This window comes from Centroberyx gerrardi, chromosome 15 (assembly GCF_048128805.1).
Source record: "Centroberyx gerrardi isolate f3 chromosome 15, fCenGer3.hap1.cur.20231027, whole genome shotgun sequence".
Taxonomy (NCBI): Eukaryota; Metazoa; Chordata; class Actinopteri; order Beryciformes; family Berycidae; genus Centroberyx; species Centroberyx gerrardi.
In genome coordinates this window covers 5826859-5897217 of record NC_136011.1, presented here as the reverse complement: position 1 = coordinate 5897217, position 70359 = coordinate 5826859, and the positions used below count along the sequence as shown (strand labels likewise).

At 41.8% G+C, this 70359-nt stretch overlaps 7 protein-coding genes across 9 annotated transcripts in view; 6 read left to right on the top strand and 1 right to left on the bottom strand.

The window, feature by feature from the left end:
• Positions 1–1819: 1819 nt before the first annotated feature.
• Positions 1820–10411, top strand: haao (3-hydroxyanthranilate 3,4-dioxygenase). Its single transcript, XM_071924796.2, has 10 exons — positions 1820–1969; positions 3114–3192; positions 4571–4654; positions 4886–4992; positions 5859–5948; positions 6056–6099; positions 6224–6369; positions 9090–9158; positions 9449–9531; positions 9913–10411. The coding sequence occupies exons 1-10, from the start codon at positions 1881–1883 to the stop codon at positions 9983–9985; spliced, it is 864 nt and encodes a 287-aa protein (XP_071780897.1). The 5' UTR covers positions 1820–1880; the 3' UTR covers positions 9986–10411.
• A 352-nt stretch (positions 10412–10763) lies between these two features.
• LOC139931324 (transmembrane protein 229B-like) lies at positions 10764–11815 on the bottom strand. Its single transcript, XM_071924797.1, has one exon. The coding sequence runs from the start codon at positions 11806–11808 to the stop codon at positions 11275–11277; it is 534 nt and encodes a 177-aa protein (XP_071780898.1). The 5' UTR covers positions 11809–11815; the 3' UTR covers positions 10764–11274.
• A 5350-nt stretch (positions 11816–17165) lies between these two features.
• On the top strand, positions 17166–19520 carry hcar1-3 (hydroxycarboxylic acid receptor 1-3). 3 transcript variants are annotated; one of them, XM_071924793.2, is made up of 2 exons: positions 17166–17283; positions 17907–19520. In XM_071924793.2, the coding sequence occupies exon 2, from the start codon at positions 17990–17992 to the stop codon at positions 18995–18997; it is 1008 nt and encodes a 335-aa protein (XP_071780894.1). In that variant the 5' UTR covers positions 17166–17283; positions 17907–17989; the 3' UTR covers positions 18998–19520. The 3 variants fall into 3 exon arrangements, with proteins under 3 accessions (XP_071780894.1, XP_071780895.1, XP_071780893.1); XM_071924794.2 differs by having other exon boundaries at positions 17175–17279; positions 17914–19520; XM_071924792.2 differs by having other exon boundaries at positions 17175–17279.
• An 898-nt stretch (positions 19521–20418) lies between these two features.
• Positions 20419–33760, top strand: LOC139931320 (poly(A) polymerase gamma-like). Its single transcript, XM_071924790.2, has 24 exons — positions 20419–20699; positions 21501–21659; positions 21928–21994; positions 22186–22267; positions 22884–22993; positions 23304–23357; positions 23592–23703; positions 23946–24035; positions 24526–24664; positions 24809–24881; positions 25187–25307; positions 25687–25771; positions 26209–26262; positions 26559–26678; positions 27315–27424; positions 27854–27975; positions 28127–28290; positions 29194–29294; positions 29779–29987; positions 30165–30248; positions 30336–30395; positions 30617–30720; positions 30836–30936; positions 31245–33760. The coding sequence occupies exons 1-24, from the start codon at positions 20683–20685 to the stop codon at positions 31418–31420; spliced, it is 2514 nt and encodes an 837-aa protein (XP_071780891.1). The 5' UTR covers positions 20419–20682; the 3' UTR covers positions 31421–33760.
• A 1751-nt stretch (positions 33761–35511) lies between these two features.
• Positions 35512–50626, top strand: rel (v-rel avian reticuloendotheliosis viral oncogene homolog). Its single transcript, XM_071924789.2, has 11 exons — positions 35512–35647; positions 36152–36190; positions 37795–37934; positions 38433–38581; positions 39432–39523; positions 45220–45360; positions 46314–46418; positions 46628–46846; positions 47089–47154; positions 47290–47370; positions 47973–50626. Exons 1-11 carry the CDS (start codon positions 35641–35643, stop codon positions 48914–48916), a joined length of 1983 nt encoding a protein of 660 aa, XP_071780890.2. The 5' UTR covers positions 35512–35640; the 3' UTR covers positions 48917–50626.
• Positions 50627–61547: 10921 nt separating this feature from the next.
• On the top strand, positions 61548–67690 carry pex13 (peroxisomal biogenesis factor 13). The gene is made up of 4 exons (XM_071924810.2): positions 61548–61890; positions 63394–64112; positions 64275–64397; positions 66493–67690. The coding sequence occupies exons 1-4, from the start codon at positions 61817–61819 to the stop codon at positions 66858–66860; spliced, it is 1284 nt and encodes a 427-aa protein (XP_071780911.1). The 5' UTR covers positions 61548–61816; the 3' UTR covers positions 66861–67690.
• A 1028-nt stretch (positions 67691–68718) lies between these two features.
• The window catches only part of sanbr (SANT and BTB domain regulator of CSR), a 10992-nt gene continuing 9351 nt past the window's right edge, over positions 68719–70359 (top strand). The window contains exons 1-3 of the mRNA XM_071924811.2: positions 68719–68832; positions 69622–69773; positions 69920–70106. Of these exons, the coding sequence (XP_071780912.1) occupies positions 69624–69773; positions 69920–70106 (337 nt within the window). The 5' untranslated portion in view covers positions 68719–68832; positions 69622–69623. The remainder of the gene's footprint in view (positions 68833–69621; positions 69774–69919; positions 70107–70359) is intronic.

Here is a 70359-nt window from a genome sequence, read left to right as displayed (position 1 = left end):
GTTGTGATCTCCACCAATCACAAGTGACTATTTCACCCCACATGGGTGGGTGTTTTATTGTGTGGGCTGTGTAAACGCATAGCGCAAAGTTTTGAACAGGCTTTGGTATCATCTGACCTACATGATGGAGATTTTTTTTAAAAAGGGTAAAGAGAAGCAAGTCTCACTCTCTCACTCTCTCTCTCTCTCTCTCTCTCTCTCTCTCTCTCTCTCTCTCTCTCTCTCTCTCTCTCTCTCTCTACTGTCCTACTTGGGGCACATACACATCTAATAGTAACATCAGGGAGTACCTGACGTCATTTTGCATTTAGAAAAATGACGAATCACATATTTGATGACACTTTTTTGTGACTTTCTATTCTCACCAAATTTAGTTTGTGAAAAGTGGTGTGGGAGGGGGAGAAAAGACAACATCGGCAGAACCAAAAGGCATTCCTGTAAATGTTTGGCCAGACGTGTGTGCTGTGGTAACGATAAGGATGGTGATGAAGATGTAGAGGTTCCCTCCGCGCACCATGTTTTCTAGATCAGCCCTTTTCTTCAGCTTGTAACAGTCAATTATATGAATCTTAGTCATCCACTTTGGGGTTATGTTGCAACCTGTGTGTGTGTGTGTGTGTGTGTGTGTGTGTGTGTGTGTGTGTGTGGATTGGAGTCGGTGGGGACGTTTTCCTGGCCCTTCTCTTGATTTTCCCTTGTTTTTCAGTCGCTATCGCACATCTTTAGTAGGGATTCAGCACCCACACCCATTCTGCATGAAAATTCTCACCAAATGTAGCTTGTTCATCTTAGTGTATTGACAGTGCTTACTGTGCACAGCTGCATTCTATACATCATTAATATGACTGTAAGCCTTCCGCCTGAGGATGAGTACAGGCCGACTGTTTAAGAGGTTATCGATAAATTCAGTATCAAACGCAATAATGAACATGCATAGAAAGTATAATATTGTTGATGCATGTTACTGATAAAACTGAATTACATTTAAGTTGCCCAGGTTTGAGTTCTATAGCCTACAGGCACCAACGTGCACGCGCACATGTCTGGTTTTACCAATATGTAAATCTGGCAATCCTTTAGTGATGGAGGTCCAAAACAAGTCAGTCTGGTAAATCAACTGAGGATGCTGTCCAGTGACTTTAGAACGGATAAGAGGCTTGGTTAGGCACGACGTGATACTATAACAATTACAGAACAATAATAACTATTACAATCATACTTCCACCAAGCAAAAGTAGCCTAGTTTTTAATGTTTATCGTGTTTTACAACGGCTTCCAGCGTGACTCAGCCAGTCAGAACTATCACTTTTATACTTGTATAAAACTGCTAGCTCACAGTTTGCTTCCTAATAACAGGCCATTGCTAACGTTAGCTTAAGCTACATAATTCCTTCCTTCCTTATTTTATGGACACATAATAATGTGAATTTCATTACTTACTTTATTCAACACTTTTGATAACTTCCTGATAACTAGCATGGTGACGTGTTATTTGTGACTGTGCTATTTCTTGGGATACAATCAGATGAGTAGTGATGTCTGGTTAATGGCATGTTAAGGGCACCACAGAAACAGACCTAACCTGAGCTAGGCAGCATAAAAGCCACCACTTTATATAATCCAACACACACACACACACACACACACACACACACACACACACACATGCACACTGCAACCACCACTAGGTAACTTATTGTTAAAGTGCAAGCGACCTTTCACCTGCTCAGAAAACAGAACTCCTCCCCACTTATCCAACATCCACTTCTGCATTTTGGACTTTCAGTGTCCATGAGATTGTTAAAGCTGGTAGAACAGGACTGAGTGGCTTGATATAGCAGCGCAAATTTTGGTGACTTTATTGTTACAAGATTTTAATAATGAACAACGCTCCTCTCCTTGTGAATGTAAACAAGTGGATTGAAGAGAATGAGAATGCATTTCTGCCACCGGTATGCAACAAGCTTATGTGAGTAATGAGTTTAACTTTGATTCACTAGTCACATTGTTGCGTCCTAATGACAGTGTGTTTTCCTATAGGGATGTTAATGATTAATCGACAATCGATCGATATTAATCGATAATGTACGTTATGTGATTTTTCTCATTTTTTTCGGAAATGATTTACCGCCACAAGGGCGCAATTTAACTTTCACCGCCTATACAGAGGAAGAAGAAAGCCAAGCAAGCGGGTGGAAGCATTACACCCGAAAAGACAACAGTGTTCATTGTAAACATTGTAATCAGGGGTTAAAGTGGGCCGGAACGATCCGGAAAGGCATTCCGGCACCTTCGATTAATAAGTAAATAAATCTGATTGACAGTTTCATACATAATAATGTCAAGCGAGTTCACAGGGCTGCCAACTCTCACGCATTGACCGTGAGACTCACGCAATTGGCATTTTTCAAGTCCATTTTCTCACGCAGTGAAAAACAAATTCATAACTGATAAAGTCGCGGCGCGAAAAGAGACGCTGACAGCGCACGAGACGAGACAGAGCAGCACCGTGCAGCAGAGAGTTATTCAGACCATCTAAATAGCGAGAAATATACACAAATCTATTATATTGTAATTTATTCCCATGCATGGTGCTCAGAGTAATCTCAGTCAGCGGCTCTTCTGCGTCTCTCCCTCTCCTCTCGCGCCGTGCGCACGCAGGCAGGAGTGAGAGTGAGTTACTATGGTTACGGGGACGCTCTGTGTCTCTGTTGCTCTGAAACTTTCTCACGATTCCCAATAATAGGTTTTTAGGTTAGCATGCCTATGCAAAATCATGAATGTAAGTACCTCAATGCTGAAATCTAGTAATATAACATAATTTTACATTTTTGGTTAACATTATACAGGGTTGCTGTTTCTTGACTTAATCCAAGAGGTTAGGTGGTGTAGAAATGCAGGAAATTTGTTTTAAATTACTGTTTTTTTCTGACTACAATTAATCTTTATTTAGGTTCAATCCTGAGGTGATACAATTGTATAATGTGATGGGCAATGTGTAATTTAGTTCACAAGTCAGTAAAAATCACGTCAACTGCCAAGTACAATAACTTTAGGCTGCAGGTTTGAAAAAATGTGAGTAGCCTACATGCTTGTTTTTCATTCCCACTCAGGCACTTTTGCCAGTTGAACGTCATGTTCGTTGGAGGTCCTAACACCAGAAAGGACTACCATATAGAGGAAGGGGAGGAGGTGAGAGAGAACCCCACTCCATCCTCCCACCATGGACATGCACTCAACTCAGCAGGAGACGTTTCAATTAACTAATGCAAACTTGTCTGAGTTTAATTTACATTACAAAAGTAGGGCGTAGCTTCTTCGTAGACCCCATCGTCAAGGGGAGGAGAACCCCATGAAAGGCTGCAAGACGCTGAAATCCAGCAGTTGTATCAGCCTTATCCTGATCTTCATAGATATGTTCATAGAATAATGGAACTGGGGGGAAAGGCATGTGGGAGAAGGTAGTTGTCTCAGTAATTGAGCTTTTGCTATACTCCCACTTAATTACTTAAAAAGCATCATTCTTAACACCACTGTGTTAGCAGACTTTTTCTGTTTCTTTTCAACACAACAGATTAAAACCGGACTTTGCATCAATATGTGTTGTTAACAACATATGTTGTGCTGAAAAGTAAAAAATATGTGACTCCATGATCCACTTGCAGTTTTAGCTTTACACCAACCTTAAGTCATTCTACCAGAGGTCTATTTTGCTGTCTAATATACAGTGTAGGCGTAGTTTATTTCTTATCAAAGGTAAGATTTGGGAGTTAAAATGCATGGAAAGCTGTGCAGACAGGGCAAGAATACCTAATGTAACTCACTTTAAAACAGGCACAACCGAAGCAAATTAAAACTCCATACAGAGTAGCCCAAGCGAGGCAGCCTGTTCAGCTCATTCTGTGTTTACTGCTGGTAAAGTCTTTGTAACCCCCTCACACTCTCTTCACTCACCCATATGATGACCTCCTCTCAAGGATAGACTCTTCTCCCCACCAGCTAGGGCAAACTCCACCACAGTGTTGCAATGCTTGGTCAGCTCGTTTTTAGGCTGGCTTGTTTGCTTTGTCGGGGGCCTTTCGGTGGCATCCTTTGCTTTCAGGTTTTTTGAAGTTTACAGCGTCAAAGTATAGAGGGGAGGCTGGGTGAGAGCCACATCCAAGATGCAACGGGGTGTTATGCAGTGGTGGAAAATAAAGTTAGCATTTTTAGAGTAATAGTACTGTTCTGCACTTTTACCCCTACTACTAGAAATCTTTTAATCATTTACTCCTACTAATCCATTCAATTTGGCCTGAATGTGGATTTTGAAATGTGGATTTTACACAAAATCTTCCATGAGTTTTGCTTGGAAACAACAAGTACTCTTCTTTGTAGTAAAGTGGAGTAAAATGTACCTAAAGTAGCAGTACTTCTACATGTTCACTTGCATAAAGGGAGTGAAGGATGCCAGAAGCAGAAATGCGTGGTATTAAAAAGATGTGATATTATCTCATCAAGGTCACTCTCAGTATCTCAATCCATACTATTTTCTTTTCTCCTTTTGTCTTCCCCTGTTTGTTTTGAACAGCTGTTCTACCAGCTGAAAGGGGACATGTGTCTGAAGGTGGTTGAAAACGGCAAACACAAAGATGTGCACATCAAAGAGGGAGAGGTGAGCTATGATATACTTTTACATGCTCAAATAGGATTCTATGTGTGGACTTGAGCCTGTATCAAACAAAGCAGGACAACACATTTGAGTGCTGGAAAACGAGTTTGGAAAGCAAGAAATCTCGTTTCATATTTCTGCATTAAGTGCGTCGTCTTTTTTACGTTTACACAGTTTTTTTCCCATCAATCCACATTCCATTAATGCTGGTGTGTGTTCCTTCCCCATCTTCAGATGTTCCTGCTGCCAGCTCGGATCCCCCACTCCCCCCAGAGACAGGCCAACACCGTGGGACTGGTGGTGGAGAGGAGGAGGCTGCTGACTGAGACGGACTGCCTGAGGTTAGCTTCTCCTTTATTGTTCTCCTGTCGTCTCTTAATGATATATATATACCTCCCATTTCAGACTTCATCTAAATCGTGAGCTTGGAATTACAAGGTTCTATCTGATGTTTTGTTTTGGTTTTTTAATCAAAATTGAGTTATCCACAGGATCGTTGAGTGTTTTATGCTGGTGTGGTGTTTTTGTTTTGTTTTTTAACCCCAAAAGGTTCTATATTTAAAAGGATAGAATTAGTACGTAACAGTTTTGCCAGCTGGGATGTCAAATATTTGATGCTCAATATCTCACAAGCGCACAAAATGTTATCATATCCATCATGTCAACATGTCAAAATGAGTTGTTACGGAGTGAGTGGGTAAGATTTTAACTGACTGATTTTATTCACTCTTGATGCAAACGATGACACAATGACAGTGTGTGACAGCTAAACATGGGTTGGCCCAAACATACTGTAATAATAAAGACATTTAGTATTTATTATTACAACAGTTCGACCAAAAATAGATTTTCCCTTTACAGGTTGTTTCATTGTATTATCAGAGAAGGCCTAGAGGCTGAAAACTATTCAGTATTTCACAAGAAAAAAAAGCAGAAATGACAGAAAAATCAGAAAATCCTTACCCTAACCCTTTTTCCTATCCCACAAATCAGCTTGTGACCCCTCAATATTATCTCACAACCCCCTGGGGGATTTCGACCCCCAGTTTGAGAACCACTGCATTATTGTATGGCATCAATCACTATTGTAATCACAATCAGTGATAAAGAGTAGTAAAAGTGATCTTTATTTATATGAAACGTTGCAGATTATTACTTTAAATACTGGGTCAAAGCCAATAACATCCGAGTGTCTTTGTGCTTTCAGGTACTATATGGACAAGTCTACAGATATCCTATTTGAGAAATGGTTCTACTGTGAGAACCTAGGAACCCAACTGGTGCCAATAATCAAAGAGTAAGACAACCTTCCCTTTTGCCTGCAGCAGTGTCTACAAGTACATTACAGTCTCAGAGATTGCTTGTTTTGATACAGTGGTTGTTGGCTGACTTTGGCTCCCGCAGGTTCTTGGCATCAAAGCAGTACAAAACAGGAAAACCGGATCCAAGTGAGTTCTTATGAAACTGCTTGAAATACCTGTAACCTGTTCACTTGTAAGTCGTTCTGGATAAGACCATCAGCTAAATGTACATGTTGTCTCTTTCCGTCTGTGTTTATCTGTGGTTGAGTAGATGAAGTCTTCAGACAGCCTCCGTTCCAGATGAACACCATGAACGTGATGTCCCCCTTCTGCTTCAAAGACTGGCTGGACAAACAGAGGCCGGCCCTGGCCAGTGGCAGGCCCATCGACATGTTCGGAGCTCAGTTTGAGACGGAGGTAAGAGGGTTCATAATACAGAGTGTTTCAAATATAGGTATACAATTTTTTATGAGAATAATGATGAAAAACAAAGCTGTATAATTGTAACTTATTTAGTCAATCGTCAAATTTCCAGCCATGATCTAAAGTGTACCTAGAAACAGGAAAAATATTTAATAATACAGTGAGTATCACTATTGTATTGCATTCACTTCGAGGTATTTTCAGTTGTGTTAATTGTTTTTATTTTCTCAGATATTTTCTGACTGCAAAGAACTTTTGATTATGATTTTTATAAGTGGAAATGAAGGGAAATGAACCGAATAATTTCCAGGTCTTGCACAAAATGTCTGGAAAAGTATGCAAAATATTACATCCTGATATACATATAACCATACACTTTTAGACCTAACGTGATTTCACATAATTTTATATAAAGTGATATGGTATCATAGTCATCTTGCCCAAACACTGTCAGCAGACATCATATTGAAACTAACTAAAATCCTCAAATCTGGTTGAGAAATAAAGGCATGGTGAAATTGAAAATAAGAACCCAAAGGGAAGTTTGATATTTTTCAGTCTTGGGAAATTCCCCCCAACTCAGCTTGGATCTCCTGCATCCCATAGTAGAGAAAAATCAGTTACAATGGGTTTTATTGCAAATTTATAAGCCGAGGTCATGGAGTGTAAAGAGTCTGCAGGTTTTCATTCCAGCCAAAGTCTACACCAGGTGATTTCACCAATTAGTTCCTCCCCTCTGGTTGAAGGTGTGCTAGGCCCACTACCACTTCACCACAAAGTGTCACTCCACCTGGGCTGCATTCAGTTCCACATAAAATGCTTTCTTCTGGATGTTGTCTTCCCTCGATCGAGGGGGGAATCTCCAAAATGCATGGATAAAAAAATGTCTGACAAACAAAGTGGAATGTGGTTCCAACTTCTGTTAAACAACAACAACACAAATCATTTATTCTCCCTCAATCCCTCGTTTTTCCTCCCTTCCACAAAGGGTAGACAATGCAAGAAAGTGGGTGTGAAGAGCATTTTAGCCACTGGAGGGCGAACATAGCCAGGTGTAATGAGATAAATATGACACCAGCACATTTGTGCTCAAATGTTGACAATATGACTGACATTGTTGTATTTCATAACTAAATAGTACTAAATACTAGTTTACAACTCAAAAAAAGTGTTTAGTGTGGAGGTACTCTTAAGTATTTCAATATCCCAATATCTTCAATATCCCTTATTTGATTTATAGAGACTAAACAATTTTAGCTGCTAATTTATTTGTAGTAAAACTTTAAGCATTTTTTTTATTTTGTTATGTAGGACTTCTTTCCTATAAAGTTGCAAGGGCTATTCACTTTTGATTTGGGTTGATCTCTTGCTTCCCTTGCTGAGAACTTGTTGTAGGTCAGACATTTCGTCACTAGAGGGCCCATTGAAGGGAAGACAATGTGTTAATTTTGATCCCAGTGAAGCCCTGGTAACTGTGTGACACCCTCCACACCATCCACATGTAATATTTCAGTAAAGAGAAGAGCGATGTCTGGATGCAAATAAGTGGAGGGTTTATTGTCTGCAAACGCATGATCAGAGATGTCAGTAAGGTTGGGGGTCGTAAAACTACTGAGCCCATCATAATAACTAGTATTTTTTTAAATGTACTACACACCAGACGCAGGAAGCAGTCTTCACCATGGCTACCGATGGACGCCTTGATCGCACAGTTGTTGTTATCAATTGCTTAGTCTTGTTGACTGTCCCCCCAACAGATATCAATAAACTAACCAAAGGTTATAACATTAGATATGTGTTCTTTCACGTGATGCGTGCATAAGTTATTAACTGTATGGGCCAGAGTGACTGCGTCATTTTGACAGGATTTGTTTACATTCATTATTTCACTCGTACAGACATAGAGTATGTTGTTAGACCCCAGTGACAATGTTGAATAAATGTATTACCTTCAAAGGCGTTCAGAAAGTAATTTTTAGTGATTACAAGGCTACAGATTAATACGTCTTCTTTTACCCATGAGTTTTCACAAACTCAGCTGTGTCTCTTTCTTTTGCTGACATGGTTATTGAGTGAGCAGAGAGGAAAAACAACCTGGTACAGTGCGCGGGCCCTAACGTCCTCCCTCTCTACACTATATTGTGTACTATGTTACTTCTGTGCTCATGGCGTGTTCGTACGTTCTCGTGCGCGTGCTTGAAAACCACGTGGTAAGTGTTTTTGTTGTTGTGCAGGGACCCACTTTGCTCACTAGCGCAACTAGTGGCCGTAAACTCTGTTGGTCATCTTGTGTGTGAAGTGTGAAGAAAGGGCTACAAAGCCTGGTTATCTATGTACATGAAATACAAGAAAACAAATACATGAAAAAAAATCAGGGAAATTACATTTGTAAGATGTTTCCTCCATACTTTTTCACCTTTGGTCATTGTAGGAGTAGTGGTGTATTGCAAGTCATTATCGATGCACACTCCGTGGCCCATCCCCGCTAATTGGTTTGGGATGCACTTCAGTATGGCAAACGCTTGATGTGAACGTGCAAACGGAGGTGCAGTGGATAGGGTGAGGGTGTAATCTTTGGCTGGAATGAAAACCTGCATACTTTAGTTTCAACACCTGGTTGCCTGTCTCTTATCATTGTGAAAACATGTAGTAGTGCTGATAATGATGGTGATGAGGGTGAGATGTAAGAACTGTGCTTCTTATGGCCATTACAGACAATCCTGTATGGACCTGGGCTGACAGAGAAGTCCAAACGGCAAAGTGATGTGTGGATTTGGCAAATGGTATGTACTCTACATGTACCTTATGTAGCTTAATATGTCCTTAAAATCCCTCAATGCTACTTTGATGCCCCCATCCATAAGTATTATGCGTCCATGTCTGACCCTCTTTCACTTACTCTTGCAATGCCATAACTTTAAGTCTCGCAAGATGTTCTGGGGCATCCATATTCCTGACCATCATCTCTTTTTCTCTCCTCTCTCTCCCCCCCCCCTTCTCTCTCTTTCTTTCTCTCTCTCTCTATCTCTCTCTCTCCTCTCTCTCTCTTTCTCCCTCTCCCTCTCTCCCTCAGGAGGGGTCCTCTAGAGTAACTCTGGACGGACAGGAGTTCACCCTTTCTCCGGGAGACAGTTTACTCATTCCCGAACAGAGCCAGTGAGTGAATATAACTGAATCATCCACTAGGGCTGCACAATATTGGGAAATAATCAACTATTGCTGAAGATTCTACTACTGATATGAATACCATCTTGATACAGCTTTTGTTGTGTCATTTTAGCACCCCTGGAGGGTCTTTTTGGGAGGAGGAAATTTAGCAGGAATTCAGATAGGCAAATGTTTGGGATTTGTTTGGTCTCAACATGTCTTAAGACTTTTGCCAACATGGAAATTGATTTGTTGGCGAGGCCAGGGTTTCTGCTCAGCACCTGAATACCTTGTTTAGAATAAATTAATGAATTAATTTTGCAGGCTCGTGTGATTTGGAAATTGCGTTATGCTGTATATTTTTTCTTATATGGCTTTTTTCTGCTGTAGGTACCAGTGGCAGAGAGATGAGGGGACTGTCGCCCTGTTTGTGGTTCAAAACCCTGAGCGGAAGAGACCCTGATCGTGACCTTCGTCTTACCATGCACACACACACATACACAGACACACACACATTCACACACAATACACAGTAAACCCTATGCTGCACAGAGCGATAGTCCAAGTATACAACTCTAAACATGACCCTGACCGTCTGTAAACTTAGCTGTAGAGTTGAGAAGTAAATTGTGATATCCTGGAGTTGAAATGAAAAAAATATCAATTCTTGCTCCTTACACTTGTAAAATATCATCACATAGGTAGTTTAATCATGCACACAATGAAGTTACAAGATTCTGTTATATGTTAATGGAGGCGAACTTTGAACCTTTTCAGTATTGATGGACACCAGAAGCGATTGAAACTGAACTGTAAATTTGCACTTTGTAGTCGACGTCGAAGCTCATCTTGTGATTACCGATGTAATTTTATATTCATCTTTGCTGTTGAGAGAAATAAAATATATAAATGTCTTCAGAGATAACTTGTGGGAGGTGATCATTTATCTTAACACTTTTTGCTTCTTCTCCTGCACTATTACAGTTACTCTCCCCTGTATGACAATTATATTGGATGAAACTAGTGAACACAAGTGCCAACAAGTATTAGAAAGCACCCCCTTAAGCTCAAATTTCTTCTCTGGTTTACTGAAAACAAGTGTTCAACTGTGACACCCATTATGTTTCAGCTTGCCCCACATCAGATTAAACAGAACTGACTAGTCATGATTAGAGATTGTGGGTTAAATTTCCACTGAAATTCTGAGGCAGATTTTTCCAGAAATGGGTGTGGGTATTTGGGAGACATGGATCGAATAACTTATTTTTAACCCATGAAGGGAAGATCCACTGTAAAACACATGAATAATATATTCATGTGTGTTATTCCTATGATCATGGACAGTATGATCAATATTTGTGAATATGAACATATATTGTTTTGTTCCAGGTTTTGTTGCATTGTCCACAAAAAGTTCTCACCAACAAAGGATTCACAGATTTGCTTTTTGGATCCCTTACATTTATCATTCTGAAATACTTAAAAATGTGGGAATAATATGTCATTTGGTATTAGGGTAGATGTATGCTTTAAAAACACATAATTTTATCTTTATCTAGTGTTGATTTTTCATTGAAAAGTGTTGATCGCAGATTTAACGTAACACAGCTCAGGTAGATGTAGTGTGTTCACCAGCTTTTTAATAACAAAATGTAAAAAACTGTCAGTTACAATGAGGTGTGATGACACGTAAAATATCTTCATAAAAATATGACCATAAGATGCTGTCTGACTGGATGGACCGATTTCAGTTCAGTTCTCCAGTCTTATCCTCAGCGTGTTCCTGATCACGTGCTTCTCTGCGATGAGTGATGCCACCGCCCAGGGCAACGCGTACTCCAGAGTCACCAGTCCCGCCAGATTGTACCTATAACCCGAGTAGTCCCAGGGACAGGCCCCCAGCAGCCTCAGCCCCAGCCCCCAGCTCAGCTCCCACAGGTAGACGAACAGGATGTAGGCCAGCAGCCGCGCGACCAGCGGGCGGCGCCGGGCCAGCAGCCTGGCCCTCAGGCTCTCCATGAGGTAGATGGCGGTGGCGTACATAGGCAGCGCCCACAGGCTGCTGTGTCCCGCCAGCCTCCTGTCCCGGGTGTGGCACCAGTCCCACGCGGCGGTGAAGGCCACCTCACAGAGGCAGCCGTGCAGAGCGTAGACGTACAGGCGAGCCAGGGGGGGCAGAGGGCGGCCCGACCCGCTGCCGTGCGGCTCCGCTGGGGCTTCCTCATCCTCACCAGCCCCTGTCACAAGATGATGTAAAAACATACCTTCATCCCAGCTGTTTAACATTGTTTTGCCCAAATTGAGTTTTGTTACAAAGTAAGACATCCCAAATGAGAAAAATGTGACAAAATGAAAAACAAATGCTGCAGTAACTTGAGTCCTTCATTGACAAAATGACAACACTTTTACAGACTGAATTCTCTATATTTTAGAGATATTGAAATGAGGAACTTCTAACTATCTTCTTAGCTTCTTATTTTTTTGTTTTTTCAAAATGGTTATTTTTCAACATGGGTATACAGTGTTTTGAAATAGAACTCTTGAAACCGACTGAAACGACTGAAACAGATGTGGAATATATTCTGTGAAGATAATCTATTCTGCAGCTGAATATTAATATGAATTGCACATCATGACGGTGTTGCATTATTGCAAAATGTAAATGATACAGTTGACTTGACATATCAATACCACATTGATTATTTGCTTTCGCCAATATGGGTGACAGGCCTGTAAATTGTAGTTGTGGAAGAAATTAGCTGAACTGTGCACTACAATTCTCATATTCTTTCTTGATTATAGAGAACTGAAGAGAGAGACATGTCTTCCACCACAAGCAACAGCGTCAGCTTTGCTTCTTTCAACAATCACATTTATCTGCGCCCAAATCTATGTAACAAGCATCACACCCAGGGAAATTACCACAAGGCACTAATCAAGTGAGTCATTTTTCTTTTGTATAGAAGGACAACAGAAATGTGAAATGAAAAGAAATGAAACATGAAAAACAAATCTTTTCCTCGAATGAACTGTGACAAACGTGTCTTGGTGAACTAGAGGAAGGAAACAGCTACACCAGATACACTGATAATGATGAAAGCCACTACTATGTTTGTCTACCTCAGCAGAATCATCTGGTCATCATCATGATGTTTAGTTCAGTTTAGGCTGTGAGACTTTGAAAGTTAGAGCTCCTCGGTTTGAATACCTGGACTGGGATAGAAAATAAGGTTGAAGAAATGAATAACTAACCTCTCCCCTTGATGAGGTGCACTTAAGCAGGGATTTTTATTTTTTTATTTGTTTAATTCTGAGCCTTCTGGAGGTGTCATGGGTCTAATTCACTTGATAAACCCAATAACATGGCTGCTGTCATCCATCCCACCACACTTCATGGGTGGAAAGAGTGCCAAAATATCCGATATCATTTAAAAAGTAACCTACTCAGAGTAAAAGTTACTCAGTCAACAAAACATTCATTGTTGACAAGAGGACAGAGTTCAATATCTGATAGGCCTATTGCATGTTTTTCTATGTTGAGCGTTTTAAAAAGATTAGAAATTCATGTTATTATTTGATATGTGATGAAAACAAACTGAAAAATCCACATTATTCAATAACATTCCCACTGTATGAGTAAAAAATGTAGTAAAATCTGTTAATGTAATAAATTGCCAGATGACATATAATAACATCATATTATAAACTGGTGATTATTACTTCATATATTTAACATAGTTTTATCTGATGATGTAATAATCAGAATTCTAAATCATAAGATTTAGAAGATTGTAATAATTTGAGTTACTACATTATAATACTATTATAGCGCATCAGTTAAAATACACCCCTTATGAACTAATAATCCCCTTATGTACAAATAATCGTTGGTTAATGTAATAATGTGATGTTATTACATATTACATTGTCAGTTGCTACATGTCTCTCCAACCACTACACCACAATATTCCTTGGAAGTGCCCATGTTTTCCCCCACATAATAATACCTACAGTGTTTACAGTAATGTTCGTCCTTCCTTTCACAGTAAAGACAGCTACACGCTCTAATGTGGATTATCAGGCTAATAGCCCAGTTTAACAGATTAAAGGCTTGGAGAATCCTCAACAAGTTTTCACTCTGCATTGGAAAATGTACTGATGCAGGTTTGTGAATGACAGATCAACTCAGTGACTGTCACTGTCATTGCTTTGGTCATTTTTGAGTAATTCCTCAAAATGAAAATGTATTGGAATGGTCTCACAATAGTCTCACAATAACTTGATTTACTACAACTGAGATTAAGATGCAGTGACAGTAAATGTCACATTACGCCTCGCTGTGTGTCCTTCAACAGTGATTAAACATAATCTATTAGTGCCATTAACAGTCATAGTTCTCACCTTGGACATCGCTACCTGGAGTCCTCCTCACATGCAGTGCTCTCATCTCCATCCCTGGGCAGCATATGGATCTGTGTGGCTTTGGATTTAATCCTGCTGCTTACCTGTGTGTTTGTGTGTCTGTGTGTGTGTGTGTGTGTGTGTGGTGTGTGTGTGTGTGTGTGCGGATCCTGGGCTAAACATTAAACTGTTCCATGTTATCAGAGAGAGACAGCGATGTCTCTGTTACAGGCTGAGGTCATGAACCGAGCGGGAGACGCAGGAAGTAACCCTGGACCACCAGAGAAAAAATTATGTGTGTGTGTGTGTGTGTGTGTGTGTGTGTGTGTGTGTGTGTGTGTGTGTGTGTGTCAGAGAGTTAAACTTCACTGAGTCTGTATTACACAAAAGCTCCCTTTTCTGCTGTATTTGAGCCATGTGTTGGATCAGGCTGGGGTTTATCAGTAAAGAACAGTAGCTGGGTGTGTCAGTGAAGCTGCTCAACAATATAAGCATATTGATAGATGACACTCCTCTTTCAGTTATGTACAATTCACACTACAGTACATCCAGATCATTATTGATGTCTATAGCAGGGACATGATGTAACTGTAGCACTTTCTTAGTGAAGAAACACCTGGTTCAAAAGGTTATTAATGCACATACATGACACAAACATAATTGTGCGTATATATTCTACTGGCAAAGTTATTATGGGCTTCATGTTGAGATATGTGCCCTTATGCAGATGTAATTCAATATTTTTGCATGAGTTTGTATTTGTAGTATAGTATATTTAGGTTTTGCATTTTGATGTAATGTGCAAATTGAATTAAAGCCTCTTTTCAATATTCATTATTAGCCTTTCACTAATAAATGTCTGTCCATTTTGGTTGCTGAAGCATGAACGTCTCAGCTACAATTTAGAGATGCTCATTCTGGAATTGAAATAGTCTCAGGTACTGAAAAAGAACAAGTCATTCTAAGGCATCTAAAGCATAAAATTAGGATCTAGAGTTAAAAATGTCTCTATGATTGAAACCTCCCCAAGTATGTAAGAGATTAAGTAACTACAAAAAAGTTTTCGGCTATAAAGTATGCAATTTTGGAATACACTACGAAGATGACAGCAATGTGCATGAAACACAGCAGGGCTTAGAGAGAAATGCTGAGAAAGAAGCTGCTAACACTTGAAGATGGATGTCTAGCTCCACCCATACAGTTTCACACATACACAACATTCAGTGTCTCCATGTGTATAAAAATTGTCTATGCAATGTGCCATAAAGTCTCTCTGTGTAGATAAGCAGATGTCAGTCCTGACATGGTGCCACTATTAGGCCCAGTATGTTTGTTTAGTGTGTACGATAATAAAGTGGCGAGATGAATGACGGACCTCTAGATCAGAGTCCAGTGATTCTAGCAAACACACTGGGAGGGCTGGGGAGGGAGACTACACCGCTGTATGGGAGTCAAGGACCATGAAGTTACCGAGTCAACAAAGGTCTGATTGTACACACAGTGGTGAGTTGGATTGACTGTGTATGTGTGTGTGTATCTGTGTAGTGCTCAGAGTCATCATCAGAGAGATAATGTTTGGTTAGGGAAATCTGCATCCTTCCACAAAGAACACAGGGAGCTGAACTTTCACATTTGTGGCCAATTCACTGAGCAGTAGTGGTCAAATAGTTACTAACTCTTTGTAGAGTTGCTTTTCAGACATCACTCATCAATCACCAGGTTTAATTGGTACGGTACGCTGAATTAAATTGAATTGAACCAAATGAGATGAGATGAGATGAGATTATGTGAGGTGAGGTGAGGTGAGGTAAAATGGGGTGAGATGAGGTGAGATGAGGTGAGATGAGGTAAAATGAGGTGAGGTGAGATGAGATGAGATGAGGTAAAATGAGGAGAGGTGAGATTAGATGAGATGAGGTAAAAAATGAGGTGAGGTGAGATGAGGTAAAATGAGGTGAAGTGAGATTAGATTAGATGAGGTAAAATGAGGTAAGGTGAGATGAGATGAGGTAAAATGAGGTGAGATGAGGTCAAATGAGGTGACGTGAGATGAGATTAGATGAGATGAGGTAAAATGAGGTGAGATGAGGTAAAATGAGGTGAGGTGATATTAGATGAGATGAGGTAAAATGAGTTGAGGTGAGATTAGATGAGATGAGGTAAAATGAGGTGATGAGATGAGGTAAAATGAGGTGAGATGAGGTAAAATGAGGTGAGATGAGGTAAAATTAGGTGAGATGAGGTAAAATGCAGTGATGTCAGATGAGATGAGATGAGATGAGGTCAAATGAGGTGAGGTGAGATGAGATGAGTTGGGATGAGATAAGGTAAAGTGAGATGAGATGAAGTGAGGTGAGGAGCATAAGAAAAGATAGCCTTATCCACATTGTCAATGGATGATGATAATATGATGATAGTTATAATTAACTTTTTGCAAGGAAACATTGGTTGCAACAAAGCCTATTAGCGAATGTAAGCTAATTTTCAACACTGGAGCTTGGAGCAGGATGGCAAACATATACATGAGGCGTTAGGCGCCCTTGATCAGGGACACTTTGGCAGGATTAGGCACTGTTAGTACCAGTGATTCAACCAGAAACCTGTTGACTGACAAGAAGAAGAATCTGCAAGAAGAAAAAATGTTGAATTAAAGTTCTTTATGAAAACGATGAAGATGTCATGATTAACTATCTCTTGTTCACGGTGTCCTTGTAGACAAGTGATTTGTTTTGCTGATTCCTTGACAACCTCAAAAAGTGTTGCACTTGCATGCTCATCACAATAATCATTGTGCTGTTTAATGCTGTGTGAGAGTGCATGTGTACTTAAAATCACAGACGAAATCCATGGTGTGATTTTAGCACTTGTTCACTTCAGCAACCATTCTGCCTCAAAACCTGAGAATGGATTTGAAATTAATTGAATGCCTTCCTCCCACTAAGTCAAACTCGCTCAAAACTGTCACTCTCTCACTATCAACTCAATATTCCCTGATATACGTCACATATGGATACAGTTACATAAGGATCAGTTAGAGCAACAGAAAGATTGTTGATGCAACATGTTGAATGAAGGTGCTGTAAAGACTTGCTTTATGATCGTGGTCTCAAATTACCAGAATTGGCTCTGTCACAGCCTCTTACGTCTGACGTCATCATCATGATCATCATGTCACGACCAGCCCTCAGAGGAAGTCAGCTTTAATAAAGAGAGTATCTCAAGGATCTCGTGTCATAACTACTAGAGGCGCCTTAAAGCACGGAACACACTTAGAGTAGACAACAACATCAATTAAATACATTGATGGGACACTTTGCCCTCTGAAACTAGTCATTACTGACTATAGATGGCAACTGGTGAGTACTAATGATTTTTTTCCCCCAACATTTTCCATTAGTTCTAAAAACTAATGTTGTTATATGTATATGTTGTTGTATGTATATGCAGATACAGTGGATTGCATGACTCTGCTTATCATGGCGCAAAGTTGAAATTTTCCACATCCTGTATTGCACATCCATTGCACATCTTTTTCAAGTTTACACTACTAAAATACTTTTAGACTGCAGAATAACATTTCAAGTAGAACTCGCCTACATAGATTTCACTTCCATGTGTGTTACTTATCACTAGCATTGCAATATGAAAACTTTCAATAGAGAGAATGGGGTGTAAGGTGTGAATGAACACCGTGAGCACAGTTTTGGATGGAAAAGGGGATGTTTGATTCTGTTAGCAAACACAGTTCCTCATATTTGATCACATAATTTAACAGTTCTGAAAGGACCTTATGATGTGGCAGAAATGGGAAGTTCAGTTTATACGGAAGAGGCTTGGATAAAATCTTTTCACCAGACGAGTAGATAGCGTGTATGAGCAGGAAATCAATCAACAAACACACATCCTGCTTGTCCAAATTTTTTGATCCATGAAATAACTGAGCGCTAAAATGCTTTTCTCTCTCATTCTCTCCTCTTTGGGAGTTTCAAGAACATACCCTCTAAGATCTGGTGAACATAAGGAGTCGTGAAGAAACCTGCAAGAGATTGAACTGTATTCCAACAGTATGACAACAGCTGAAATGGCTTCAGGTGTCCCAGAGGTGATGAATCAGACAAACACCATGCACTGCCCAGCCACCCAAAACTTGGTGGCCTCGATCCTGCCTCCCATTCTCATCATTGAGATGATAGTGGGCTTGCCCATAAACATAGTGGCCTTGTGGATCTTCTGTTTCCACCTGAAGACCTGGAAGCCCCATACTCTATTCCTCTTTAACCTGGTTCTGGCGGACTTCCTGCTCCTCATCAGCGTGCCTTTCCGCATTGACAACCTCCTCCGCAGGGAGTACTGGGTGTTCGGAGAGGCCTGGTGCCGCATCAACCTCTTCATGCTGGCGGTCAACCGTTCGGGCAGTATCGCCTTCATGACCATTGTGGCAGTGGATCGCTACTTTAAGGTGGTCCACCCGTATCACCGCATCAACCAGTTGACCACGATGCAGGCGGGCTGGGTGGCCGGCCTGACCTGGATAGTCGTCATGGCTCTCCGGATGCCGCTGTTGGCCATCGACCTCCTCCACAAGAACAGCAACATCTCCCTGTGTCGGAGCTTCAATTCCTACGACGACCCTCCTCCGGTGATAAAGGTGCACTACGTGGTCTACATCGGAGAGTTCTTCCTGCCCTTGCTGTTGCTGCTGTTCTGCTCAGTCCGGATTTTCTGCGTCCTGCGCCAGAGGCAGATGGGCAAGCGGAAGATGGTGCGGAGGGCCATCCGAACGGTCGGGGTGATCGTCGCCGTGTTCAACATCTGTTTCCTGCCGGGTATCGTCACGGGGCTGGGCGGGATGTACGTCAAGAACTTCCGTCCCTCGGACTGCGACTCCTTCAGATTGATCACCCAGCTCTTCAGCCTGTCCATCGGGTTCACCTACCTGAACAGCGCCTTGGATCCCATCATCTACTGTTTCTCCAGTTCCATATTTCGCGACGCCCTCAAGAGCTCCATCAACCGCTTGGGGGTGACGAAGATGAAGGTGAGACGCCACAGCAGCACAGCCGACGAGGGCTGAAGAGCGTCGGAATGACAAAAAGCCAGCCCGTCTTTGCAGAGAAAAGTTTGTCAGTAGACATTTAAGAGGACAGTGTGTGAGAGTGGATGTCATATAGGAGGAATCTGTGGTTTCTTCACTCACAATGTGAGATTTCTGCTCCGTAACCACAAGGTCTTAGGTTTGACCCTTAGAGCAGGTCCTAGAGCAAGACACTCAACCCCCACCTGCTCACTCCATTGTAATGCTGTGGATAAGAATGTCAGCTAAAAGTAAATTGTGATTCAGTCTAAGAAAAACTAGTCTAGGAAATCACATTCAGGGTTGACAACAAATAATTCAATACAATTTCAATACAGACATTATTATTATATTATTATATTATATTATTGCATTTTATTTCTTAACCCACTGTGTGTGTGTGTGTGTGTGTGTGTGTGTGTGTGTGTGTGTTCTTGATATGAATGATATGTGTGTTTATGATAATGAAGGGATAAAGAAAGTCTTTGCCTTCATAAAAGCAAAATAAATAAATACATATCTCCTGGAAAATAATTTCAGCAGCAATTCTTTCCTTTGGTTTTGGGAGTGTGGAGATTTTGTGGTTGCTTGTCATGCTTTGCTTACCAAACAATTCCACTACATTCCAGCTCTTCAGACATGCCCTTTCTACATTATGGCTGATCTGGCAGGCGATGTGGGTTTTGAACAAGTCTTACTCTTTTGCTGTGCATATTTGGCATTCACCTACATATACACCATACCATTACGCCGCCATCGCTTGCCATGAAAAGTGAGAGAGTGAGAGTGAAATGAAAGTGAATTGACCTTATGAGGCAGACATTGTGTGATGACCCTAATTCTGGTCTAGTCTTACAGATTACCACAGGTCTGTGTATCACAATGGAATCTGATTCAGCTGATTTAAATTAATTTTAACTGTTCATTAGTCATTTATAGGCAATGTATAGTACTTAGAGAATAATATTGCCCTATACTTACATTTGAGTATGTGAAAATCTACAAATTAAGTTGACCAATGGTGATCAAACCATTGGTTTTATATACTTATAAAAATTGCACAAATAACTAGATAGATAGATAGATAGATAGATAGATAGATAGATAGATAGATAGATAGATAGATATTTTAAACAAGCAAACAAATAAATAAATGATCCAATTTAAGTTTTATCTTATTTTAATAAATAAACGGATAAAATTACAAAATGATGAGCAAACTCACAAATTAATAGTTAATGCATATATAAAAATTGGCCAGACTTTTGGGTGTTATTCAATGATCCAACCACTAGATGGCAGTGACAAAACACTACAATAGTTTCTCGCGAACAGCATCATGGGATACAGGAGGACCGTTCAACCGACTCTGACACCGTTCCTCGAATCACGACGTTAGATTTGTACTTTGGGGGAAAAAAGTCCTAACTGCAATTAAAGGTGTGTTTAGGTGTTTAAATATTTCATCGTGTGTCACTAAATAAATTTGATATGTATATTCTGCCAAGATTGCACATTTATATCTTATAAGAAGTGATTCCGGTTCAGTGGAAAGGTTTGAACTGCTTTCTGGAAAGTGACCATTGTTATAATCAGGTCGAGGCTGTTTTCATTTCCACTGGCTGACTTTACAAGTTTTATACGGGTTTACTGCAGGAAAAACAGTGCAAGCTCTGTAGAGTGTCATGAAAGAAATGTCAAGGTGAGTGATGCATGTGGCATATTCATCCACTTGTGAGCATTTTTGGTCGCATTGAAGGGGGTCCAAAAGAATAGGCTAAAAAGCTAACGTTAGCAAACTATCACAACAACCCAGCAAGGCCTGCTGTAGCAACCGTTGGTTAGCTAGTTGGCTTGTTGGTTGTGGGGTATCTATAATGTTGACCTAGCTAACAAAATATAAGAATGTCCGTTATTGTTTGCAAAAATGACAACCCATTTAAATCAGTCGGACCGGAAAGTGACTCGTTAGTTAAACCCATTCTTCCGTAGCAAACCAGCTAATGTCTGCTAGCTTGCTAAATTAGCCACCGTCCGTTAGCGCTTCCAACCTGTTTGTAGCCGTTCGCGGCTAAGATTCGCTAGCCGCTAGCCCGGGTTAACTACACAAACTCTTTTCAACGATGTTGTTTCCCACTGGCTAGCATTAGTGATGAACTGTCTTCACAGATTTGAAGTTGAACAGATCTTTAGTGCGCCTGGCTTTTAAATGAAGTAAGTTAAGCACCTTGCTGTCAGAACAAGTCAGTGTTTACATCTGGGTACTCGGCAATAGCAGGGATAGGAACATAACACTAGCAAACAGCAGAACCTGACGAATTTTGTCTGCGGCTGATAAGTTTCTTAGTTCTACCAGCCACTTTACCTGGTAACCAGTTTTTGTCCGCCAGTTTTGAGTCATTTTTATCATTGTGGCTGGTGAAACACTGAAACTGTCTGACGTGAAAATGAGTTTCCTGTTCTGGTAGCTTTCGTTTCATGTATTGATCCTTTTCCGTTACAGCACCATGCCTGGCGGGCAGCAGCCTCAGAAACACTATGGCATCACCTCTGCCATTAGCCATGCACCCCCACGAGAAATAGACCACCAATACACCAATAAGCTCAGTGATGCTATGAAACCATTTGGGGTGTTTGAAGATGAGGATGAACTGAACCATAGGTGAGGATCAACAGAGTATAATGTTACACTTACTTGTACACATCCATTGGGCATCTTGACTATATCCATTCTTGACTGCATACTTTCTACAGCTGCAATCATACATATGTTTGCATGCCTGCTGCAAATTAAATTGAGAACTGAAATTGATATGCATGTTATATGTATGTAGCATGATTTGTGCAGTCTCTGATTGTTCTAATTATATAATTGGTGAAGGCGCTGAGTTGTAAATGTAGCACCTGATGGAAGTTGTTTCTCCTTTCAGACTTGCAGTTCTTGGGAAGTTGAATAACTTTGTTAAAGAATGGATAGCAGAGATCAGTGAGTCAAAGGTAGGTGCTGTTGGAATGTTGGCTGCCTTGTTAGAAGAGTAAACGCAATATCATGTGATTCAGTATGGAGTCTTTAAAGATGACTGTCAAGTAAACAATACCAAAACAATTCAATGCAAGCTATGTATTGTATGCCGTTAAGTGGAAAAGAGTCATACTGGCATTTCTATATGTGCTTCTCTCTTCCTCAGAACCTTCCACCATCAGCAGTAAGTAATGTAGGGGGCAAGATATTTACATTTGGTTCGTACCGTCTTGGAGTGCACACAAAAGGTATTTCTAATCACATTTCTGATATGTTTATTTTTTCTTGCTTGGCAACCTATGAGGATGCAGCTAAAGCCTAGGTCAGCCTACACAATTTTGATGCCGATTTTTAGATGATCCTGTAGTGTGAACGGGCTGAAGACCGTTGACTCTCATTGGCCTGACACAATTTTTTCAAACATGTTTGATTTTGTTAGCCCAGTCGGGCTCCTGTAGTGTGAAGCGGTACAACGCGCCAAAACTGAAATCTGATAGTGATCCTGGGAACAGGATATGTAGGCTAAATGTAAACTGTAGCTTCTGTACCATGGAGCAAGAAATGATAGAATATCTATTTTGTAGTTATATTTACAGTGAACTGTTAGGTGAATGGATAAGCATTTTTGAATGACCGAATCGGGTAGATGTGATCCCTTGTCTCCAGTGTGATGACCATCTTTGTCCCGTTGCATAGTGTGAACAGCTTCCTGAGTTAAGCATTTAGTCTGAACCGCCCTAGATCGGCAAGACTTGAACAGTCTTGTAGGCTGACCTAGGCTTTACTGTGGCTATAACATGTTCCATAAATAGATTGGTAATTTGTTACATAGAAGTTACTAAAACATTGTTTAATTTGTTGCAGGAGCCGATATTGATGCCTTGTGTGTGGCTCCACGCCATGTAGAGAGAACTGACTTTTTCCAATCTTTCTTTGAGAAGTTAAAACAGCACGAAGAGATCAAAGACCTGAGGGTAAGTCTTCTCCAGACTCTACAGCACAGGGCAGGAAACTAAATTTTCTACAGGCCAAAGTGACCTAAATCCTAGAATTCACCAGCCACTTCACCAAGTTTACCAACCAACTAGATTTTTAGAATGGAACAGGATTTCCAGACAATGGTCAGTTAGTAGTAGCTAGTAGACAAAACGTCCCACCAAATCAAAAATTTACCAACATTTAGCTGGTGACTGGTGTTAAATTCCCACCATCATAGTGCCAGTGAACCATGTGGCTTGGCCTGGCCCCAGATTTGTTTATGTTGCCTCTGTTTGTGCTTTCCAGGCTGTGGAGGACGCTTTTGTACCGGTGATAAAATTCAAATTTGACGGAATAGAGGTAAGTTAGCTTGAGGTCCAAGTGATGTATATTGTTTACATATTTCCAACAAATTCGCTCAGTGATGTTGGTGTCTGCATATTGATAACCACTGCTTACAACATAATTTTATTGTACCCAGTGTTTTTCATGTCTAATCCCAGTGCTGATTGTGCTTCTGTGCCTTTGCCCTAAAGGAGCTGTGTGACTAATGTATATGCTTCTTGAATGCTGCTCTCTCTCTGTCTGGACCAGATTGACCTGCTGTTTGCCAGACTGGCCTTGCAGTCCATTCCAGACAACCTGGACCTGAGGGGAGACTCCATCCTGAGAAACTTGGACATCCGTTGTATCCGCAGCCTTAATGGTACTCTACATGGCTTCTGTTGGACAGCACATGTACAATAGAGAAGAGCTTTATATTTACTCTTAAGGCATTTTCCTGATGCTCTTATCCAGAGTGACGTACAATAAGTACAGCAGTAGTTGGCTTCCTCTGACTGAGCATTTGTGCAAGATGGGAACTGTTGGTGGGGGTGTAATATGTGATTCATAATTGGTATACAATTTTTTTTATTAAAGTTTGTGATATTTTTCCCCTCAAAACAGGCTGTCGAGTGACCGATGAAATTTTGTACCTGGTGCCAAACAAAGAAAATTTTAGGCTGACATTGAGAGCCATCAAACTCTGGGCAAAGCGTAAGTGGATGTTAGGCTCTCTTGGGATGTCAGAGATACTTTTGTAACTACTTTTTATATGTTCTTCTGTTGCACATTTTCAGTTTAAAATATGCAACAAAAGTCAATTCATTATTTGCGTACTTCCTAACCACTTGTTGACACCCATCATCTCTGGAGAAATGTGTGATATTCTTATGCAAACCATCAAATTGTTAAAATCTCATTTCCCACATTTCCTTATATGTAAAAGGCAGAAATAGCAGAGAAAAACAATTTCTGTTGTTATAATCGCATCAGAGAGCTAACAAAATATATACATTTTTCAACAAGTGGCAGTTACAAAGCTGTGTATAGAATTAAGGAAGTCTCCACCACTGACAAGTGTCTCACATTTTTGTTTACACATGACAAACTGGCACCATGCACTACTGTTTCATAAAACCATAAAAAAATGTTTTAAGAATATTAAGATGGCACCACCTTTTTGTAATGTGCCTTGTGCCTGCAGGTCGTGGGATCTACTCCAACATGCTGGGTTTTCTGGGTGGAGTGTCATGGGCCATGCTGGTGGCCAGGACCTGCCAGCTCTACCCCAACGCTGTGGCTGCCACACTGGTCCACAAGTTCTTCCTGGTGTTCTCCAAATGGTGAGGACCAAGCACCTGCAGTTATACCTATCTATCCGTTGAACAACTCCATCATCTATACATACATCTTTATGGACAAAATTGACAAATCTAAATCTAAGGGTTTATTTTCACTTTGCGACATTTGTTGTTTCCTTTCTGCAGGGAGTGGCCGAATCCTGTGCTGTTGAAACAGCCTGAAGACAGTAATCTGAATTTGCCAGTGTGGGATCCTAGAGTGAGTATCAAGTCTGGGGGTTCAGTGTGGGTCTTTGAATGTTATTCAGCTCCTCTTTTGTGTGTGCATGGCTATGCATGCACAGGGAACACTGTCTGGTCAGAGTTCATGTTGATTTGGGAGAGAAGGAGTTTGTTGGTCTTTTGGAGGTAGCTCAGAAGATGGTGTGTGTGTGGAATGTACACCATTGGCTTTGTGATGCCTATGAGTGTGTGGGTGTGAAATAGTCCTCCTCAGCCAGTAAGGTGGGTGAAAGCCGTCATTCCTGCTGTGTGACCAATCTCGTCCCTGTGCCCTGCTTTTAGGTGAACCCATCAGACAGATACCACCTGATGCCCATCATCACGCCTGCCTACCCCCAGCAGAACTCCACATACAATGTCTCCACATCAACACGTACCATCATGAGTGAGGAGTTCAAATATGGTATGTAAGACTGAGTGTGTGATAACGATAAACAAATTTAGGAATGTGCTGTGAAAATTAATATGTAACAAGCATGTTTCTGAACATGTTGTGAGATCATCAGTAGAGATATGCATGAAAGCTCTCTATTAGCCTGGCTGTCAAATTATTAATATTTCATCCTATGCCACCACCTCTGTGAAAGGCAGTGGTAACAGAACATAATTTCTGTGGTTTTGATCACATTAGAGTGTGGCAATTGGGTACTACAGAGTTGCTAATAGAGAGCTGAGCTGTCTCCAGCAGTGATGAGTCTCCAACTTTGGTTTACATTTTGCAAAGTGACACATGCTGTTTCATTGTTGATCCTAACACATCTTTCTCCCTCTGTGTCAAACAGGTCTCAGCGTCACAGATGAGATTCTTCAGGGGAAAGCGGAATGGTCCAAACTCTTCGAGCCACCCAACTTTTTTCAAAAGTACAAGTAGGTATTCATCTTGTCTGTTCCATTTTGTTAACCAAGGCGACATGAGTGGAAGATGTAGATACACATGGGCCATCAGGATACTTGCAGGGTATAGCATACTTACTGTGATGCTGCCAGTCTCTCTGTAAGCCCGGTAGCTTTACCAAGTTGTTTTTCTTAACATTTTGTCTGCAGAGACAGCCAGATATGTGAACGTCAGCATTGCCAAATATCATGACATGCTAACAAAAATACAAAATGGGTTCACCAATCTAAAAAGTCAAGTTTATTTGTAAAGCTGTTGATCACAATGGTTTGGATAAGAATCTATGTGGAGTGGACATGTGTGCCCCTCTAGCTTTGGTTCACCTACACCTCAGTGTGAATCTGTGACTTTTCTTTTGTAGATTTGTTGTATCTTTACTTAAGATTATTTTCTGTTCTGCTTGTTGCAGGCACTACATTGTTCTGACTGCCAGTGCATCCACAGAAGAAAACCATTTAGAATGGTGAGTGCCAGAGAATTTAAGGTCACATAGTCCTGTATGATTTGAATCATCGTTGAATCATCATTTCAAGTCATTTCAACTCAACCAGCAACTTTTAATTATTCTTCATTTTAGTGTGAAGAATTCCCATTAGTTGAAGCTATTGCTCTTAAATTAGTCTTAGGGTCCACATATAGCAGATATTGCATACAAACAATGGAATAAAGAAAGTATTTTTTATAATAACCAAGAAACAATACTGCAATACTAAGAAGAAAACTGGCAGCTCTGTGAATAAACCCTGATGTTTCCCTCAGGATTGGTCTAGTGGAGTCAAAGATCCGTGTCTTGGTGGGAAACTTGGAGAGGAATGAGTACATCACCCTGGCCCATGTGAACCCCCAGTCCTTTCCCGGGTCCAAGGAGAACCGCAACGAGTGAGTCCAAATTTATCCATGCATAGAACAGGCTTAATAGGAAGTTTCAGGATTGTAAAAGGGCTATTCTACCAATCCTTAATCAAAGCCCTTCTGAGGACATTCAAAAAGGTTTTCTTATGTTTTGTTCCTGAGAAATTGCCAATGCGGCACGATACCATTGTTCTCAGAAGTCCTTATTACTGCAGCTGTGGAGGTACATGGAATGGTTTGATTGCAGCTTTGAAAGTAAGGGTCTGCATTTATACGCTACTGACTTGCTCTAGCATCACTAACAGATGGTAACAGGAGGCTGTTGCCAATTTCCCAGGAACAAAACCTCAATTTTAGGCCTCTGGTCTGCAATTAGCACTTATAAACTAATCGGTCCAGGGGACTTAGAAAGTACAGAGGGTTTTGGAGAGCAGAGACCATATTTATATACGCATCCAGTCAGGTGCTGGTTCAAATGTGAATAGGTAGGAAATTGTTTAAACCCACACACCGCTAGCAGCCTTCAACTTTTTGTCACAATATAATAATGTTTAAAAGGCAGCTAATGGTCTTCAAGTTTTAGCACTTTTGACCAGTGAGGTAGAAACATTGAATTTTAGTTCAGATCATTTTTGCTGAGCTGCTTCTGTGTTGTCCCAACAGGAACGACTTTGTGTCCATGTGGTTCATCGGGATCATCTTCAAGAAAGTGGAGAATGCAGAGAGCGTGAACATTGACCTGACATATGACATCCAGTCCTTTACAGACACTGGTAGGTCCTGTCATTTATGTTATGAACAGCCCGGGGTCGAATGTAGTTGCAAACAGTCTTAAAGTGTTTTTTTTTAACCTGCATGGTGTCCCAAGTGGAAGTGGTTTGCTACCCAGAAAAATACAGTGACAGAAAGCTTAGACAATCGCATGAAAATATTTACAAGTCAGTTTATTATACTTTTCTGTGACTACGACTGCTTAAGTGACCATATATGAATTGTCCTGATGTGGTAAACCCCATCCATCTGGTACACAAAGTAGGTTAAAACACTAAGCATTATTTGGAAGTACTGTGCCAAAAGTGCCAAAAGAGTACAAATGGAAAAAATGGCCTACACTCAGAAGAAAGTCAAGGTCTAAAGCATGTCCATTCATGCCAGTAATCACTGAACCTCAAAATGGCATTATGTCCCATGGCTCCCTGCAGTGTACAGACAAGCCAACAACATCAACATGTTAAAGGACGGGATGAAGATCGAAGCGACACATGTGAAGAAGAAACAGCTCCACCAGTACCTTCCTCCCGAGCTGGTGCAGAAGAAGAAGAGGGTAAGCTATCTTCCTATGCATCTTACGCAGAAAATACCATTATCATTTGAATCACCTCTTAACTGTTGTCTCAGTGTTGCTCGCCCTTCTTCATCTCACTTTTCTCTGTCTCTCCTACCCCCTTTTCCTAAATCTCTCCTCCTTAATGCAGAGCATAGCGGAGTTGAACCGCAGCTCTAATGGAGGGAGCTCCAAGCGGATCTCCCTGGACAGCAGTCATCTGGACAGCTCCAGAGATACAGACTCAGGGACTCCCTTCAGCTCCCCGACCCCGACCAGCAAACCCTCCAAGCCTGCCTCAGACACAGACGACAGGTATGACGAGGAGACCCCCGGAGATGGCACTTATGTATAGGCCTATATATTTTATATTCTAGTTTTTGTCATGTACTACTACTGTAATACTGAAAAGCTGTTCATAAAACAGATACAAAAAAATGTCTTGTACACAGCTCCAAACCTCCGTGCTGCAAGAAATACTTTTTTCGACTTTGTGTAGAGAACTGATTTTCTACTTCTACTGCTTCTATTTTCTACTTATGTACAATTACATCTATCCAAATGATCAGTTTGATTAAATATATCTACCAAGCTCTCTCACTGAAGCACACACACACACAACACAATCTCTGTATAGAGATGTATTGCATAGTACTCACTCAACTCTGTCTCTCACACACACACACACACACACACACACACACTTACCGCATCCCACGTCGGTTATTTCATCTGGTTGTCAGAAATGTTTACCCTCTTGCCGAATATCTTTTCTATCACGTAATTGTACTGCTCCTGGTCATTGATTGACAGGCAGCGAATTGGAACACGCCCAAGTGCATTTGATCGGTCCGATCACAAACTTAATATTGAACTTTGAGCCATGTCCTATCAAGGAATGGAATGTCCACAGACTAAGCATTTAGTGAGACTGCACTTGTTTTTTCTCATTTCCTCTTGAGGATCATTAATGTTTCATCTTACTGTGAACTAACGGCTACAAGGATTTTGCTCATGTGTACATAACACTCTTAAACACACACAGAGGAACACACAGTCCTAACTGCACATACACACATTTGCAGTTCAGTGATTTTTGCATACACAGCTATTGCAGCAAGAAGATTTTGCACTTATGGATAGAGGATATACACCAAATGCCTAAAATACAGGAAGTGAATGAATGTGTTAAAGTTATGTCTTCTCTGTGTTTTGCAGCGTCAGCCCTCCCAAGCCTCTGTTTGTGGACAGCTCCCTGCCATCCGTCACCTCACCAACTGCTAAAGACCAGGGCATGTCCATCCCTGTCATTGGCTCAAGTGAGTCTCATTCTTCCAGTGTCTATTACATAGGAATCTGAATACGCAATAATCACTTCCTGTCAGATTTCCTACACTGATCTGTAAAGTCTGGAAAAATGAAGTACAATTAATTTGACTATTTCCATGTCTTCAAGGCTTGGTAATCACACAAAAAGTCTAGAAAATATTTATGTTGGGTCCATCATACATTTTATGTTACTGTAAACCCTCTGTCATTTAGTAGTATTTGTTATTGTGAGCAATAATCATCTACAGAGTGATATGGCCTAGTTGACATTCCTATTTCCCACCCACTATCAGCATACATTAGATTAAACACCCACCAAAAGATTCAAATCCAGTAAAGAATATAAGATCTGGAAAACAGATGGAATATTGATTTGATAACTTTGTAGAAAGCCAGTCATGTTTAAAGATATTAAAGATGTGGATTAATAGTCCTGATCCCTTCTCTTCTCTGTCTGTCCTTCTCTCACTACAGAGCCAGCGGTTAAAGCGAAGCCCCCTTCGCCACCAGCCAGCAGCTCCATCCCCACAGTGGTGAGCGGGAATGTGAAGCCCAACGCCGCCAGCAGCCCCAGAGAGGAGCCCTCGCCCAACGGCCTGGAGGGTCCCGTCAACGGAGCTACTACCAAGAGACCACACTCACCTACACAAGAGGACCTGGCCAAGAGGCACAAAGACACAGAGGTAGGGAGGCCGTTTACTGCTCAAAGTCCAGGGTCCCACAGTAAAGAGAAAACATGAGGGAAAATCATAGAATTTCAAAGTTATCTTTTGTGGGCCTGGAAATATACATTATGTCTACCACTCTGCTGATCTTTGTTTTCAGTCCCTGAGTCTGTCTTTTTCTCTTTTTTGCTGAAGGTGGTGTCCAGTGATGACTCTGCATTCAAAGAGCCATACCCACCATCCTGTGACCTCCATACACATGGAGATGGACCCAATATTGTAGGTTTCGTTCTGTCTGCACTCTTGATTCTGTGGACTGATTACATTCAACATTCTCACATTTAGCTTCTGTCTCTTCCCCATTAGACTGCTCTTTCCGGATCAAAGGCTAAGCCCATTCCAACCATCGATACCTCAAGAACACAGGTAATTCATCCTTTGTAAATCTTTAAGACTGTCTGAGATATTTTCTAACCGATTTGTTTCTCTGTTGGCTTTTTAATTGTAGTTGTGTCATTTGTTTCCATCTGATGGACTTGGGTTTTGGTAAAGCACCTAATTTCTTGGACTTGAGATTCATTGTTTGCACAAACCACAAAGTAGATTAAGTCTGTGTGGACTGATAATGTCACCGTTCCTTATCTCAGAGACTTCCTAGTATGGAGCTGCCAGACGCCTCCTCGCCCCTCCCGGCCAGCAACAGTTGTCGTGTGGTGAAGAATTCAATCAAACTGGCCCTCAACCGCCACAAGTGAGCGCAGCCACCTTACAGCACCATCTGATTATAGGGAAAAGTGTCTCTCGAAAATATTCAAGTGTTTTCGGTTGTGTTTCTAATGTGTTTGTTTCAATCTCTTGTCCTGCAGCATCACCCCTCCCAAGCCACCAGTGTTTGAGGACTCCTTAACCACCGACACCCCTCCTGCCAGCGAAGAAAAAGGCATGTCCATTCCTGTCATTGGCTCAAGTGAGTGTCGAGAAAGAAGTGGTATGAATTAGTTCCCCCGGCTTTCCGTGGGAAAGATGATCTTCAGGTCACCTTTCAAAAATCTGCACTTTAAAAAAAAAAGAAAAAGAAAAAAACATTTCTTCCGCGATCATGGAAAACCGGGGGTCTAATAAATACTTAGTTTGTTCTCGAAAGTCTCAGTTGTTCTAATTTCAGTACTGCTAGTAAATTGTGAATTGTTCTTTCACCATCATTCCTGGTAAATAACATGATGGAGGTGCTGATCACCAAGACCCATTTCTGTTGTCCTCTCCCTATCTCTGTAGAACATCCGGCGTCCAAACATGTGGCTGCGCCTGTCGGCAGCTCCATCCCTACATTAGTGAGCCGAGGGGCCGACCCGATGAACGGAGCGGCCTCCAAGAGACCCCACTCCCCCTCGCTGGAGGAGCAGGCCAAGAGGCTGAAAGAGACCGAGAAGGCTAGAATCCACATAGCCTGAGCACACGACTATAGACTGGATGCATAGATACTTGGATGTGTGGAGGTGGGGCTCTGCAATAAGCCAGACGTTGGTCAGTCTTTAGTGTGAAGCAGCGGGATGGACGCCACACCTCAAAGCTCCTCCGACGGTTACTGGTTTGCCAATGGATAGTTGATTGGTCAAACGGGACCTTTCTCGGTACAGGTTACCTCCTCCCTGTCAGCACCCTCTGTCACACTCACCAAAGCCAGAGGGCGTTCATCCCAACACCGAGTTCAGACGCGGAGATATCTGACATGAGAACTAAAGCTGGTAGTTTCTAACTCCCCCTCCCCCACACTGTTTAAAAATGTACACAAAACAGATGGAAAATGAGGTGTCGTTCTTTTTTCATTTTCCTTTTTCTTTTTTTTTTTCCTGTTAACACATTTTAAAACGGCCTTAAACATTTATCCACGCTTGCTACACACACTCCCGGAATACGCTGTTTATTTCCCCCCCTCCGAACAGAAACCTGTACAGTAAATGTTGATGTACATAATTTTTTTGTCTTAAAAAAAAACCGCGAGAGATCACTGTTAAGTCTTTTGACCATTCTATTGTAGTTTTTATTATCTAAAAAGAAAAAAAAGTTTAAAAAATTGTATTTTTTGTTTTTCTCTACTGCTTGTCCAAAACGAATTGTCTCCAGCCCTGAATATTTTTTGTAAACACTGTATAGGTTTGGATACAGTTGCAGGGAGGATTTACTGGGGGTTTGCTTGGATATGGCAGACATCACAACCATGACTCTGGACCACCAGTGCAACCCAAAGAGGATTCCAGGTTCCATATTGGAGCTGCAGTGCACAGACGACCATATTATCCAGATCCTGGATTAATAGCAAAGGTAGTAGATGCCCTTTTCTCAGGTGCCGGTAAGAGCAGGAATAATTATCCTTAACAGTGACTGCAATACACATTCACACATTTCATGAATGTAATGGAATGGGTCTGAAGCTTTTCAGTGTGCAGTAGAACACCTTCATCGTTCTTTAGCTCTTGGATAAGAACATTAGAAGAACCATATCAGTGTGTTAGCCCTCTGTCCAGTGCAGCCTCAGTGCAGTTGACCTGGATGGGATGTTCACGCGTCATTTGTTTATTTGGGGATTAAGAGGGAAGGTTGAGGGGTTTTGAACTTATTCATGATGTTTCACTCTCCTACAGACCGCGTTGATAGATGCTGAGAAGACCAAACCGAGCTACAGCTGGCTCGGGTGGCAGCCTTCACAGCAACTACCACACCTAGGTCAAATATAATCTGCAAATACTTGTGATGGTGTGTTTTAGCCTACATAGATGTCAGATGGGTGTAGACAGTTTAGACGATCACAGGAAAGTATTTGAAAATCAGTTTTGTATACTTTTATGTGATTGATAAACTGATAAAATTGATTGACAAACTGCTTGACCCCTAGGTCCCGTTCAACATGGTCTGTTTGTGAGTGAAGCTTCAGGTATAGGTCCAAAATTCCCGATCCTTCCCTTCAATCGGAACAGCAGTTGAGCCTGGCTTTGACGGCCGCTAAGGCGTGTCGTGTCGAAGCGAGGTCCTGGTTGTGAGCTCCTCCATGTCCAAGGCTGGATTTGTGGTGCTTTGTGAAAATGGTTCAAAGCTTTTGATGTGTGTGTATGCATGCGTATATGGTTGAGCGTGCTTGTGTGTGAGCGTGCACGCATACGTGGTTGTTTCGTGTGTCGAGTGTTGGCGAGAGAAAGAGAATTCCCTTAGTTTTGGGTGTTAACCCTCTGCGCCTCCTGTGGAGGCTCTTAAAAGGCATCTCCTGGGGTCACGGCGGGGGCCAGGAGACTCGGGGCCCCGACTCTGCAGCGTTTTCTCTTGAAGCGGGGCATCATCCTGTATGGATTTCAGCACGGAGGATTGGTATATGCATGTGCTATTACACCAAACTTAATGCTGTTGCATCCATGTAAAGTGCTAATGAGGTGCCCTCTTCATCGGAACAGCTGGAGAAGCGGGACACAGGGGTGCTCTTTTTTTTTTCCAGCGTCAGTTTCCCCAATGAAATGTACAGAAAGCATCCGTTTTTCAAAAAGGCTTATTCTTCATTATTGGGGGTTTTCTTATCACTTTATTTATATTTGCATATTTGTACCATGTGATCTTTTTTTATAGCATTCATAGCAGGTAGGTCTTTTTTGAATGAAAATCTGCACCACTCTGTTTCAGACATCTCATGTTTGGCTGTTCGGAAACATTTAACAAAACAGGTCATTTAGATGTTTGTTTCTAAAATGTATTGAGAGGGTATTTTTGTATGTGTTTATCACTTCCTTTACACCCATTAAACCCTTAAACCCTAGGCCGGTGTCCATTTGTGTTTTTGTTTTGTCAACTCTTTTTTTGTCACAGACTGCAGATCCTGGAAAAGTCTTAAAATGTCTTCAATTCCATTGTCTAAACTCAAGGCCTTAAATGGTCTTTGATACAGCTAAATACAGCATTTTAAGTCTTAGTTTGTGTTTTTCTGGTGAGATTTCTGCCCAGTCATGCAGATCTATATACTGATAGGGTTTAGTTTTTATTTTCATGGTTGTGTGCAAAATTGGTCTCATATTTCATAAGCGGCATTAAAAAGCTCTTAAAGTCTTAAATTTAACTTGATGAAACTTGGAGATACCTGGTCAGCATAATTTGAGCTATAATGACCCAGCCTGTGTGTGTGTGTTTCAAGATGCCCTGAGCTCTAGCAGTGTGGTCGCTGCTGTGATGTAGAGCCAAAGACTTTAACTGTCAAGATAGTTCACATCCTGTTGAAGCTCATGTAAGGTCTCGTCTGCCAGACTGCAACAGCGCATGAACTGTACTCTGATATTAGAACATTAATGAATACTGAACTATTAACTAATTTGTGCGAGAAAAAGACGAGGCCACAACCAGAATTTAGCATCAAGACATTTAATATCATATTTTATTTTCAAATTAGAGTTCAATTTTAGTTTAGCTTCTAATTTCCATAAAAAGTTGATGTTTTAATTTCATCCAGTTTTAGTGTTTTGACTGTTCACTGTTTCACATTCTTGTTCTGAAGCCATTCCAGTGTTGATGTGGCTGTATGCTGAGGGTCATTGTCCTGGTGAAACGTAAATCGTCACCCCTATTTTCCCTAATTTAAATTCTCCTCAAGAAATTTCCCTGTATTTGGCTCCATTCATTCTTCCTCTATCCTTTCAAGTCCCCGTGTTGCTGTAAACCCCCCCACACCATGCTGCACAGTAAAGATGCTGTTCACGGGTGAGGAGCTGTGGCCAGTTTCTGACAAACAGCACTTACAGCTGAAGAGTCTTTCATGTGCCTTTTTACAAACTCCATGGAGTGACTGTTTTCTTTTCACAGCCAAGGAACTAGTTCTATCTGGTCCTTGGCTTCTTGGTCTCCACCCTGAACAAGGTCCTTCCTGCCTGTTTGGTCAGACAACCAGCTCTAGAGAGAGTCTGGCTAGTTCTGTATTATTCTAATATTCCTAATGATGGAGGCTGCTGTGCTCCTGTGAACAACCAAAACATCAGAAACTGTTTTCTACTCTTCCCCACATCTCTCCCTATTCTGTCTCTGAACTCGTGGACTTCATGGTAGTTTCTGCACAGACATGCACTGTCATCTGTGTGACTGTATATAGACACATCATGTGTTTTGTTCTAAATCACATGCAAGTAATTGAACTGGCCACAGGTGGACTCAAACTAAGTTGCAGAGACATCTCAAACATGCAAAGGGAATTGGATACGCCTTAACTCAAGTGTCACTGCAAACATGTTGAACACTTATTCACTCTTCACTTTGTCATTTTTAATATAAATCAAAAATGTGTAGTTAAAAAGATCCACTTTGACATTATGGGTTATTGTGCGTCAATCAGTGACAAAAAATGTAAAGTCCAGGGGGGTTGAATAGTTTCTGAAGGCTCAGTAAGCGAAGACGGAAGCAGGCAGGAGTGAAGCCTCTCGGTCTAATTACACACTCCCTGCACGGGCCCACAAGGCACCCCTGCTTCCCATTGGTCCGTTCAGATGAAGGGGGGCGGAGAGAGAGGGGAATTCCCAGGCTAGTGTCTCTCTCTCGCTCTCTCCCCCTCTCTCTCTCTGTACAAATATTAATCTTCCTGTCTACTGTCACTCATTCAGTGCTGGGTTCTCAAACAGACAATAACCTGTGATAAGGGTGTGTGTGCATCATGGACGGTGAGTAACAGCACCTTTCTTTATAATAACAGTAGTGATTGATGGTGGTAGACTGAGAGGTTAAGAATGAGTGGGATTAATAACAATAATAGCAGCATCTCTGATGTTCAAAAAACATCCACTGACTCTCAAGTGGGATCTTTGATTATTAGGATTATTTTTGGCCTGAAGGTAGAATTCCAAACCAGCGGTTAACTCTTCAGTTGCTCAATATGTGACAAAATTGTCTGTCAAATAGATTAATTTTTTAACAAAACATAACACTTCCTCCCAGTTGCATGATTGACATTGTCATTTGAGTCAGTGTCAGTAAATACATGGCAACTAGAGCAGAATAGAATGATTTTGATGAAGACTACATACTAGTTTAGGTGGAATATTATCACTTTTGAATGTTTTTATTACTGTCTTATATATATATATATTTTTTTTTTTTCAACTGTTTGTGTTTACACTTAATATATAAGTGTAAGTAATATATATGCCAAAATGTTTCCTCCACAGTTCATATGCCCTCCTTGTTAGGGGACGATCAACACATAAGTAAGTACATTTCAATGCCTCTCTTACTGTCTAAATGAGTTGCCTGCCTCCACAAGTCAAAGCTCATAAATGCCAAAGAAAATCACTGAGTGTATCACACTCTCTTTTCACTTCCTCATTTCTCTTATTAGTAAGCAAGTGACACTGCCTTTTTTTCAGACCTGCTGCGTGTGTGTGTGTGTGTGTGTGTGTGTGTATGAGAGAAAGTCAGAGAGCGACTCTTGTAATTACTGTCTTTATAGTTTTCGAAGTTTGTGTTGTATGGGTTTATATTGTTTTGGATTACAAACGTGCGACTCGGTGTGTGTGTGTGTGTGTGTGTGTGTGTGTGTGTGTGTCTATTCTCAATTCTGCGGTTTGAGCGTCTTCTCCAACTACTGTAAAGCAGCTTTTGCATAGCAGAATAGGACAGAAAGACCATACCTACATGTCTTTATTATGACAGAAATGTAACATGACTTGTTCCATGTACTGACCTACAAGACGACTAATGATCGGGCCCAAACACAATCCGACTGCTAAAACACTTTGCTCTCATGTCCACACAACTCTACTTGCGTTGCATTTTAAAACGAATGTAGCAGCACAAAGCAGTTTAGGACTTTATCATATTATGTATGTTTGAATGTATAAATGTGATAACTGTTTTTGCTGTTCTTATTTTATATATTTTATTTACTTATGTGTGTGTTTTTTTTGTCAGTTCTTAAGAGCTGCACTGAGGCAAATTCCTATCAACTGTGTTGACATGGCAATAAAGTATTGAATTTAATTGAATTGAATTATTAAAAGATCAACACAGTAGACGCAAAACAAAAATCAACACTTCCCAGATCATTTATCAGTTCCTCTGAGGCTGACTTCTCGTTGCAGCTTTTGCTTCTTGCTGCCTCACATCAGATGACAGTCACATAGTACTGGCAAATGGCTGGGGTTGGCCTTATAGGAGTAAACAATGTGTCAGAATCATGAGTGTTAATTAGGCATGGCAAGGTGCGGCTCTTGCCATTCCTTAGCCTGAGTGAATCAAAATTTGCTTGTGCTTTTGTCATTCTATTGGCGATCAAAGATAAAGCAAAAAATTGCCATGTCTAAAAAAATCACATAAGGAAGCATTCAGGATCAATGTTCCCTCTAAGCTGATAATTTACTGACCTACGTCTAATAATTGATCACATTGACCAAATAGTAATGTCTTGTCAACCATCAGTCATTGCTCCACTTTGTCCCTAGAATTTTAGTTGATAAAAGCAGGTTTTGAAGTTTTGATGGTAAATGGTATTAGATGCAGGCCTTTTCTATACCTTAGGGTTTAGTGAGTTGATGCTCCTGGCCAGAAAGTTTGAAAAGTATTTGAAAGTTAGTTGAGTACCTGACAAACCTGTATCTGTAATCTGTAAACACCACCCACCTGCCACTCCAAACAGGTAAAAAAGAGAAGTGGAGAACGATTTGTGTTCAACTGGGTCTGCTTTCATCATCACCTTCACCAGCCACTCCCCCCTCCATCCCTCTCCTCTGTCTCCTCCTCCTCCCTCCTCCTCCCACACACATCTTTCCATTGACCTCTCCTCCTCCTCATCCTCTCTGCGCTCCCCCCGCAGTGGCCGAGCCGGAGATCCAGATCTTCGAGCAGCCCAAGCAGAGGGGGATGCGCTTCCGGTACAAGTGCGAGGGGCGCTCGGCCGGCAGCATCCCGGGCGAGAGGAGCTCCGACAACAACAGGACCTACCCCAGTCTGCAGGTGAGGATGGGGAGGATGACGCATCCATCAGCTGAACCTCACACCCCTAAACTCCTTTCATGTTTCATCTAAAATCATCTAAGGAGTAAATTTGACTGCAGATCAGTCAGATGAGTTATCAATCATAGAAATGTATCCTGAGCTTACCCTCAAATACTTTCTATGATGGTTTTAAATGTTATTTGGATGTTTGGTCTGGAGTCAACACATTTCAACGTTTCTCAACATTTTATTCTCCTTAAACATCTCCTTTCTTTAGGGCTTTTCAGATAAACAAGGCCTTACTGTACTGAGCACTCACTATACAATTTCACAGCCAGTTAGCTGGAGTGAGCAGCTGTACCAGCTGTGCAGCCACATTTGCTCGCATTACATTTTTCCCTCTTCTTCTTCTTCTGTCTTTCTATATAATTTTGCATGCACGCATTCCTAGGTACGGCATGTGCTTTTACTACCTATAAATGACTCCCTCCCTCTCTCTCTCTCTCTTTTCCGTAGATCCTGAATTACTGTGGCAAGGGCAAGGTGCGCGTGTATTTGGTGACGAAGAACGAGCCTTACCGGCCACATCCGCACGACCTGGTGGGGAAGGACTGTAAAGATGGCTACTACGAGGCCGAGTTTGGCCCAGACCGCAGGGTGATCGCGTGAGTTCGCCTCCACACTTTGTCACTTCGCCATTAGGGTCCCGTTCGCATCTCTTATTCACCACACTATCATCGTACGCAAGTGAGAAATCTCTTTTTTGGCATGCGCACGTAAACGCACCACAAGACAAAAACACACCACAACGCGATATAATTTCTATTAACAGTAATTCATGTTTGACTTGATGGTTTCGAAAAGCATCATGTGTAGAAAGGTGACTGCTCAGATGGAACGCACACACACACACACACAGAGGCATGAACACACAAAGCAAAACACACACAAACACACACACACTGCATATTTGTCTAACCATCTCTGTGATGAGGATGGCAATGTGGGAATTCCCCAAGTGACATCACCCTTATTTGCTGTGTTAAAGAGAGAAAAAAAGAGGTTGTGTGTGTGTGCAAGCGTGTGTGTAGTTGTGCATGTGTGTCATTGAGTTTGTGTGAATGAGTCAGTATCTCTTCATGTGTGTCATTTGCAAATCCCTCATGGATTACAGTAGTGAATTCAGATTAATTTATCATTTCATCATGCAGACCTGGGTCAAAGAGTATTAGCAAATCATTTTTAGTGTTTGTTTTAATCTGCTTGGAGCAGCAGTACCAGATGGGTGGGATTTACTGCATCATTGTCTTAACTTTCTAGCACTCATTGCACTGTCCTATTCAGTCCATCTGGTACTTGTTAAACTGAATACTATAAATTATTTTTGGAAATACTGCTTCACCCAGGTCTGGCCCCATGCGGTCGATCCACCAGTGTTTTAATATAGACCATTTTGTGACCATTTTGTGCCGGAGCCCTCCCGTTTCTCATCGCCCTGTTGCTTCATTCATGCAGTTTCCAGAACCTGGGCATCCAGTGTGTGAGGAGGAGGGAAGTGAAAGATGCGATCCTGCAGAGGATGGCCAGAGGGATCAACCCCTTCAACGGTGAGTCCTCCTCCCTCTCTCTACTGCCATCACTTTCTATCTATTGCTTTTATTAACTTTTTACAGCTCAGACTTAGGTCAGCATCAACAGCATTTGTTGATAGCTGTACCAAATTAGTGGGGGGCAAAATAATGAGTGGCATAGAGTTTAGACAAAGTACTTGGTGCGAATTGGTAGCAACCTAATTGACACGATCTGAAGTCTGCTGTTGCTGTTCCTGTTGCTGTTACTGTTACTCTTATTATAACTGTTACTCTTATTGTTACTGTTGCTGTTAGTGTTGCTGTTGCTGTTACTCTTATTATTACTGTTACTCTTATTATTACTGTTACTCTTATTGTTACTGTTGCTGTTAGTGTTGCTGTTGCTGTTACTCTTATTATTACTGTTGCTGTTACTGTTAGTGTTGCTGTTATTGTTGCTGTTGATGTTACCGTTAGTGTTGCTGTTACTGTTACTATTACTGCTGCTGTTACTGTTGTTATTACCGCTGCTGTTACCGTTCCTGTTACTGTTACTGTTACTGTTGCTGTTACTATTAAGCAGTTTAAATCAATTTCAAACAATGGTTTGCAAATGCTGGTTGACCCAGTTCTGGTGCCGTTAACAACAGTTTCCAGATATCAAGTTGAAAACCCGCTCTTTTGCCACCACACTGTCTACAGTAATGCCATTTCCTCAATGCGCTTTCAGTCTGCGGTCCTCCATATGCAGACAGACAGCAGTTCTCATGTACAAACAGGCGTTGGGCTACTTCCCCATTCTTTGTCACAGTTGCTCAATTCAGCACAGTGCAGGATGCCACGTGAGAGCTGGGAATGCAGGATTCATTAAAAGGGGGAGGGGGGGCCAAGGGGGTTCCCCCTGCTCACAGAGATCATGATAAAAGTAGGGTATAGTGCTTTATAGGTTTGTAAAACCATGCGGATAAACCTGAATGGAATGGCAGTTTATGGCGAGAATGAATTAGGAAATACATGCTTTTTGTTATTCAAAGACATAGTGTGTGTTTGATGCTGATCTACATTAACATAGCACCCGTTTTGGTGACCCTGGTATCCAATGGCTGTTACAGATATGAAGAATATTATACATTTTTGAAGCTGCACTAGGCAAATTTGCATGTTGGCAGCTCTCGTTTACCAACCCGGCCGGTCTGTGACGCTTTATACCAAAGATACTAAAGAGACGAGAGAGGAGAAGATCTAATGTTGGTGAGTCCAGCTTTCTCTGGACAGAGATGTGAGTCGCTGCTGTTTAGGAGACAGTGTGGATTTCACTCTGAAGTTTGGATTCCTCGCTTGCTGTGTGGGCGGGGAAGTGACCATACCCGAAACCAGAATTTAATTTGGGCAAATGGAGTGTCTCATTCCCACTCAATTAGTGGGAATTTCGACACAAAAAACTTTAATATAGAGATATGGACCGCCTAAACCTGACATTGTCGAGCTTTAGAGTATCTAACCACGTCTATGGGGTTTTACTTGCTTATCGTCACTCAAGACTTTTTAGTTTTTTAGTGGATCTTTTAGTTATTCCTGTGGTCTAGGGATGGTGCAATGAATATGTTTAAGCAAAACAACAGAAGTAAGACTCATCGGATATGAGGTCTGGAGCTGATCTTTAGTCACTGGACGGGTGACTGATTTTGTGGCCGGAGAGAAAATGTTTTGAGTTTCTATACCCAAATGAGCTTTATTCTGTGGTAGTATCAGGAAATTGCACCGTTTTCCTAGAAAATGCCGCTGGCTGCTCTCACGCCCACCTTTACCATCATACCCATTTCAGTTTCAGACTTTAGACCTGACCAATTTGAGTCTAATATCTGTGTTTCTGGCTTTGGGTTGTTCAGTCTCACAAATGGGCTGGGATAGGCCGTATGTGGTAGGTGTGTGTACGTGCCTCTCTGGCTGAAAAGGAGAGTATAGGGAAGTGAACGGACAGCTCACCCAGGCTTTGGCTTCTAACACTGAAGCAGTCACACAGGACGTCTGGTCAGTTTTTTGTCCATGAAGAGCCATGAGCTTCGTCATTGTCCAGTTTAATGGGGAATGGATCTTCATTTTTGATTATGTATTGTCAGAGTATGAATTAAAGACGGAAGTTGACAATTAACACTATATTTAAAATGTTTGGTATTTAGCTGATGTTCTTACTGACTTATGGAACAGTAGAATAAGCTATAATTCCTAGATTGCCAATATTATAAACAACCAATACTGAGAAGTACAAGAGTCAGTCAGCACTGACAATGGATGGAACAAAATAGTCATATATGGAGAAGTGTCAGGGATGGAAATAAGAGCTGAAAAGGTAGAATGGTAGGCAGGAGGTAGGAAAGGCCGGAGGTGGGATTTGATATGGTCCTTCATGTGATTGGCCGGTTGCACTGCTGCACCAAGGCATAGATGAAAGCCATTGCGCCATAGGCTATGTGGAGGGACCCAGGGTGCCATTTTAATACGGCCCGAACCTTCCCCTCTCTCTTCAGCTCACTTCTGCTGTGAAACTCAGCTGCTTCCTGTGTTGGGAGAGATAAGCTGCCCCCCCGCACCTTAACACACTCACACTCACTCACACACACACACACCCCCCCGACCTCCCTTCACTTCCTGCGTGTACGCTCGGTCCACTTTTGCTCAGGCCGATGTCTACATCCTGGCAGTTCTAATAGTAATAGTACAGAATTGACTGCTGCGTGTGTGCGGTTAAACATATGATTGAGCGTATTTCTCATTTCATTGTTGATTTTTGTGGATGAGAAATAGCGGTACTGTTGTTGCTTTCCCCAGTGACGTGTAGTGTGTAACAAATGCAAATGAAATTGCAATTTCAGTAATAATATTCCAGTTGTCAAATTTAGGACCACATTTCCCATAAACCCTGCTGATTTCTGTTATAAAGAGGATGTCCCACTTCCCATATCTGGCGTGTTTGTTTTCTCTTTGTCTTTACTGAAGAGGATCAACATGTCGGAAGTGATTTTTCCCTCGGCATTTCACTCCTTCCACCATCTGCCATTGCCAGAAACTGAAAGATTTAGCCCCGTTTGCTCTGGAAGAACAGCGCTCTCTTGCTGTTTCGTGCCATAAAGCAAAGTCCCTTTGTGCCGTAAAGCAATTCAGCAGATTTCCCACCGAATCCAACCTGGTGTAAAATGCAGTGTAGAGGCTGGTAGAGGCTGACAATCTTCTCAGCGATGGTCTTGTTTGTTCACAGTTCTTATACTAATGTCTCATAAGATATAATAGAACTATATAATATAATATAAATAGTGCGCTGGAGTCATTCTCTCAGCCTCGGTGATAAACACCACCTGAACCCCCGGGAGAAGCCATGAGTCACACAGTCGAGTGGAGACATTGTTTGTGGTGAGGCTTGACACCTGCCTCCCCCTCTTTCTCACTCTCACATTCGCATTAACACCAACCACTTACCACCTACCCCCCCCCCCCCCACCCTCACCCCACCGCCCCCCACATCGCCACTGCTGCCTCTCAGCAGGCCTTCCAGCCTGCCAGTGACCATGCCCTCCGCAGCTGCAGCTCGGGGCTCACTCTCTTTCCATCACACACACACACACACACACACACACACACACACACCTCTACCTACTCTCACAACCCACTTTCTTACACCTGTCCAGCATCTGTCTCTCGCATGTGCATACACTCGCTCGCGCACACACACACACGCAAACACATACCAACTTAGTATGTTCCACCGATATGTTTTTTTTCTCGACAGTTCCACTTTCATACATAAGCGTCTCTCCCTCCTTCGGTTTCTCCACTCTCTGTCTCTGCCACCCACAGCAAACAAAGCTGATGACCAAACAGAAATCGGAAATAGAAATGTGTGCCTGCCGCAAAAAAAAAGTTGGGCAGCAGCGTGGCTCTGTTTGTTGCCGTCCACTTCCCCAGAAGTTCGCAGGTTCAATCCCCACAATACTGTTGCTGCGTTGGCCTTGTACAAGACACTGAACCTGGGCTCCATGGAGGCCCCTCTGTTGAAATACGTACATATGTCTATGTGTATCGTCTCAGAGGGAAATGTAAAGAAACGAATTACAAATTACACTGTGGGAAATTCAGTGTGAAATTCAGTCAGACAGCACCTGTGTCTTGTCAAAATAATTCGATTTTTTAATAAAAATGCATGGCAGCAGTGCAGACATATGTCCCATATTATATTATTATAGTGCCTTATTCCTATTATGGTAACATTTAACTTGAAGTGGTGCTCATAAGGCATTATAAGACCAATGACCAAAGACCAAACACAAGCCCATGCTCTGATTATTGTTTTAATCATAGCATAATACAATAAAGACAATATACAAATAATTGAGTGTGTGGTGCAACAGTATAGCTAATGACATGATATGGAATGTAATTTTCTGATTTGTGTCTGATTATATTGTAAGAGAAGTTATGCATCTATTGGGCTTATAATGTGCTTGCAATGCCACACAATGCACTTTAAATGAAGCGCTAACCCTATTTTCAGTATAGTGTTACTCTTTGCATTTACATGTATACTATAGGCATCTGATGTCACATATCAGGAGTCATCATGGTCACCTCATCACAGAGTCCTGCTCTGTACACACACACACCCACACACTTCTTTCCACCCTGCGGTGACGTCACTGAGCGTCACCCTGGCGACACGGCCACATCTGTGGGCGGGGATGGCCTCAACGTGAGCAGAGAGATAGAAATTGAGAGATGGAGGAAGAGAAAGTAGGCAGATGTGAAAACCTTGTCTATGTGTGTGTGTGTGTGTGTGTGTGTGTGTACGTGTGTGTGTGGGCGTCTCTCAGTAAGAGCTCTCACTGCAAGGTGTGTGTTTGTGTATGTTGCCTCTGCGGGTGATGTGTGTGACGTTTGGTGTGCGTGTGTGTGTGTGTGTGTGTGTGTGTGTGTGTGTGTGTGTGTGTAGATGAGTATGTAGGCTGAGGAGGCTTGAAGAACCACATCTGTGACGTGTTATGCTGATCCAAAGTTGAGGTTGTGGGGACAGCCTACAGATTTGACTGACAAGCATGAGAATCCATCCATCCATCCACCCATCTACCCATCCACCCATCTATCTATCTATCTATCTATCGATTTTGTTGCTGCAGTTTAGATACATTAAAGATATGTGAATGTCCAATGTAACATTTGCAAGTGCAATGTGAGGCACTACAAGCAGCTTTTCTCACAATATAATCATGGCAAATATCAGAAAATAACATTCAATTTAATATCGTTTACTATGAAGTTGCTCCATAAAGTATTCAACCCATTACATTTTTAACATTGGGTTTCTAATTTCATCTTCTGATTGTATTAGGGGTGTAATGGAGGTTAAACCCACCTAAACCCAGTTTATGCAGCAGTTTGCCTTTTTAGCGTGACTTAAATCCTCATGACAGAAATTCATAGTACACATTATAATAAGTGATATCAAACTGGTATAAGTTCCTTGATCATATAGGGACTTTTACAGGTTGTTTGCCTCATGATGATCACCGACAGAAGTCATAGTTTACCCGCCTTTTTATTTACCGCTACATTGCTGCTTATAATGCCTTCAGTGAGCACCGCTTCAAGTAAAGTGTTACCTGCATTTGTGTTTCTTTCATATGGTCATGATACTGACACCTGTTTGTGTGTGTGTGTGTGTGTGTGTGTGTGTGTGACCTCAGTGCCGCGGGAGCAGCTGCTGCAGACAGAGGAGTACGACCTGAACGTGGTGCGTCTGTGCATACAGGTCTTCCTGCAGGACGACAGCGGCCAGTACAGCCGGAACCTCAGCCCCATCGTCACCAACCCCATCTACGACAACAGTGAGTGGCCGAGCTCTGCCTGCAGAAACAGTGCTCACACCTAGACAGTTACACAGATTATCAGAGGAATACAGGCTACCTGAGGTTAGGTGTGTTTACACCAGTTGTTGTTTTTGAAGGCATATACCAATACTGATTTGAATTAAAGCTGTCAATAGCCGATTTTATTCTTGTCAGGGTGGAAAAGCCTCCGAAACAGCATTTACACCATCATAGGATACTAAAACTCTCTATTGAAACCCAGGATACTACTACTACTAGTACTGCTACCACCTATAGTACTACCACAACTACTACTTCTACTACTACTACTTCTAATAATAATAATAATAATAGTATATTCAGAGATTCGAAGATTTGAGAAGTTGCACAAGTAGGCATGTGTGTATCTGCAGTTCTTTCGTACTTATTGTAGACATACGTGCGAGAGAACAATATGAATGTACCTGTACCAGTAGTGTGTGTGCACGCGTTTGTTCTGAGTCTTGTGTGTGTGTGTGTGTGCGTCCGCCCAGCCAACATTCACCCAACACTGTTTTCAAATGTTGCACCCAGTGAACTAGTTCGGTGTTCCTCACACACAGTGAGAAAGGGGAAGTTCTCTATACTCACTAAACCCTCAAACAACACCGTTACCACGGAGCACTTCCTCTTCTGTCAGCAGGCATGTGACATGTGACTCAACCCGGTGAGGCTCGGATCGTAAACTGAAAGCATCGCCTTCTAAATCGAGGCCGATGTAATGCTGAGCCAGCCGCAGGTTGTTTTTCAGACCTCTGCACGAACAAACTAGAAAAAGAGGATCGCTCTCATGTCAACACACTGACACGTTTACAGTGGAAGAGCAAATTTGACCTTACTGTATGTACGTGACATGACTTTCCGGTGCTGTTGTGTAACACTTTCTGTGTGTTTGCTTGTGTGTGTGTGTGTGTGTGTTTGTGCATCATCAGGGGCCCCTAACACAGCTGAGCTGAGGATCTGTCGAGTCAACAGGAACTGCGGCAGCGTCAAGGGAGGGGACGAGGTCTTTCTGCTGTGTGACAAAGTACAGAAAGGTATACAGATGTGTAGTATTTTCATTTTATTATGCTTTTATAAATGATTTTTCCACTCATTTATTTATCCATCTATTCTTCTATCCGTCCACCCGACCATCCACCCTCCATCGATCCAAACATTCATCCATTCAGCCGGTAGCGCCCATCTCCTCTTGCTCTCATTCATTTATCCATCCCTGTCACCCCCTCATCCCCCCTTCCTCCAGACGACATAGAGGTGCGGTTCTTCTCCGACGACGGCTGGGAGGCCAGGGGCTCCTTCTCCCAGGCCGACGTCCATCGGCAGGTGGCCATCGTCTTCAAGACCCCGCCCTACTACGACCCCTCCATAACGGGCTCCGTGACCGTGCGCATGCAGCTGCGCCGGCCCACCGACCAGGAAGTGAGCGAGCCCATGGATTTCCGGTATCTGCCCGACGACAAAGGTGAGCGGCAACACCGGGATGGTTGATGATGATGTGCGGGGGATTATTTGTATTTATTGAGGAGGGATACGTGAAAAGACAAGTTCGAGTTCCACCCTAGTGTAAAATGCCTACAAGTGAAAAGGTTATTCAGATACTTCAACCCTCACTTTGGCACACCTGGACCGACCATATATGATTGCCACACATCCTTGATACTATAATGAACATAACATATTTGATTATTTTTGTGTTTTCTGCAGATCCTTATGGCTGCAATGAGAAAAAGCGGAGAAGAGAGCACTTGATGAAGATATCGGGATTGTCCGGTAAGAATTACGGCATATAGTACAGTAAGATTCATCCCATGTGCTTGCATGTGTGCTTATTTTCATGTGTGTGTGTTGAGTATATCAATGCATATAGTGTAACAAAGCTTTCTGACCTTTCTTTCTGATCTTTAGCCGGTCCTTTTGCTGGTTTGGCGGCGAACAGGCCAAAGGCGGTGTCACAGAGTCCCATGATGGCCCAAGTCATGAGAAAAGGTAAATAGTTTATACACGCTCTGCTCCATGCTACTAGCAAAGCTCAATTTTAAATCTGACATCAACTTCTATCCAGATCTGATGAACATTTGCAGAATTTTTGCAATGTATCTAACCATCTGTTCACACTGCGAGCAACTTGGATGGTCTTGAACAAGGAAATCGTATTTTTGGCTGCTTTCGTATATCATTATAACGTTACATTGTTTTGATGAGTTAACATATCCAGCTAGCAAGCCCTCATTAGATAGCATTAATTGAAAATGAACAGAAAAAGCTAAATGAAATTATTGGGAAGCTCTGAATGGCTGTCATCAACTTCTCATCCATTTTGCACTTGTCAGGTGGAACTATTGTTCATGAAATAAAATCACATTGGTAGGGAAACAAGGAAGCACAGAAATGGCTGTTGATGGCCAATGATTGTGAAAAGTTCGGTTGACTATCCACACATTGGCTGAGTTTCCCTGATCACTCAGTTTTATAGGAAAGGAATGGACCTTGTTGATTGAGTTGCTGGCAGTGTGAAAGCATGGTAAGATTCAAACACGAGCATAATATTGCACTCCTATCACACTAAAAATCACTATTTGTTTTACCAGACCCCACCAACATGTACATGAAGCAACAGCCCACACCTGCGATGCACCAGCAACCCGCTGTATTCAGCCCACCCTACCAGCCAGGCCCTCGGCGCGCAATGATGACAACACAGGCTCCTAATGTGCCTGTCAACCATTTGTGGTCAAACCCGAACCCGGCACTCTCCATGGATACGATCACCATCAACCCCTCTAGTGCCATGAGCAATTTATCGCGCACTAATATCAGTAGGCAACAGCAGTCAAACCGTGGATCCGGTTACTCCCATAGGGTGGAGCATAGCAGCGGCAGTAACACCCTCCCCCAGCTCTCCATGAGGGACTTGCAGTGCTTGGACCCAGGCCCGGGGCCCCAGGGCCCTGTGATGAGCCAGGCCCAGCCAGAGACCCAGCACCTCTTCCACCTGCAGCACCACAGGGAGGAGCCAGCCTCTGAAGCCCGGGTCCAGAACCATCAAGGGACCCAGAACCAGGGTCTCCAGACTCTGTGGCCCAACTTCGGTTCCCTCAATCCAGTCCAGGGCATCTATAACGGGGTTGGACCTGGAGATGGAGGGGGTACCCTGGGGCTGGGAAGGGGCTCTTTCCCCTTCTTAGAGGGCATTGAGGGGGATGATGATTTTCTGAAGAACCTGGTGGGAGGGCCTCAGGCCACCTTCCAGCTGAAGCAGGAGCCCCAGATCCAGGTGGGACAGGAGAGCCACGCTACCCTCATGCAATCCCCCATGGACAGCCAAGGAAGCACTTACACCAACCTGCTCCCTCGGCCCATGAGCAACGGCACCAACATGGATGCAATGAGGCATGAAGCTAGTAGTAACAGCAACATGCAGTCCCTCAAAAATCTGCAGAACCCCTTCCCTAACAACGGCATGGCCCACGATGTCCACTTTGCATCTTTGGCCGACTGGATCAAATCTCGGCCCAGTGACTACAAAGAGTGACTCGGCAAGTTTATCAAGAAAAAGCACAAGCAGCTCCAAGGAAATAATGGGACTTGTATGTGTATGAATCATGCGTGAGGCTGTGATGAGATCAGAAGACATGCTGATGTTTTCCAAACCAACCTTAGATCCAGTTGCTCTAAGAAGTGAATGTACTGCTTTCTTAGTCTCTCTCAGGTCAAGTTAGATTCACTGTCAACATATAATAATCAATGGTTTGTGGGTGTGTTAGGTGGTTGATCTTCAAACAAAAGGGGGTTAATGGATATTACTGGTTTTAAAAGTACTTTAACAAGGGCTGCCACAATGCTTTCATCAGCATATCAGATGACTTACTGTCATGGGCTTACTTTTTATTGCTTTGTTAAAGGTTTATATATCAGATCTCAGTTTATGTGTGTCACTGTGATAGCGGTTATGTCGATTTTATATCAAGGCATTTGCTGTTTAAGCAATATTCCACGTATTTTTAAGATTGGGGTTATTCTGCACTTGACTACCATGAAAACCAGAATATAAAATAATCACTGGATCGGATGCAGCTGGACAAATTCAGACTTTTACTTCCCATTTATTTGAATGAGCCACGAAAATAGCCTGAAAACTGACATTTAACACTTTTTGTGAACATATTCAACAACAGATCCTGCTGCTGTGATTTTCAATTGACTGTTGGTCCAACATTTTAGAACATAATTTCGCCAAATAGCATTTTTATTGGTAGAAGACAACATAGCGGAGGGATACCATTTAGGAGAGATAGTCCCTGTTTGGGAGACCGGGTCTACTTTTATTTTTAAATGCAAATTTTAGTGTAAAGCAAGAATAGAAATGCAAAATGATGACGGACCCAGAGCTGCTTTATTGTCTTAAAGCGGGATCTGTTGTTGAACCTGTTCACAAACATGTTAAATGTAAATTTTCAGGCTATTTTTGTGGCTCATTCAAATGAATGGGAAGTGAAAACGATACAAACTCCTCCCAGCTGCATCCAATCTTGGTGATTAGTTTATATTCTGGTTTCCATGGCGGTCAAGTGCCAAATAACCCCCATGTTAAGACGAAGTAGAACATTTCTTTAAGTGCGCTCTGTACATACATGTTAGCCAGAGTTGAGAGTGAAAGCAGTTATCGTGCTGAAGCTCTCAAGAAATGGCAAGGTACTGAAATTTCCATTGAGGAAGTGGGGGGAAGCACATTCAGTGGTGTATTTCCTTTGTAATGACTATGTCATACCAGCGATCACATGTGCTTTCCAGAGTTCTCAGAGCATTGATATCAGATAGCTGTTTTCATCAGATATGTCACTTTTTTTGGTTTTATTCATTTAGCTAACGCTCTTACGCGGAGATACTTACAGAGAGCAGGCAGGGGTGCAGCGTCTTGCTCCAGGACACTTTGGCGGGACACATGGGGTATTGATGGACATTTCATACATTGGTTGTTGCAGGAATCAAACCTGTGACCTGGTTACAGGATGGTCCTCTTTGGTTCCAAGGCGACCCTGTCACCCCTAGCCTAGCTTAGTCTAATGTTCATCGCTTACCTACATGTCATATACCTGTATGTCTTCTACAAGCTTGTTTTTTTGTCTTAAACGAAAGCAATTATTTTGATGACTACTTTTTTTAAAGCAGATTTGGTATTTTTGGATGATGAGGTTTTTTTACATGATCTATTCTTAATAAAAAAGGAATCTGTCTTTATTCCTCATTTTTGTGTGTTTAATTATCATCTTAATACGACAAAGATTGTATACATGACCTGGAAATCCTAATATATGTCATAGTTGTATATCTGTACTATATAACATGTTTCCATAAACATTTCAGGTGATGACTTTTACAGCAAAACACAATACAAATTAAATTCTCTATAACACACAAGACACTTATTCAACAGTTTTATCGATAAAGCTTTCTATAGAAATAGGTTGCATTTATGTTGTTTTTCCTCTATAATGTAAACCTGTGCTTCACAATATATAAAAAGACAAGGTGAGATAATAAAACAATAACACCACAAAACAAATAGTAGACAAAATCATGACACAGCAAATAAAGCAAAAAAAAAAAAAGATCAAACAAAAAACAATAAAATAAACATAAAATTAGATAAAAGAGGAATTCATTAAAATCAGAAAAGCTTGCTTATAAAAATGAGTTTTGAGCATCAATAGGGATCAATAGATATAGATGAAAAGCAGCACAAAATATTTTATAGTCTGGTCACAGCTAATAAAGGTTAAATTCCTAGACTGCAAACACTACAAGTGTCAAACAGGAGTGTGTGAGGAAACACTGCAGTGGTGTGGAGCTTGAGACAGTCCTTGGCAGTGAGGTGTGATAAATTGTTGGTGGAGATAAAAAGGTGTTGATAGGGAGACAGTGAAGGATGTCTTCCTGACTCTGACTGAAGCATGTCTCAACAATACACTGACGCATTATGCCAGATGACTCTGCACTTTCAGACTGAGCTGCACTGAGCTTGTCCTCAGATGACTGCAGTTTTTTTCATCATGATCAAGCCTTTGGTGGTGGCCTAAGCATTTTTCCTTCCCTTTTTTACCTCAGTCAGGCACAGCTAACTTAAATCCTAGCTTTGACTTCAACAATATTTGGTACAGTCTCATAACCTTTTACTTTAATGTCCTTGGACTCATTTAAAGGTGCTATAACACTGGCAGCCTCTACCAGCTTCTAGACTGCATTTTAAATGTGTGCCTAAAAATGTGTGCCAGCAGATTTCCCGCCAAATCTGCTGGCACACATTTTTTTGTTTGATTGCTCTATGGCACAAAACCCAACCCAAGAAACATCCTCTTTGCAGCAGGAAGCAACAGACTTTATGGGATATGTAGTCTTAAATTTGAGAACAACTAGCACTAACAATATCACTGGCTTGAGATAGAGGCTGCCAATCATCTTGGCCTCATTTGTTTACAGTAATTATATACCAAGGTATTACAAATAATTTGTCAATGATATATTGATGTTTAAAAATGCTACACATAGTTGCAAGCCATATTAACATTGTACTTGAGACTTGATCACCCAGGAGATTAAAGTTGATATTACAATGTAGCTATGCCCCCACCTCCCCCCATTAATATTTACAATGGAATAAAATATAGAGCTACACCATGACTCGTAAGGTATAAGGTCAGAGCTACCCACTTTGCTGTTATCATTGTTATCAGGATTTGGGGTTATCAGGTCTCTGGATACAATATGGTTGAACCTAGAAGTTACCAATTGCATAATAAAGGAAAAGTAGTGACCATAATTACTGTCACTTCTATTGAGCAATTTCTGTTGGGTAAGTGGACATGGTGTTCGGTCAAAGCACTTTCAAAACCTCTATGTCATAGAAAGGCCCATCTTGTTATCAACTTTTATTTTCAACCACTGAGCTTAAAAACATTTACAAAACTTAAGAAATCCTATTATATGAATTCTACATTGACTTATTCCAAGCTAAAAAAAAAAAATACTGAGCGTTGATTTGATTTTTATTTATTGAGCTCATACAAATCTTTATGATCTAAATTCATAGTAGTGATAAGTATCAGGCTGATGAAAGTTAAATGAAAATAAGTCCTTTTCAGAACAATTAAATATTACTATTCTGAATATATAATTGCTTTTTGTTTAGATTGGTGTTTTTTCCACCTTCTGGTGATCACCGACTCTAACTCATAGTTAAGCTCACAGCACAGAGCTTATAGACTTTTATCTTGGCCAAGTACAAAATTGGACCTCAGTATCAGTCCCATCCATCATTCATGATGCAATTGCTGCCAAACCTGCAAGAAATAAGGAAGTCAGACGCACAGCTGTAAAACCTTCATCTGACGAAGATTTCCTGAATAGATTTTGTGTTTGACAGTTGCCATAAACATTGTGTTCCTGTTACACTCAACTGCAATGGACAGATCCTTTTGCTTTTATTGCTGTCTTGCACTACTGTTGCACAATAGTTTTGAGAAGATGAGAAAAGTATGTGATGGATGATCCCCTTAATTCTGCTTCAATAACTGATTCAAAGCTATAAGTTGACTTGATATTATATCAGATGACATGCTGTGAGTTCCTTCAATGGCTGTAGAAAAGGTGGAAATGTAATTGTGTTTTCGGGGTCTAGAAAAGTGGAAATGTCATGGAAATTTGCTCATAAGGAAAAAGCATTTTACATGTATCCCTTCAAAATCCCTTCAAAAACTAGGAGGGTCACCTAGAAAAGATACACATACAAGGGAAAGGCAAAGGGAGCTGAGGCATCCTCCAGATATCCAACTAGGAGCACCTTCACCCCCAAGCCCTAATGGAGTCCCTTATCAGGTACACAACAGTCTACCAGAATTGTCAAGGAACCAACTCAGTGACACATAGTGCAAAAATAGCATGATTCTCATGGTGAAGCCTGATGTGGCACCAAATTCAGTCTTTCCAACACCAGAAACGAGATCTCAATGTTGTATTGCTACACCTGGAAAACACATTTGGCTCAGTACCACACATCCCTCTGAGGGCAGCACTCAAGTTCTGTAGAGTACCAAATGTCATCAAAAATTAAACCTACTTGAAACCTACTTCCAAGACATTAAAAAAAATGCTTCATGACAGGACAGTATCCACAATATTGACACAAGCAGCAAGTGGCCCTATTTATCACTATTTGGGTCCAAAGTCTATCTCATGACTAAGGAGTTATACATCAGATGATGGCTTTTTAGAAGTCTGGCCCATTATATGACGTTCCATATATGATGAGAGGATTGGCACCAAAGTGAGTCCGGTAGATCAGCATAAAGCTCTGTCCAGTGCATGGCTTTAACATACAGTATGTTAAATAATCATTGGCAACTAGCATTATTACAGGCTTAGGTAATTGGTAAAATAGACATCAAATTTGACAAAATAAAGCGTGTTCAATGGCAGAAGATCTCTCTTCCCATAAGGGGTAACTTAGCCAGACAGCTAAAGTTTTTGTGCTTTGATTTGTAATGGACTTCAGTAATGATGAAGATTGAGATTTTCAGAAGTCATGAATCTACAGGTCATACAATAAAAAAACAATATAAATTTTGGATTACTAAAAGATTACATTTCATGTATAATGCTAATTGCCGCGACTACTTAACATACTGTATGCTAAAGCGTTAGCATGCGTAGCGGACAGTTATTTACCAGAGACAGAGATGATTTTGGTGCCAATCCTCTTCTGAGATATTGGATAAGGTGACCAATGGGCCAAATTCCTAAAGAAACGATGTAGTCCTTTAAGCAATTCACCTTCAGAACTTCTGAGCAGCACAACAGGGTAAGCCGGTTTAGCTTATGAATGTTGGTATGATTCATTTTCTGATCATCTGAGCGGACTGTTTCAAGCCAAGAGGTTCAGCCATCCTATTAGCCTATTGTTGAAATTGATGGTAAGGTTGGTAACTATTGGGTGTGATTTTGTGAACTAGGTTCAAGCCTAAGTGTAGGTGCAGTGTCATTGTAGTTAGATGAGCACAATTTTGATCAGTGATGACTGCAGGTGTAGAGATGGATGGTCCGGGATTTTAGTTTACTGTTGAGCTGTCTGGAAGTGTCATGGGCCTATTTCAGTCTGTGATGGGAGGTGCCCAAATCAGCCACTCATCATAGATGCTGATAGACAGTGGGTGGTCATGGAAATTGCATTATATTTTCATGTCTAAAAATGTTAAGGAATCCTGTAAATATGATCTTAAGTGAAGTCTTCATCTACTACTGGGGGATCCCTCTTTGACTTGGTCCGCCCAAGGTTTCTCCCATTTTTTCCTAATTAAGTTTTCTTTGGAGTTTTTCCTTGTACGCATTGAGGGTCTAAGGCTGGTGGTGCCGGGTAGGTTACGCTATGCATAGGTAGGCTTGCTATGTCTTGCTAAAACTTGCTGTTGTGCTTTGGTCTGCTTCCTTGTGTTTGTGTTACATTCTGTCCTATGACTGATTGTTGATCAGTTAGATCTAGGTAGACCTATTCTCTGGAAAGTCATTTGAGACATGCTTGTGATTAAGTTCTATATAAATAAATTAACCTGAACCTGAACTTGAACTTGAACTTTAAGTGCCAAGCTAGCCCATGCTATACTAGCTTAAACTAGCAGGCTATATCAGAAAATAGTTACCTACTCCCACGTCACCGGCCTTATCTGCCCTCTCTCTACCCACATAGTGAATTCTTATCTGGTTTCACTCAAGGAGCCAAATGATGTAACCGTCAGGCCTTGTTATCCCCCAGTAACCAGTCAGAGTTTTGTGGTAATTGAATTGTAGAGAAACCCACAATGAGAGCCAAGTTGACCCGCTGATGGTAAGTCTCCATCTCTACATCTCTACCCAAAATGGGCCAGCATGTGGCAGAGCAAACCTGGAACCTCCCCAAATCATATGCCAAAGGGTTCTGAGCAAAATGGCCCTCCTTATCGAAAAGGTTGGGCATCTCTGTCCTAAGGCCTTGAGGTGATTTTCAGGTGATTTTCAGCCTTGACTCAGACTGATGTGACAGTATGACTGAAGACACACTGTAAATAAAGGTAATAAGGTCCCCTATATTGGCAGTTTAAATGTCAGAATAGGGGAAAAGGTCTTTCATCTCTGTCCACTTGCACCCAGCCCCAGTTCCACTTGCACTAGTTGAAGAGCGTATATACCTTTGAAAATTATATTGTGTATCCGTGACAGTCATGTAGTTGACAATCATGTAGCTCTGAATCTGTTGTAGAATTACAGTTCTCAGCTCTGTTTTCTTATTTTCATGATCTGACAAGGGATTCTAATCTTTTTTCTTGATAAATTCTGTGTTCAGCGACCCCAAGGTAATTTACAAGCAATACGTCCAGAGACGTCATTACCTAGGAACTCGGGGCGTGCTAGATTGGAGATGTTTGTTTTCTCTTGCATTGGGAGACGGAGGTGAATAGCGGAAAAGCTGTATGTAGCTTGCTTCCTGTCTCGTTGTAAGGAGACAGGAAGCAAGCTACATGTCTCGTTGTAAGGAACCACAAACAGCCTTGATTTAACCTCAATGCACAGGATAACAACCTGCATGTGTGCTTTTGGTTTTGGTTCACTGGTCCCAACTCATGTAAAGACAGCATTTGAAAGGAGTGCTACCCACTTTCAATTCAATCAATTTGCGCTCACTTCTGGTTCAGTCTATTTCCTGAATTGATTGAACTGAAACTCAATTGACCCCGGCCCTGATTGGAACTCACTCAAATTCCTTAGAAGACCTCATATTTCCTTTTAGGTGATCAGTAAATAAACAGATAGACTACCTAAGACCAGGCTGGCGGTAGATGCAAGGCAACATCCATCATTTGCAGGATCTGTTCTTTTCAGAAAAATCTAGCTGGCTGGTAAAATAGTGAAAGTGGTTGGTGAATTTTGTATACCACACACACACACACACACACACACCATGACTGTGTGTGTGTGTGTGTGTGTGTGTGTGTGTGTGTGCGGGTGTGTGTGTGTGTGTGTGTGTGTGTGTGTGTGTGTGTGTGTGTGCGTGTGTGTGTGTGTGTGTGTGTGTGTGTGCTCTTGCATTTGTGGGTTAGGACATCATTCTCTTAACATCTGAATTGGGTGAACTTGTGTGTGAATGCTCACCCTGGACTGTGACACAAGGGATTGCAACATCAAATCCTGTGTTTTGGTAAATGTTTCTATACTTAGGAGGACCGAATGACACCACAGGCATAGCAAGATGAAGAAAGTGAGGACATTTCGCCGGTCCTCACTTCTACAAGGGGCAAATCTAGGGTTGGGATTTGGGTTTAGGGTTAAGATTAGAATTAGGTTTTGGTTAGGGTAAGGGTTAAAGTTAGTTTAGTGTCTGGGTTTGTGTTTAGGGTTAAGGTTAGACCTGGGATTAGGTTTAGTTTAGGGTAAAGGTTCAGGTTAGGCATGTCATGGTGAGGGTTAAAGGTAGAGTTAGGGGTTAACGAATGAATGTCATCAGTCACAACTATAGCAATCCAAATATGTGTGTGTAGTTGCACATGGCCACGTGTTGCGTCAGTGTGTGCAGTCGCTTTTAGTGCCTGTACACTGAAAGTATGTCCTAGAGACCACAGCATGTCTCTCAGTATTTCCTAACAATGTCCTGGAAAAGGCAAGCTAGACCTGTTTAGCCACCTATTTCCAGTAATGCCCCACCTCTGCTGCTCTGTCTCCTCCCCTGCGCTCGGCTGCCCTCCCTTCCTCTCCCCTTCCTTTGAATCTCAGAACCCTCTCTCACTGCCAACAGTTGTTGACAACACTGACGTCCGTTCACACATCCACCTGAATGAACCAGCCGGCGAGTGCAAAACATTATTTCACCAAATAAGGCTGGGGCTACTACAGGTTCTTCATTGATGCCTTGAAACACGACAAACAGACACAGACGGCACACACACGGAAGTTTATATACTTAATACCTTAAAAAAGCAATTAAAAGATGTGTATCCCTCTTCCTCTATTCTTTAATTTCTGTATTCTTTGCTTCTTTCATTGTTGTTGTTGTTGTTGTTGTTGGTGGTGCTGGTATTTTACATGAATAACCCACTATTCACGTTAGGTAATTCTTGTTGTGACTTACTCACTTTAGCTAATGCCAGGATATGTTTAAGTTTACATGAAGAGTTAACGTTTCAATTTAGACAATACATTGGCATTAACAAACATGTATAACAACATTACTTAAAGCAGTTTATTGTGCATTCAGTATGAACTCATCTTTGTTAATGTCACTGTTCATGCTTAATTCATGTTAGTAAACACATTAGTTAACATTAACAAACATGTATAACAACATTACTTAAAGCAGTTGTTTATTGTGCATTTAATATGAACTCATCTTTGTTAATGTCACTGTTCATGCTTAATTCATGTTAGTAAACACATTAGTTAACATTAACAAACATGTATAACAACATTACTTAAAGCAGTTGTTTATTGTGCATTTAATATGAACTCATCTTTGTTAATGTCACTGTTCATGCTTAATTCATGTTAGTAAACACATTACTTAACATTAACAAACATGTATAACATTAATTAATGCAGTTCATGTGCATTTAACATTAGCTTTGTTAATGTTGTTATTCATGCTTAATTAATTAGTTATGTTATTATATTATAGTAAATGCATTAGTTAACATTAGTTAATGAACAATTCATGTAAAGTGTTACCGTAAAAGCTCTACTTCCGCATCAGTTCATGGACTTACGCCCAAATACGATCGCATATATTCATCTTTTCCACTGAGACATAATGCCTAAATGTGTGTCACTGAGCCAAACACTCTCTATGAAACGTGGAGAGCAGTTATTACTCCCATCCTTTGAGTGCAATTCCTCTGCGCCTGCCATTTATAAAACTTCCTGAAGCACATTTTAATTATAGCTATTGTCACCTTGTGTGTTGCTAGAATGGTTAACTCATGCAAGACGTAACTCATACTTCAGAGCAGGGAAAATCCCATGGAGCTCACACTGTGAATGTTTGACCAAAACACTGTATACTTGTCTGTTCCAGGGCCCTCAATAGGTACATGTGGCATTGACACACACAGGCACCTTGCTTCATTTTCTCTGTTGTTTTTATAATTTATGTTGTATGAGGTGAGTAACTCAGGTGAATAACCTAACGCCCTGTTTATGTATGCTAATGTAAGTGGAATAACCACTCCAAACCACAATTTATTCAATATTAACATATCATGTCATTGTTACAGCCCCGATTACAGAAGTTGATTATTTTGATTTTCAGTACATTAGTTGGTACACAAAACAAACTAAGTCTTACATTGTTATCATATGTTACTTTGTTCCCGCAGTGATGCAATCAGGTATTTCGGTTCCCTTTTTGACAATGCAGCCATGCAGAACCATGTCAACATATCTTGTCGCCCCAACAGGCGCATGTGTCATGCACACACACACACACACACACACACACACACACACACACACACACACACACACACACACATACAAACACTACACGCGCAATACACACACACAGACAGAGCAAGAGGAACCAATGTTTATGAAAAGTACCAACATCACTTTCAGGCCAATCCAGCGTGCTGCCCAGCAAAAATACACTGTATAACCAGTAGGGAACACTGGAATTTCTCTTATCTCGGCAGAATTAGTAAAGGAATGCTGCGCTCTGCAACCTTGAGGATGAAGTCATAGGTCTGGTCAGACCAGTATATCTGTTTTTTCCGGAAGAAGAAAGCACAGACATTTGACAGATTTAGCTTATGAGAGCAACAGAGAAAAGACAGGGATCATTCAAACCCTTGTCTGAATCTCAAAGGAATATCTTGTTATAAGGAAACATTTGATTCAATTTCTGACTCTGTGTCTAACTTTGTTGCCTGTTGCTGGCAACGTTTCCCGTCTACGTTGCCCACCCAAAAATTCCTAGTATCGCGACCCTTAGAAAGAATACTTGAGCCGAATTCACAAGATGAACTGCAGGTACACTGATGTTGTGTTGCCTTTGGTTCAAATGAATGATGAATCGTTTACATAGATAAGTCTAGATGAAAATCAAGAGGCGGTTGGTTCTTTGCCATCAGGTCTCCTAGACTTCGGTTCGACCTGCCTGATGAGCTTAGGCTGCTAAAAGTGAATAATCTTTTAAATCATCTTTACGGAGTTGCTTTTGTGTAATGATCTTTTATTAAATGTCTTTGACCTCGCTTTTGAGGATTACTTTTACACGCTTGCCTTGCTTTCATTGCTTTTGCTGTCGCTTGTAAAGCACCGTGGGTTGAAAAGTGCTACATGAGCAGAAGAGTACCATTGTTATATTGTGACAGGTATACGGCGAGGAGGCATGAGAAAGCGGCGACAGTGGGGATGGCACGACATCACACTTCCAAAAGGTCACAGGTGCTCGACGCAAACCCCAAATACCAGGACCACCGTCGGCTCAGGGTGCCTTCCCACGCCTTAACGACATCACAGACCCTGCAGTACCCCGGATTCCCGCCTTCCGCCTCGGGATCCTGCGACCGTCACATACGGCGGCGTCACTCACACACACCTACACTGCGGCATCATCAAGGCATGTTCTGCAGTCTAACCCCAGAGACCCAAATGCGACAGCTCGGCGCAGCCCTCCCCCACACACGCATCAACACTTTGACATCACAGGACTCCCTCCTAAACCACACCATTACACCTCTACACTCGCCTGCTGCGCTCACATGGAGCTCTCCTCGAGCTCTCCTCGAGCTCCAGGCGGCAGCCCGCCTCTAAAGCAAGCGTCACAAGCCACCCACTCACAAACCTTCACTACGGCGTTAACTGAGTGACATCTGGCCTGATCGTGACAGACTTGCAAAGCTCAAAGGGAGGATCCACCCTAAACCAGAATTCTATAGATGTATGATACCATGATGTCATCAAAAGACAAATCTCACATCAACAGTGAAATGGAGAGTGACTTTGAGCAAATAGTGCCTATAATAAATAAAATAAAATAAAAAACTAATTTGGATGCATAAGCTCAATCATTCCACAATGTCAGTCTTCACTGTCAATAGAGCTGCTCCAAGTTTTCTCTTAATTATATCACAAAAGAAGCCATTGTTTCTGTCTCAGGAGGGAGTTGTGCAGAGTCACAAAAAAGTGATTGAACTCTTTAAGATAATATATTTTAATTCTGTTTTAAGGTGTATTTCACAGAAGAAGCAAATGTGTGTGTGTTAACAGAGAAAATCATGTCATGTGCAAAACTATCCTCATTTGAAAGGCCACTAATCAAGTCAACAGCAATACAACTCAGGTTGTTGGTGTCATGTGGGTGAGTTCATTTAGGTTTGCTTGTTAAGGAAAATATCGTCATTCAATTCACATTTCAGTTTTTTGCCCAGTGCAGGTAATGCTCATTGTAGATGTCCAAACTTAGGAAGACTGTTAATTAACTTTTCACCAGACACACATCAGTAGGAATTTGAAATGAGTACAGTTGATGTGGCTGGTCATTGTAATTAGTTAGGATCAGGCTTGCTTTGTTTAACGAAAGTGTATTAAATGGAGGGAAATTCCCTTTTCACCCATTGTGTTGTTAGGCAGTAGGTCTTGAACTCTGATAAGGCAGAGCACACTCTGCTGGATAAAAATGAAGAGTGCATTCTGTGGATACACCGTTTTCCTTCACGTGTCAAATGTTCAAGGCCAAACTAATCAAATAAGAAACAAATACAAATTTGTTAACTAGTTTGGGAGGGAAGGGAGTTAGTTTGAACAGTAACAAACAAGTTTGGTGAAACAGTGCTGAAAAATATGCATTCTGTTCATCTGTATTAGCAACGACAGCTGCACGAACAACAATCGATCCTTTATGCATAAATTATATTGGTCTGGCAACAGAACAGAGTTGCTGCCTTCAGGAGCTGTCGGAAACATTGTAATTATGGCTTCAAGCCGAATTAACGACCCAGCAAAGCAGTAAAAACGGGAAAAGTTGTAATTTTCTGTGATACCCGGGTTGCCGTGGTGTAACGGGTAGGGGTAGAGAGCATGGGAGCCGAGTCAACAACTGATGATGAAAGTGATGCATACAACAAATTTTGCCTGATAAATTACACGTCTGACGCGCCTTTCTCCTCTTCATTATGCTGCTGTAGCACTAAGTAGCTCTGTGCCTCTTGCTTTCTAAATCAAAACCACAGCCACCAAAAAAGTAAAAAATAAAAATAAAAAAAAGTATTATCTCCGACCAAAAGCACTTGAATCCAACTATGAAATCTGGAACTAGGAACTGACGAGGAGCACCGGAAGGCAGCAGGAAAAGCAGTAAGGGGGTGGTGACGGTTCAGGTTCCGGATAATATTTGCAACTTGTGGACATATTTTCCACGATGGCTTCACAGCCTCCGCCAAAACCGTGGGAAAGACGGATTCCAGGTGCAATGAGTGCACCTGTCAATTACCGGTAAACACATTTTTAAACTGTGCTAACTTGCTATCATATGACTTTTGTATTTTCTGGCTAATGCTAGCTAACGTTACTGTTGCTACAGCTAACATTAACGTTGTATGCGCAGGAAAGGCCGGCCAGACCAGACCCAGGCACGATGGCAGGATTTATTGCTTATTTATTAATCGACCCGTCGCTAACAGTCACAGTTGCTAGCATTTTTAGCCAGTGAAAACTAAAGAAGTAATCATGAACTAACTAGCTGGCCAAATAGCTAACCTACTAGTTAGGCCCCTTAGCCCCGCCGTGTGCCGTTCTCCTGTATCCATAGAACGTAACGCCAAACTGCCCTAAAACATCTTGTAGTTTAATATTGCCTTGCTTATCAAACAAACATATACACCTCGTAGAACATGACTTAAGACCTTGCAGGAACCATAAAGAGCCACTCTTCAATTCGGCATACATCCAATACAACAAACACCAGACATTTCGATAAAATGTAAACTTTTCGGTGTGCTTGTTATGCCCACGGTCTTCCACCAAAACAAGACTTTATGAGCAGTAACGTTAGCCAGAAGTGTAAAGCAATTATGCAACAAAATTAGACTTTATTGAAATAAAGTACAAGATAACCCGCACATTGACAACAAAGAAGGGAATGTCCAGACTGAGGTTAACGATACAAAAAGGGGAAATTTAATAGAACACTGCTGTATAAAGTGTGCTCCAACAAAAGAGTGCGCAAACACTTCGGTGCTATACCTTCATCCGTCTTGCATTGGTAAGCGCGGACATTGTCTTATTTATTGTCAGTGTGCGGGTTTCTATTTGTATGTGTATTGTCCCTATAGCCAAAGCACACGAGACTGAAAAACCCATGGACTATTTAAAAAGAGCACAGACGTTTCCCGTTTCCTATTTTTTTTAAAATAAAGTACTGGGGATTTACCAGAAGACGCTCATAAAAGGTCCCATGTCATGTTTTACGAGCTATATACGTTTGCCTGTAACTAAACAAATTTAGATTACCAGACTTCAATGCAGACTGTTGTGTCGTGCTCTCCATACGAGAAAACCTCTCGGCGCTAATTCACTAGTAGGCGCAGTTTTTGGCAATAACTTTTGAGTTTGTCAAACTAGAGTGAAGTCATGGTAAATTAATTATGCGCAAGCAAATTCAACAACATAACTCATTGATCAGTGTTGTACGCATGCAGTTTGATTATGTTTTTAAAACTCGCATTAGGTCAATATCATATTGATGTTTCCTGTTGCGTGACAAACTTAAAGCCTTAAACTTAAAGTTTGTCATTTTCTTCACAAGTAGAACAAATGGTGATGAAATATTGTGGTATTCAAACAGATTATATTAATCTGCTTTATTTCAAACAGTGGGCCCTAGGTTGATTGAAATCCCACACATCTGTGGCAAGAATTTTTACAAACATAGATTCACCAAACATGTATTTTGAATCCTATCTCTTGACTTGACCTTCTCTCCAAACACCTCACCAGGTCTACAGACTTCACACCGACCATGGGTCCCTCCACTTCTGCAGGCCCCCCTGTCCTGACCAGGATGGCACCCCCGGTGCCCCCTCGCCCCGTCCAGCAACAGTCCTACCGTCCAGCGTATGGCTCTTTCACCTCGTCTTACAGCCCCTACGGGAGCTCCATGTACGGGGGGTACAGCCCCTACAGCTATGGCGGCAACTATGGCCTGGGAGGGTACAGCCGCTTCCCCCAGACGGATGACGTGGCCCCCAGTCGGTTCGTGCAGCAGGCGGAGGAGAGCAGCCGCGGGGCCTTCCAGTCCATCGAGAGCATCGTCCAGGCCTTCACCTCAGTTAGCATGATGCTGGACGCCACCTTCTCGGCCGTCTACAACAGCTTCCGCGCCGTGCTGGACGTCGCCAACCACTTGACGCGGCTACGGACGCATTTCACTCGAGTTTTGTCGGCCTTCGCCCTGGTGCGCACCTTGCGCTACCTCTACCGACGGTTACAGAGGCTGCTGGGGCTGAGGTCAGACGCCGAAACTGAGGACTTGTGGGCAGACAGTGCTAGTGATGCCCTGGCCACTACTGCACCCAGAGGGTTTGGAGCAGGGACGGAGGAACACAGAGCCGGAGCTGTTAAGTCATGGCCGATCTTCCTGTTTTTAGCTGTAGTCCTGGGGGGACCCTACCTGATCTGGAAACTGCTGAGCTCCAACCCAGGGCCTGAAGAAAGTGGTGAGAACTGCATTTATGTTTTGGTGTCTGTGTGTAAGCTGTCACTGTAAATCACAAGGAGGAAAAAAAGATTTTGTAGACAAGAGAAAGTCAGAGCAGCGGTATATGTATCGTTTCTTTTCCTCCCAACAGAATAAACTTTTGTTGTATTTCTTTGTTTAGCGACTAACTGGGCCAGCGGGGAGGACGACCATGTAGTGGCCAGAGCAGAGTACGACTTCACGGCTGCGTCTGAGGAGGAGATTTCTGTGCAGGCTGGAGACATGCTCAACCTAGCCCCTAAAGGTGAGAGCTCTCGGGTGACTGGCAGGCGTTTGCTCTGTCTCACGTTTCCCACTGAGATCAGTTCATCCAGAATCAAACGTGAATTTCTAAAGCATAGGATTGGTGTCTGCCAGTTTCTTAAAGGATAAGGCTGGTGTTTTTTAATGCATTTCTTACCGTCAACAAATCCTATGAAAATAACAAAATCAGCAATGAATTTGTTTTGCTAACAAGTCTTGTCCATGTAGCCGATTCCCAATAAAGCCATGTCCCAGTAGCCATAGAACTGCATGGTATTAATAAAACGATTAAAAACACGTCACAGAGCCATGTCGTTGCTCTGGCAGCATATTTCATCATTGCAATGCACCGGGCCAGCCGACTTTTTCCTCAAACAACTTAATAAGCCGACTGTAAACACGTTTTCCATCTCAGGAAAGTAGTTCCGTAGCACTGAAAATAGTTCCAGTGGTAATGAAGAATTTGTTCCCATTTGAATTTGATTTGGTAATAACGACAATAGCCTGACTTTTCATGGTAACAGTTAACGATTTTTAAAATTGAAACCATGTCTTTGTGAGCTGTATTTAAAGGTTTTTAGCTTACAATTGGAGCCAATGACTTCCAGGTTGAAGGCTAAAAACGGTACGTGGGAAGTCGGAAAATAATGGGAGTAGAGCAAACTAGGGTTGTCACGGTGGGCGGTGTTACCGGTGGCATACGGTCTTGGAGTCCACACCGGTGTTATTAGCCCCACACCGGGAATACCGTTATTTTGTATTTTGTAAAATAAAAGCACATATTCAGAGCTTCCATGTTCAAGTTAGGCACTAAATGATAAATGGACATACTAACAACATACTGATCACTAATATCTGATCACTAATATGATGGATTAGGATGAATAGGATTAATTATTTGTCCTTACCTAATGACAGTAATGTGTCCAGTACAATCCAATGGGAGCCTAAAGAAGGGCAATATGCCAGAATCTGACCTGCACTCACATGAACTCTCTGAGTGTTGAGCAGTGTTATAAATCTCTGATTAAAAAGTGTTACTGTTTACAAATGCCGTTAACACACACGAGTTTGGAGAGGAATTTTAAGTTTCACTTTCATTGTAGTGAGTTTGATAGTGCTTAGACCCTCTAGTGGCGACAGGCGGTATAACCGGTATGGCCGGTGTTGAGGAGGGAAACGACACCAGTGTCAAAATGGCACCACTGTGACAACTCTAGAGCAAACACATTGTTGATTTTGTTATTTTCATAGGAGTTGTTGACAATAAGAAATGTATTTAAAAACACCAGCCGTATCCTTTAAATGCACTGAACCTGTACCAAGTACTCAAGTCAGAGAGAAATTGGTAAACCTTTTAACCCCATTTGAGCCAGATCGTAGCTGAAGTCCTCAGGCAGGTTCCTATTGCCTGTTCCAAAGTCCGGATTATAAACAAGTGGTGATCAGTTGTTTGCCATCAGGGTTCTTAGACTTTGTATCGCCTACGGAGCTCAGGCTGGTTAAATCTGTATCATCTTTTAAATAACTTTTTCAAGCTCATTTTTATAGACTTGCTTTTATGTAATGACCTTTTATTAATGTTTTGCCCTCACTTTTATGACTCTTGCCTTGCTCTTATACTTTTTACAGTTTTTTTATTGCTTTTTCTGTTTTTTTATTCTGTTGTAAATCACTTTGTTTTGGAGAGTGTTACATAAATAAAGATTATTATAGACAGCTGTGGCAAGATTAGTCAGGTGATACTTATTTAACAGACATAGTTCATTGTTACAACAGTGTAATTGCGGCTCTAGTTTTCCTGCCCACTTGGTGTTGTAACTGCATATATTGTGAAAGTATTGTCTACCAAACTGCCTTTTCCAGTCAGTCTTTGGAGTGAAGTGTTCATGCTCAAACAGAAATTGGCAATAATAGAAGAGGAAGACGTGCTTTGCAACAATACACCACAGTCTTTTGCAAAGAGTGATTGTTGAAAACTTCCAAAAGACATACACACAGTGTTCTTTTGGACAAACTTGCAGTCCTATGGTTCCCCCAAAGTTCTCCCATATTGACAGCTTAAGCTCATGCTCTTTCCTCTTCCCTGTGTTTAGAGCAACAGCCCAGGGTGCGTGGGTGGCTGCTGGCCAGTGTGGACGGTCAGACCACAGGCCTCGTCCCGGCCAACTACGTCAAGGTCCTTGGCAAGAGGAGAGGCCGTAAGCACGCAGAGCTGGAGAGGCTCGCCCAGGCCCAGCAAGGGAACCCGCAGGCACCCCAGACAGCCTCGGCCACGGGCCCACAGCCACATCTAGCCCCAGGCTTCACCCCGGGCCTCGGCTCAGCCTCCACCTCAGCTGCGCCTGAGGAGCTTCTAGAGTCAGTGTACAGTGAAGCACCGACATCCTTCAGTGTGAGAACATCCAACTCCAGTATGCCCTCCAGCACAGTGCTAAACATCCCTGACAAGATTGACCTGTGATTTGTATGCATTTATGCATATCTGTATATGCAAGTCTGCGTGTGTTCATATAATTGGTTGACTCTGTCTGTACATGTTGTCACTGTTTAGCTATGAAGATTGGCTATGTATCAGCTGAGACAACATATTCGTCCAGCCAAGGGAAAAACTTGTACCTGATCTAAAATGACTCAAAGTAGGCTGCTCAATGAAGACTCAAATAACCAAACAAACTTTCTGATAAGGTTGCATCAGTGAATATTGGTCAGAAATTGTTGTCATACCTAGGTTCACTGTTGTACATTTCTGTTTGGAACCAGTGTGTTTCACATTTTGAGGTTATATGTATATTTCTTTAGTTAAAGCTCATACAAGAAGGGTGTTGTGTATACTGCTGTTCCCAAGATCATGTCTGGTATGGGATTGACTAATTGTGAACTACACCAATTTGGTTATCAACAGATATGTTATTTAATATAGATGTGTAATGTCTTGAGTTTGTTCAACAGCAGAAATTGGTTAAATGTTTAAGTGAATGAAGTACACTAATACATCAGCTGTATACTGACGGTTTTCGGTTAGGTTTCACTGTATAAAGCCAGCCTTACAGGACAAAGCCAAGACATTGCGTTTCAAAATTGCTCTCGTCCCAATTGAATGTAATTATCTAATAGCATCTTTAGTAGTCTTTGTATGTGGTTTTGACCCTTACTTGTAGGCTGCTTGGTCCTCTGCATTTTCTTCTTGGCTTGTGAAGTGAACTGGAATGCATTCATTCAGAACGAGGAGGGGTTAATTTTGCACATTTTCAACCATTCTCTAGAGTTACAGAAACTGTAATTTTGTAAATACTTAATATAATTATTTTGAAAATAAATATTTTCAAAAACTGACGTTTTGTCCACTGGGTAATATCTTTCTCCAGTTGAATACGACTAGAAAGTTTTGGAATAAATTTTTTTTAGTTGGACGTTCTTAAAAATCATGGTAGGTACATCTCTATGGCAGGGGGTTCCCAAATAGACATGCATTACTAGACCCTAGTTTGGCAACCATTGCTCCATGGCCCTATGCCCTCTGTTATTATTTTATTTCATTGTCAATACTGTAATGCGTATGTATTTCTTTATTTCTGACACTTTCCGGCAGGGCCACGGGGCCGCCGCAAGCCGCCGCCGTCACTAAGCAACCGGACGCTGTTTTCACCTGCTGCACTGCGACACTAGGAACGGTCAACGCTGCAGATACGGGACCGCTCCAAAACGCTATTCTTTATCTAAATTATTTTAGGATTTAACATCCCAGTCTGTAGTTTGATTGTGTAGCCCGTCTGCCCAACATTTTCCCTACTGTACAGTATTTGGAAACGTATCGCTAGCTTCCTACATAGGTCAGAGCAAGGCTATAAATTGGCTAGCTGATTGATGCTAATGCTGCCTTCAGGTGGAATCGGAAGTAATGTAATTAGTTACGTTTTTGCCATCATAGGCCTACATGAACAACGCAACAAAGTGGTACATACCACTGGGAAAGGGGTCCTATTTTGTAGGATGGCAGAGTTGTTTAGGGGGAAGCCGTGCCAACTAGTACTAAAAAAAAAGGTTACATAAAACAACTTTTGGTTTTGAATTAATTTAAACGTCACATTGCACAAAGTTTCTCAGTGCCGCTTGATTTCTATAATAAAACGGCACCCACCAAAAACACTTGTTACAGGGTTCACGTTGTTAATATGTCCGACCAAAAACGATTGCGACTGCGTGACAGGTCGTGTTGACGCCTTCGGAGCTCGGGAGTAGGAGCTTACGGGGAGTGCTTGAAGGCAGCAGAAGCTACCCAGCAACGTTAGCTAACATTTAGCTATGGCCGTGCCTGCAGTTAGCCGGTAGAGGAAGCCCACATCATCAGCGTCATCCATACACAATGCCATAAAATAGGCGCTAATTGTTTACTGTACTAGAGGACGGGGAGGAATATCTCTGACACCAGATAAGTATGTGAACAAAAGCTTGTCATTGTTGCTGTGTGTGTTTTTATGCGTCTTCGAGAACCGGCTGAGATCACTTGACATCTGATGTGCAGCCAGCTGGTGGCCGTTAGCCGGGAGGAGGACAGATGGACTCGGCCTGTGCTAACATTACCAGTCTCATACTACTTTTCTAGTTCCTATAATATATACCATGCATTTATATCATATCAGCTTAAAAATATAGGTTAATTCACATGTATATATAGATATAGATATATATGGATATATGTATATATATGAGAATCCTCCACCTCATCCCTGGTTATTAGATTAAAGCTCTGCACAGCTACCTCTAGGATGTTATGACCAGTGATGTAGTGGTAAATAAAAAGGTGGGTAAACTATGACCTCAGTCAGTGATCATCATAACCACAAATCAAAAATCAATTACATTTTCAGAAAAGTACTAATTTGTGGTTTACAGGTGCCTGTCTTTCATACATCATCATTTTGATACTAATTACTATGATGCATACTATGAATTTATCTCATAAAGACTAAAAAAGTCTATTCTGCAAACAAAAATGTGGGTAAACTGAGTTTATGTGGGTTTACCCTCCACTAGTAATACCATGCATAAATGCATGCGGTGATTGAAATGATGGTGCCTGCTACTCTCTGTGTAGCAGAATAGGCATGAACCACAGATCAGGGTGCTGAACTGCTGCTGTCCTGGTTCTGACCAGTAGGCCTGGTGATCACCGTGATAGTTTTACTGTCTCTCTGTTTCTCTTTGTCTCTCTGACCCTGAAGAGATGAGTCGCTTCTGCTCGGACAACAACAACTTTCCCTACGACAATAACGTCCTAGTTTTGGACATGGTGCTGAGTTCTCTGTGGGGAGTGCCCCAGCCCATAAACTGGGACAACGTAGCCAAGCTCGTCCCTGGCTTCACTTCCAAGGAGGTAACTGTGACGCTGGGTAACTATGAGCTCATCCATCCATCCATCCATCCCTCCATCCACCCATCCATGGCTTAGTAGCATGAGGCCTCATTTGTAGATACGAAATAATACCGTGGTACTGATGTTGTCGCCTTGACTACTCACAGTGTGCCCGTCGGTTTGAGGAGCTGAAGAGCACCGGGGGGTTTCCTCATGTGGACAACCAATGCAACACCCTGACGGCAGGCAGCTCCTCCCCTTCGGACAGCGTGTCCTCCTATATCAAGTCCACCCTGCTGGACGCAGGGGAGGCAGTGGAGACGGGAACCAACCAGAGCACCAGCAAAGTTACAGGTCAGTCAGTGCCACCATGTAGATATTCAGTAGGGATGGGATATGCGTATCATGCGATATGATTCCATACGTGATGTGGGGTTCAATATCCGATACAACCATGATACAATGTAATAAATAAAAGTTCAGTGACAACAAAGTGACTGTGCAGAATTATGTTTATTTCTGAGACACAAATCTTTCTAGCAATGGCATTGCTTGAGAAATTGTGATGGTCAAGCCGTCTCATTTGTTATAATTACAGCAGAATAAA

Bases quoted from the DNA above. Each gene is read 5' to 3' on its own strand.
- LOC139931320 (XM_071924790.2), top strand. The intron at 22,268-22,883 runs GTATTTCTAATC...AATTTGTTGCAG, and splicing joins TCTTGGAGTGCACACAAAAG to GAGCCGATATTGATGCCTTG. The intron at 26,263-26,558 runs GTGAGTGCCAGA...TGTTTCCCTCAG, and splicing joins GAAGAAAACCATTTAGAATG to GATTGGTCTAGTGGAGTCAA.
- LOC139931324 (XM_071924797.1), bottom strand. From the start codon at position 11,808: ATGTTAAACAGCTGGGATGAAGGTATGTTTTTACATCATCTTGTGACA.
- pex13 (XM_071924810.2), top strand. From the start codon at position 61,817: ATGGCTTCACAGCCTCCGCCAAAACCGTGGGAAAGACGGATTCCAGGT. The intron at 64,113-64,274 runs GTGAGAACTGCA...TTCTTTGTTTAG, and splicing joins CCCAGGGCCTGAAGAAAGTG to CGACTAACTGGGCCAGCGGG. The intron at 64,398-66,492 runs GTGAGAGCTCTC...CCCTGTGTTTAG, and splicing joins GCTCAACCTAGCCCCTAAAG to AGCAACAGCCCAGGGTGCGT.
- hcar1-3 (XM_071924793.2), top strand. From the start codon at position 17,990: ATGACAACAGCTGAAATGGCTTCAGGTGTCCCAGAGGTGATGAATCAG.
- haao (XM_071924796.2), top strand. From the start codon at position 1,881: ATGAACAACGCTCCTCTCCTTGTGAATGTAAACAAGTGGATTGAAGAG. The intron at 6,370-9,089 runs GTAAGAGGGTTC...TGGCCATTACAG, and splicing joins GAGCTCAGTTTGAGACGGAG to ACAATCCTGTATGGACCTGG. The intron at 9,532-9,912 runs GTGAGTGAATAT...TTTCTGCTGTAG, and splicing joins CTCATTCCCGAACAGAGCCA to GTACCAGTGGCAGAGAGATG.
- rel (XM_071924789.2), top strand. The intron at 37,935-38,432 runs GTGAGGATGGGG...TCTTTTCCGTAG, and splicing joins GGACCTACCCCAGTCTGCAG to ATCCTGAATTACTGTGGCAA. The intron at 45,361-46,313 runs GTGAGTGGCCGA...GTGCATCATCAG, and splicing joins CAACCCCATCTACGACAACA to GGGCCCCTAACACAGCTGAG.